Here is a 72,089-nt window from a genome sequence, read left to right on the forward strand (position 1 = left end):
AAGGATGATCACCGTCAATTGACCTTCAAATTCATTGCATATCGATTTTCAGCCTCCATAAAGATACTCCTGACATATCCCATTCGGGCTTTGATGGAGATGGTGAAGGAGGTTTTTGGGTACGAGGTGAAGTATGGGAAGGCATGGAAGGCCAAGCAAGCTGCCTTTGAGATATTGTATGGTGGTTGGGAAGAATCATACAACCGCCTCGCGATGGTGTTGAAAGCGATGGCGGCAGAAAATCCTGGCATGCACTATATGGTGGAGCCAGATGGCGTGAGAACAAGGATATACAACGATGCAAACGTTCGTATATTTGGACGTGCATTCTATACTTTTGAGCCATGCATTAGGGCCTTCAAGCATTGTAGGCCGGTTATGTCCGTGGATAGCACATTTCTGACCGGCCAGTTCAAGGGAACATTGTTGATCGCCGTGGCTAATGATGGCGGTGACAAATTGGTTCCATTGGTGTTTGCTTTGGTGTCGGCAGAGAACAATGACAACTGGGAGTGGTTTCTTAGTCTAGTAAGGACCAAGGTAATTGGACCTGAAAGAGAGGTTTGCATCATCTCGGACCGCCACTCGGGGATACTCAATGCAGTGGAGATTGACATTCCAGGACATCCTCACGTGCACCATAGGTGGTGCATGAGGCATTTTGTTTCCAACTTTTACCGAGCATGTGGAGACAAGGAATTGCCTGACCTTCTTCATGATTGTTGTCTCGCATTCACCACTAGACATTTTGAGAAATTGTGGGACAAAGTGTATGCCAAAGCAAACAATGGTGGCAAATATTTCCTAAATAGGAATCTTGCCAATAAAGGAAAGTGGGCACGGGCTTTTGACAACGATGGTGTGAGGTACGGTGACATGACAAACAACATGGCTGAATGTTTCAACATGGTACTAAAGGGTGTCCGTGCATTGCCGGTGATAGCAATAGTAGAGTATACATTCTAGAAGTTGAATGTCTATTTTCAGAAGTATAGTGAAGAAACATCCAACTTGATGTCCGGGAAAAACAAGGCCAAAAAGATGTACAAGTATCCACCAAAGGTCGACGATTGGATGGAATACCAAGCAAGGAAGGCGGATTCACACAAAATCCAGTCCTTTGATAACATAGAATTGATTTACCAAGTTGATGAGCACGGTGGAATGTCGCGTGACGGCGTGCCATATGGAGGTGGCTCCTTCAAGGTTTATCTTAAGATGGGAGCATGTTCATGCGAGAGGCCTACATTGTATCATCTCCCGTGCTTCCCCTTCAATAAGCGCCTTCTTCTCTGCACCGGCACCTCCACCTCCTCCTCCTCCTCCTCCTCTGAAGCGGCCTTACGTGCCTTCCTGTCGTATTTGTGCGGAGTATACTTTCCACACCTTTGACTAGGCTGGGGTGCATCGGGTATCTGCAAGGTGTTGATATCATCATGCGTCTGTTCATCGCCCTCCTCCCCTCACCATCAACCGAGTCGTCGAGTGGGTGTTCTGTGGCACTTGATGATGATCTCGACCTCGACGTAGAAGGCATGGTGACATCGATGGAGCGGCAGCCTAGTAGAGCACCCAGGCCACGTGCACAAGACTTGCTCCGCTGTGAAATCAACATGTCAAAGTAAGGAGATAAAAATTAACAAGTGTGTATGGAAATAAATTTATGAAGCTTCATACCTCAACAAAAGCTTTTAGCTTGTTGTATGCCTCATCACCTGGAGGGTACTTGAGTGCCTTGCTAGTGTCGTTCACATGCTTCGAGAGCTCGGATTGCTGTTCAAAACGACAAAATAAATCATGTTTGTTCAATGTTTCTTATGGTTCCAACTAGAGATAACGGTAACTTACCACAAAGCGGACAACGGGCGCCGATTCATACCGTCTACCATCTCTTATAGGTTTGTTGTACTGCATGTTGGCCATTCGGTCGAACCCCGGATTGGGTTCATGCAATATGTCATTTGGTTCAAATGCCGGCGGGTTTATTTGAGTACGAGTAACGGAACGAAACCACACGAGATAGTGGTTGAATGCTTCCGTGTCGAAAGCCCGCGGGGGAGGCTTAGAAGTAGGTTCACGCAATGAGAGCTCAATCTTATTGATCTTGTGCTTGAACTCCTGGATATACATGTCATGCTCACGATTCCACTTCTTTATACTCTTCTGCTTCATCTTGTCCAAGCTGCTATTTCAAATTCATCATGTTCGTTAGTAGCATGAAACAATGAAAAGAATACCTTCGAGTAGTATTAAGCATTTACCTATGCAGATGTATCGAAGTGTCTTTGTACTTTGGCGGGGTCTCCTGATATAAGCCAAACTGTGTCATAACCCGCCGTGGCTGGTGAAACTCAACGGCATAGTAACAAATCAATGGGCAACGCATCCACCATAGGTTTGCTTCTTCATAACACTTTCGGTTCAATCTGAAAGTGAGACTTCTGCCAATATTACCTGCCGTTCCGTATGGCTCCCAGGTCACCTGTAGCGTCAAATAATAAAATAGATGCTTACTATGATTTTTGGAAAACCGAATGGGCAACACAGTCAACAAACTAACCTACTCCGGGGTCATGATGTCGAGCTCGTTGCAATAGTGCAAATACATGGTCTTTGAATTGCCAACAAAACCTTCAACCTTGTCCCACTTATACGCCCATGCAGGCATACTGTCCGGGTCATCATGATCATCCCATGGCTCATAACCAAGACCCGCAGGCGTTGGCCGCCCAACTGGCAAGCGTTCCCAACTCCAGACCGACAAGAGAAGCATGGGACCACCGATATTGGCTTCCTTTGCCTTGGCGGTGTTCTTTGGATCCACGCCCCTACGGCAAGCCTCGTCCAGCTACACACAAATAGTAGATATGTCAGTACAAACCATATAAAATATCTACATTGTTAAGATACTATGCAAAACTAGTTACCTGCCGATACAAATAAGCTAGTGCCGCCGTACCCCAACTCAGTCCATGTTCCCTCCCAGCAAACAACTTTAACCACATAAAGGAAGCATTCACGCCCGTGCCATACGAGAAAAGAGTCCGGCTGACTACATACCACAAGTATGCCCTGCAATACTGTTGCACCGCTTCATCATCAACATCATCCGGATACTTACTGAAGTTCTCAGCAATCCAATGATAACTTGCACCGGCGGACTTCCCTTGCACCCCGGCTCCTTCCCAATGAGTCCCACCATAGTCTCACGCCATCCCTCTGAATCTGTGCTAAAACAAATAGGCTCTCCTTTGATAGGAAGTCCAGTGATCATTGTAACATCCTGCAAAGTCACTGTCATCTCTCCAGCAAAGAAGTGGAAAGTATGTGTCTCAGGGCGCCAACGGTCAACTAGTGCCGTGATCGCACAAGGATTCATCTTCGGCATCGAACGAGACATGAGTGAGACAAGTGGGAGAAGCCCAGTCTTCCGGATATGCTCCGTGTATCGCTCGTCATATTCCATCTTCTCATGAACTGCACCAGACCTCAAGTGAAGCTGGTCAAAAACTCTTCTTTCATCTGCCATGAACCGTGCACGATGAAGTAGATCGTACGATGGATGGATCAGAGAAGCCATCCTACAAAATTACAATGTACATCGTAAGCCTCCTTTTCATTTGTAAATATCCAGAATAATGGAAATATAAACATACATACATGTGCAAATATCCATATCCATACAACAAATGGATACATACAACTACAAATCTGTACCTAAGCCAAATCATCCATACAAGTGAATATGCACACACACATTTGCACACAACCTTCTATTCTCTATGTCAAATTTGCTACCAAATACATAAAAACTAAAAAAACCACTATAAGTACCAAATACTAATCATACCATACATATCCCTGCCCATACATTTCTAATACAAATGCAAATATCAACAAAATTCGAAAAAGTGGATGAACTAGGGTTCCTACACATGGGGTGAATGCAACAAAATTAACCAATAAAAAGAGGAGAAAGTTGGGGGATTACCTAGAGGATTAGGAGGGGAAGAAGATCCACCGGTTTTCAATATGTCCTTCTTGGCCGCGGATTTGGAGGAGGGGAGGGAGGGGCGGCGGGCTGGGCGACGAGAGGAAGAACAGAGACGAGCCTCTGTCTCTCTCTGTAGTGAATCGCGGCGGCAGGGGCAATTTCATCAAAGGGGCATGGTGCCCCCGCCCAGGGCGTCATGGTCACGCCCATAGCGCCCCCGCCCCTGGGGCGTCATGCAACCACAGATGGGCCCAGGCATACCGACGTGGCTGGTCAGCGCCGCGACATGGCGCCCTTGACTGGGGCGTTATGATGTCTAGCATGGCGCCCCAGGTGCGGGCGCCATGAGGAAAGGGCCATTTTATGAAATATTTTGAAAAGAGGGCCATTTTGTGCTGAACTTTGGCCAAAGGACGCTGTAGTTGGTAATGACCTCTTCTTAGCTCACTGATTGTTCGGTTATTAACTTATGATACATACTTATTATTCCGAAGTGATAGCTATACTTTGAAGCTGTGGGATCCTACAAAGCTGAATGGAGTGCAAACATAAATATTTATAATTCCGAAGTGATAGCTTGGTATTGCTTGAAACAAATATTACAGCCACAACTTAAATGTAATTTGTATTTAGAGTTGGACGTAGATAACAGACCACCAATACCAATACTCCAGGGAAATAAAGAGAAGCAAGGACGCCGGTGTCTCCACGTGGACTGGTGACCCAATCGCAACGGTCCTGCACACATCCTGCAACAAACGTAGACTCGACCAACAACAACTCGACCCGACTTAAAACGATGCGACACGAACTGATTCTGACACATAGACTCGACTCGCTCATGCCTGGGACTCAGCCATGGCGTGATTATTCTAGCGCAGGGCACATGATGGTTTCAACTGAGCATCAACATCCTTTGGCCGCTGGCTGGCTAGCAACATGCGGGCCAGCAGGGGCACAAGGGTTCGCCATCGGCATCCGTCAGGACGGCGGTGGTTCCGGGCTGCTCTTGTGGTCCGACAACGAGCCTTGCGTCTACCGGGAGGCCCGGTTTCGCAGAGAGATTGTTGTGCTCTGCGAGCAGCCGTCGGACGTCATGGTGGTGCGGAGACGCATCGGCAGCGGCCATCAGGTTCCCTAGGGCCAAGACCAGCAGGAACACGGCGGCCGTCGTCTTGAGAACGAGTGCATAAGCCATGGCAGCTACTAGTACTAGCCTGGGATCGGCTGGAGATCGGGCTATAGGTATAGGTGGCTAGATATGGCGATCAGAGGAGAGAGGTATGACTAAATGGCATCACTGTTTATATAGAGACAATGCACTAGGTAATGACAAAAAGGCCATCATTTTTAAATAAATCTGCACTCACAAATAACGCATACAATATTGGTGTGTGCAACAGCCAAGGTCGGTCGAGATCAACCTGTGTGCTTCCCCAAGGTTGAGACCAGAAACATTATCAAGGATATGCCCTTAGAAAAATCGCCAGGCCAGGTGTACTTGTGTTGCCACTAAAATAGGATGGACAAAAAGCGGACAAATGCGCCGTATGTTTGGGTCGGCGCGTTGGAGTTGCTCTAAAAAATAGTTATATTTATCGTTGCTCTTTTTCAACCGCATTTTCCAGTTGACATGCACTATTAGCACACCGAGGAGCACGTGATCCTCTTTGTGTTGATGTGTAGTGGTGCTTTTATTAGGGGCTGGCATGTCTTTTGCTCCCTCTGCTAATTTTTTCTTGGGAATCCAAAAGTTCTTATATGCTCCCTCCTTTCGGGTTTAGAGAGCTCAAATCTGAAATCTCATCAATCAAGGTAGATTTTGATGGATGACACGAGTTTTCTTGATACAAAACTGCACAATAAACACATGTTCGACTTCCGAAGCAATAAGTGCATCACCTTCTCGCTTATTGGATTTGCATGGTGCATGTATAGAATTTGATGCATGCATGACCAGCAATTCCCTCTCTCTAATATCTACGAATTAAATGTGGTGTGAGACTCAAAGCATTTTAACTCAATTGGACTCAAGGTGAGTCTAATATAATGAAAAACCGAAATTTTTGAGATGAGCCCTCTAAACAGAAAAGGAGGGAGTATCCGCGACGGACGGAGAAATGCGCTGATGGCACGGTTCTTTTTATGGAACATGGCTTGGCCAAGGCCACTAATGTGAAATTATTTTTATATGCTTTCGAGCAATTATCGGACCTTAAGATTAATTTTTATAAGAGTGAGTTTTTTTTGCTTGCTTCAGGGAGGCGAAGGAGTATGAACACTCCCAACTGTTTGGGTGTCAATTAGGTGCATACTCGTTCAGGTACGTAATTTTATGCATGTCAGGAAACTTAGTAATGGAGAATGGAAAATAATGGAGCAAATTCAAAAAACTAAGTAGCTGGAAAGGAAAACATATATCTGTTGGAGGTCGGCTGGTTCTTCTCAATCATGTCTTAACAAGTTTAGTAATGTTTATACTATCTTTTTTTGAGGTCCCAAAGGGAGTCCTAAGAAATGGATTATTATAGATCTAGGTTATTTTGGCAAGGTGAAGGCCACATGAAAAAAAAAATACTAATTAGCCAAATGGAACATTCCGTGCCAACCTAAGGACATAGGCGGCCTTGGTATTCTAAATATTGAAGTACATAATAGGTGGCTCCTAAGTAAATGGCTTTTTAAACTAGTAAATGAGGAGGGAATGTGGTATAATTTACTTAGGAGGAAATACAGTAAAAACAAGACTACAACCCAAATGGAGAAGAAACCAGGTGACACTTAGTTTTGAACTAGTTTAATGAAAGTTATAGATTTGTTCTTGAGCGTTGGATAGGCAACTCGTGTCTCAAAGTCAAGTTTCCATCGTTTTATGATATTGTGCATAGGAAAAATGCAATTGTTGCTTTTTTCTTTAATAGAGTCCCTCTGAATATTTCTTTCGTAGAGATATAATAGTCTCATACTATGGCAGAATCTGGTAACTAGTATTGTTCATGTGCAATTAAATAATTCTGTAGATACCTTTAGATGGAACTTAACACAATCAGGTGTCTTCTCAGTTAACTCCATATAAAAAGCTTAGGGTTTCTCTGCCTCTCGCCAGCGTCGCCATCGGTCCGCTTCGTGTCCGGTGGCCTTAGGGCCATAGCGGCATGGTGGATACCAACCCTTTCCAGTGGGATGACTTTATTTTTAGATGTTCCTCCGAGTTCGGTTAGGGTTTGTGTCCTGCTCAAGAAGACGAGACGGCGGCGGGTTCTCCCTGCCTAGCCTCCATCCTGATGGCGTGTCTAGCATTGTCAGTGGGCGTGTGGAGGTGTGTCTCTGGCGGATCTATACTTGGTGGATTTGCTCGGATCAGGCCATAGTTCATCTACGTTCGTGTGTCTTTATGTTGGATCCTTCCTATCTGTGCTACTCTACAACGGTGGTAGTTGTTGTTCTGTTGCGTTGGTCCTATGGGGCCTTAGCATGATGACTTCTCAGTCTACTACAATAAGTTTTGCCCAGCCCTGGCGAGGGAGGGGCGTTGACGGCGGCTTGCCTTCGGCTCGCTTCAGTTCTTGTAGTCGTCGCTAGGTAGTCTATGGATCTGGATGTAATTTTTATTATTTCTAGTGTTTGTTGTACTACCATGATTGAAGATGGATAGATCAAAAGTTTTCTCGCAAAAAAAACTCCATGTACATTGCTGTGATTGATGTTGGACATGTGGTGAACAACAAGACACTATGGAAACTAAAAACTCTGTTAAAAATCAAGATCTTTATGTGGTATTTAATCAAGGGAGTTGTGTTGACTAAAGTAATCTAACTAAACAAAACTTGTAATGGAATTTAAAATGTAGTTTATCCAGTAATTTAGAACTATTCATCACTTCTTCTTTGACTGTTGCTATGCTAGATTCATTTGTAGACTTATTTTGCTTCAAGTTTGGCATAAAACCTCCTAGAAATGTCAATCATATGTTTGGATCTTGGCTTAATGGCTTTGACATGACACTAAAAAAATCACATCTTAGTAGGTGCATCAACTATGTTTTGGGCTATCTGTCTAACTCGTAATGACATTGTTTTTGACAAATCTCATATAAAAACATGCATGCAGGTGCTCTGCAGGGGCACTCCCTGGTTACGCTTCTGGGAACAACTATTGAGGCGTGATGAAGGTAGATACTTGATCCCCAAGGCATGATGTGATCCAAATAAGCAGGTCGTAGCCTGCCAGGGTCAAGGCCGAATACTTTTCTTTTCCATTATCTAAAATCGAGAATTGAAGCCAATCCTGGTTGTTGCTTGGGTTCTTCTAGCATCAAGCTCTAGCAGCGGCTGGGTGAAAGGGTTGAGGATGAAGACTATAGGTGGTGGCCATCCAATTGCCGCCCAAGTCGCCCATGCGGAGGTTGAGTCACACTTAGAGAGAGTCTTGTATTTACTAATTGGAGACTCCTAACTTTGAGGCCCCCACATTAATAGGACTAAAATCCTAAAAATTCTCAAAAAAAAAAGCAAAACATCTGACCATTTGTTTTGATGTCCGGAAATCATAACCATTGATCAAGAACTAGACAAATCGTCAAGAGATTTGATCCACATTGTAACATTTTACTGTGAAACAGTAGTAGTCCTATTTTTGAGCAGCGGATGGTCTCTCCATAAAGAGACGTTGTAGTTTTATTTTTTTGGAAAAACTTCCAATCTATTTATCTTCAATCATGGTAGTACAACGAGCACTAAAAATAATAAAAATTACATCCAGATCTGTGAACCACCTATACCATCGGCTCTTTCAATCTATTTATCTTCCAAAGCTGAATGCAATGCAAACATAAATATCTATAATTCTGAAGTGATAGCTCGGTATTGCTTGAAATAAACATTGTAGCTACAACTTAAATATAATTTCTATTTAGAGTTGGATGTTGATAACAGACCACCAATACCAATACTGCAGGAAAATAAAGAGAAGCAAGGACACTGGTGCATGGATCGGTGATCCTATCCCAACAAATCACGACTCAATCCGCAACAGTCTTGCACACATCCTGCAACAAACCTAGACTCGACCAACAACTTGAACCCAATTTACTCAAAACGATGCGCCACAAACAGACTCGGTGCGACACACACAGACTTGTTCGCTCATGCCTGGGACTCAGCCATGGCGTGATTATTCTAGCACAGGGCACATGATGATTTCAGTTTAGCATCAACATCCTTTGGCCGCCGGCTGGCTAGCAGCATGCGGGCCAGCAGGGGCACAAGGGTTCGCCATCGGCATCCATCAGGACGGCGGTGGTTCCGGGCTGCCCTTGTGGTCCGACAACGACCCTTGCATCCATCGGGAGGCCCGGTTTCGTGGAGAGACTATTGTGCTCTGCGAGCAGCCGTCGAGCATCCTGGTGGTGTGGAGACGCATCGGCAGCGGCCACCAGGTGCCCTAGGGCCAGGACCAGCAGGAAACGGCGGCCGTCGTCTTGAGAGCGGATGCAGAACCCATGGCAGCTGCTAGCTAGCCTGAGATCGGCAGGAGGTCAGGCTATAGGTATAGGTGGCTAGATAGGATGTGAGAGGTATGACTAAATGATATCACTGTTTATATAGAGAGATAATGCACGGTGGACAAAAAGGCCATCATTTTAAAATAAATCTGCACCCACGGATGACGCATACAATATTGGTGTGTGCAACAGCCAAGGTCGGTCGAGATCAAACCTATCTGCTTCTCCAATGTTGAGACCAGGAACATTACCAAGGATATGCCCTCAGAAAAATCGCCAGGCCCAGGTGGCTTTACTGGCCTTTTATGCAAAAAAACCAGTACGTGCTACTACTCCTGGTCTGGTATCTCTTACCCCAGAAAGAATCCAGGCGGCGACATGAGGAACGGTACCACGTCTCTCTCCATGCGCTGCATGCTTACAATTTGTTAATCTCTCCCTCCAGGAGGATCTCACAGCTGCCCACACATGCCTTCATTCTAGTACAATCAAGCACGCAGCCAGTTTAGATTCCAGAATACTGCCATGCAAAAAGGAGAATTATTTCGTGATTAACCATCCTGGTTTAGTCTAGAACCTGTTGATTGATTAATAAAAATTAGTGTTTCCGTATCATAACTTCACAGGGTACAGTTATCACTTATCAGTTAGAGGTGGTACCGCTGACTACTAACACCTGCTTAATACTACTCTAGACATTTTGGCTCAGGAAAAAGTCCAAAATAAACCTCGAAGTTGTAGACGAAAGCTAAATCAAACCCTAAACTATGAATCCCGGAAATTGACACTCCGAACTTGTAATCCCGGTCTATTTTGGACCCTAAATCTGTATGACACACCGGGAATACTACAATCCCGGCCGGGATAACCAGCTACACAAGAATTTGGGCCGTCCCACTATAACACAACAAAAATTTGTGAAGTTAAAAAATGTTCGCACATTTCTAAAATTGTTCAGAAGTTAAAAATTGTTCCTGTTTTATATTTTTGGCATGAATTCAATTCGTTTTGTGTTTTTTTAAAAAATATTTGGAATTCTGAAATTATACTTGCATTTTAAAAGACTATTCGTAATTTAAAAAAAAATCACATTTGTCAAACGTATGTTCAGAATTCCAACAATTTTTCACATGCTATGAAAAATATTTCAGATTTTCAGAATTGTGTCACATTTTTTGAATAATGTTTTTGGAATTTCATAAATTATTTCATAAATATTGTTTTGAAAAAATGTTTCGGATTGTTACCTGCGGACTCGACTGGGACAACCAACTAGACATAAAGCGAGTTAATTTTTTCTTATCACGCGCCTTAAAAATTCTTTCTTTCTCTTTCTTAATGCGCGACGTAATAATTCCAAAAGAGAAAAACATGCCTTGGGGTCGAACTATGGACCTCGCAGGGTTGACCTGATTTCGCTAGCCACTACCAGACAACTTAGACTTACATAATAAGAGGACGAAAATATTTAATCAAAAAACCAAAATGTCGAACATTGAAAACTTTTTTAGGGGCAAACAAGTATTGAAAACGTATTTATTTCTGAAATCTTCGCACATTCTATAAATTGTGTTTTTGAAAATTTTGAAAACTTTTAAAAAACCAACAACTTTCAAAAAGAGAACACCTTTCGAAAATAAACATTTTTTTAACCTGAACAAAATTTTAAAGTGCAAACACTTTTTGAAACATATTTTTTTTTCTGAAACCTGAACAAAATTTTAAAGTGCGAACACTTTCTGTACAATGTAAAAAAAATGTTTGTGTGTTGTAAAAAAATGTGTTATAACCTTAACATAATATATGTGACATGTGTTTCAAAAAAATGTATGTAAATTGAAAAATGTGGAACCATGTAAAAGAGTGTTCATGTAGTTCTATAAAATGTTTATTGTCGTTTAGAAAATATAAAACATGTATTTGGAAAATAATACCATGTATTCAAAATAGTTTTGAATACATTTAATTTAAAAATGTCCATAATTTATTTGAAAATATGAAAAGTTTATCAAATATTTAATGTGTGCATTAAAATGTATATGGGTACTGAGAAAAATTAGACATGTGTAAAAATTAAAAATAAAAAGAAAACATAAAAGAAAAAACTATGAGAAAACAAATTAGTGTGAGCGTGTGAGCGGCTGTGCTACTGGGCCGGCCGAATTCAAGAAATACCCGTGAAGCCCTCTCAATGTTTAAAATGGACCGGGATTAGAGAGTTCAGAGTGCCAATTCTGGGATTGAGAGTTCGGGGTTTGGTTTAGCTTTCATGTATAACTTTAAGGTTTATTTTGGACTTTTTTCTTTTGGCTCAAGAGGGAACAACATGCCTATCCATTCGCCCGCTTGCCTTTCCTGCTTAGACCCAGCAACTATGTCAAGCCAGGTCAGCTCTTGATGCTCCACCACCACTTTTATCCGGTGGCAAAGCATTTCTTCTCCCAAACGCAAAGTCGCCAATGGATGCCACCTTTTCAAGAACCACCTGGATGGGGCTCCTGACAGTGTTGGGCTAATAAGCCGCGGCGCCGTGTCGGACGCGACCAGTGCGTGTATGGGCGCGCGCTGGACGGGTCGGACGCGTCTGGTTCACGGCGGGTCGAGTGTGTGCGTGTGTGTGGAGTGCACGGGCATGTCCGTGGACTCGTACACTGTGTGCGTGTGTGTAGGGGACAGCCGTTGGCGAGACGTGTGGGGTGCTCGCGCGTGATCTATTGGAAGCCCGCCGTGAGCCGCGCGTGTCGGAGCGCGTCATGGGCACGAGCGAGGCTGGCGGATCGCGGGCGCGAGGGGGGAGGGAGCGTGGGTGCGTGCCCGGTCACTGGCTCCGGGTATAAAGCCCGCGCGGTGATCGTTGTAATGGTGAGGTGGGGTGCTCGAGTTCGTGCTTGAGTGGAGTGGCCGTTCGTGCGGCTGTGGCGTTCATGCGCCTGAAAATCTCCTGTCCACCGCGTCTTCTTCTTCTTCTTCCTTCTTCCTCCTCGGTTCGTGTCACACACACACACACACACACAGAGTGAGAGAGAGAGGGAGGAGCTAGGGCGAGCTAGGGTTTAGAGTTTGCACCAACAGACTGGAGCAGCATAACGATGATGGTTTCTGGAACTTCCCCGATTTCTGGAACTTACGATGATGGTATATCTTCACATGATCACAGAAGTAAGTAGTGAAGAGAAGGATACAAGAACCTGGTGATGTCTGTCAAGCGACCTTGGCCGGCTCCGGATCTGGCTTCGCCAGATGCTCCAAGTTCATGATCCTTATGGGCTTCCCCAGCTTGGACTTATCCTCCATCCTAGCGGTTTCCAGCGCCTTTGCACACACAGGGAAGCTCATTTCGCCATAGGAATCCAGGATTATGCCTGATGCCAGGCACGCACTGTCACGATAGAACGCTACAAACTGGCTAACTGCTAAACCCTGGTCGACTTTGGACAGAGAACCGCCAAAACGTCTCCGTTCTCTTCGGTTTGCTCTTTTGCCACGGTGCAATCATGGAAATCAGGACTATGCCGTACCTGGTATTGACAGTAGCATGGATATTAACTAAGAGCATCTCTAGCGGACCCTGTATAACGCGCGATCCGCAAAATAACCGTCAAACTATGGGTCGGCGCGGAAAAGTCTGCCCAAGCAGACCCCGCAAACGCGTCCGACTCGTAAAACTTTTTGCGGGGCGCGCAAAAATTCGCCCTCAACCTTTAGATTCACGGGGTGGGAGGCCGACCACAGCTCGCCCCCTATCCGCAGCGAGATTTGGCGCGAGGGAAATTTCCACGCGACCGCCCCCCCCCTCCTCGGCCGCCATTGCCCCGCCACGGCCCGCTCCGGTCCATCTTCCGCGGCCATTCTTCGCCGCCATGGAAACCTCCCAGCCGTCCGCCATCACAATGGAGGTCGGGCAGGCGCAATCCCCTTCTGCGGATCTCGTCGCCGGTCATGTCGCCCCCGCCGTCGCCCAAGGCACCACCGCGTCTGCCCGCAAGCGGCAGGGCAAAGTTGTCGTGCATGGCGGCAATCCGGCTGGCCCCACCGGAAAGGCACGCGCGCCAGGCGCCGCGGCCACTGCACGATTTGCCCGGCCGCCGGCGAAGAAGGTGGGCAAGGTTTCGGGCGTGAAGCGCAAGAAGGTTCCAACGAAAAGGCCGGCGCCTTCGTCACTCCCTCCGCCCCGACAAGATGTTCCCGACATTGCCGTTCAACGGTGCTGCTTCCATCGCAGGAGAGGTGTTTGATGAAATGGCCGGAAAGTATGCATCTTCGATCCCTTGTTCTTGCTTCGCTTTTCGCCATTGTTGTATCTCGTAACTTGATGTCACTCAATGTAGCGGTGGTTCGAACAATGCCACTACTGAGTTCGTGAACTTATTGGACATTGATCAAGCCCCATTCGCTGATTTCCATTACAATGAAATGGAGGGTGGCGTGGATGATCACGGTGGTGAAGATGAAGTGGAGGAGGTAGATGAGGGGGTTTATGAGCAAGCGCAAGCAAAAAAAAGCGTCAGATCGTAGGACTACACGATCTTGGAAGATCAAATCTTGATCAAGGCTTGGAGTGCGGTGTCTCTTGATGCTTGCACGGGTACATCTCAAATCTCCAAGAGGTATTGGCAAAGAATCGAAGATCAATACTCCCGCATGATGGCGAAGCATCCCAATAGAACATCATGGACCTTTCGGTCACTCCATGGTCGTTGGGACGTGATCAAGCCGATTTCTGGCCGTTGGGCTTCTTGCTTGGAACAAGTTCGCAATGCACCTCCAAGTGAAACCGTGGAATCTGACTATGTGAGTTCGTTTTCACGTCCCAAGTTGTGCAAATCATTTGTATCATATGAAGTGATGGCATCATTTGACTTTGTTTTAATTGTGTAGGACAAAATTGCCCAACAAAGATACAAAGACATGGAAGCTTCTGAAGGCAAATTTATTAAACTAGAGCACTGTTGGGATATGCTCAATGAGTGCGACAAGTGAAAGTTGACTGACAAAGAATCCCCACCGAAGAGAGGCTCACTTATAGACATGAATGAAGATGAAGATGATGATGGCCCAAGAAACTTGAACAAGCCCGATGGTGACAAGAAGACAAAGGAGAAGATCAAGAGGGAACACGAAGCATCGAGCTTGCGGGACAAGATAGATGTCATGGTGCAATCAAATGAGTTGATGTTAGCGAAGACATTGAAGACAAAGAAAGAGTTGGCCGAGAAGAAGGCACGAGAGAAGCAAGAGAAGTGGCAATTGCTGAAGGATGAGGGGTTGCGCAAGGCGGCAATTGAGGGGAGAAGAGCACGTGCCGCTGAGAACAAAGCCTTGTCCAAGCTTCTTGCCGAAGAGAATAGGATCATGACATTGAACCGCAATGAAATGGACGACATCACCAAAGAATGGCATGATATGGCAAGGAGAGACATCTTGAAGAGGAGGATGCTTGCTTCGGCCGGTGCATGTAATAGTGCCGGTGATGTATTCTCATCGGGATTTGGAACCAATGTCGCCGATGCATTCAGTGCGCCCACCGATGATTTCACTGCCGGAGTTGGAACAAGTGTCAGTGATGGATTCGGGGGCAGCGATGAGCTCGATGGAGGTGGTGCGGAGTGAAGATCATGACGACGGATGAAAAGCGACCGAGATGATGACGAACGTGGTCGTCGCTTTTGCATGAAGCCCTTTTGCGTTTGTCCTACAAAACTATGCTTTTATTTGCGCGCGAACTATGTTTTATTGTTTGAATTTGAACTTATTTGTCGGAATCGCTGTCAAATTCGCTTTATCAGGGGTTTTCAGTTTGCGGGTCAACACGGCGGCGCCCTAGCAGACCCCACTCAACTGACCCGTAAAAGAGCATCTTCTTGTTGGGGATAGTTTGTAGAAATTAAAAATTTTCTACGCATCACCAAGATCAATCTATGGAGAGACTAGCAACAAGAGAGGGGGGAGTGCATCTTCATACCCTTGAAGATCGCGAAACGGAAGCGTTGCAAGAACGCGGATGAAGGAGTCGTACCCGTAGCGATTCAGATCGCGGTGGATTCCGATCTAAGCGCCGAACAACGGCACCTCCGCGTTCAACGCACGTGCAGCCCGGTGATGTCTCCCGCGCCTTGATCCAGCAAAGAGGAGGGAGAGGTTGAGGAAGAGAGCTCCAGTAGCAGCACGACCGCGTGGTGGTGGTGGAGTAGCAGTTCTCCGACAGGGCTTCGCCAAGCTCGCACGGAGGAGGAGAGGCGTTGTGGAGGGGAAGGGCTGCGCCTTGGATGTGGTGCGGCTAGCCTCCCTCCACCCCTCTATTTATAGGAAGAAGGGGGAAGGGGGCCGGCCCCTCTAGATGAGATCTAGAGGGGGGCAGCCAAGGGGGAGGGGGCTTGCCCCCCCCCCCCCAAGCAAGGGGGGCACCCCCCTTAGGGTTCCCCCCCCCCCAACCCTAGGCGCATAGGCCCTAGGGGGGTTGGCGCCCAGCCCACTTAGGGGCTGGTTGCCTTCCACGTACAGCCCATTAGGCCCTCCGGGGCAGGTGGACCCTCCCGCTGGACCCCCAGAACCCCTCTAGTGGTCCCGGTACAATACCGGTAAACCCCCGAATATTTCCGTTGATCGTATGATGACTTCCCATATATAAATCTTCACCTCCGGACCATTCCGGAACTCCTCGTGACGTCCGGGATCTCATCCGGGACTCCGAACAACATTCGGTAATCACATACAAATCTTCCCTATAACCCTAGCATCATCGAACCTTAAGTGTGTAGACCCTACGGGTTCGGGAATCATGCAGACATGACCGAGACAGCTCTCCGACCAATAACCAACAGCGGGATATGGATACTCATGTTGGCTCCCACATGTTCCACGATGATCTCATCGGATGAACCACGATGTCGAGGATTCAAGCAATCCCGTATACAATTCCCTTTGTCAATCGGTACGTTACTTGCCCGAGATCGTCGGTATCTCAATACCTCGTTCAATCTCAATACCGGCAAGTCACTTTACTCGTTGCGTAATGCATGATCCCGTGACCAACTACTTAGTCACATTGAGCTCATTATGATGATGCATTACCGAGTGGGCCCAGAGATACCTCTCCGTCATACGGAGTGACAAATCCCAGTCTCGATTCGTGCCAACCCAACAGACACTTTCAGAGATACCTGTAGTGCACCTTTATAGTCACCCAGTTACGTTGTGACGTTTGATACACCCAAAGCACTCCTATGGTATCCAGGAGTTACACAATCTCATGGTCCAAGGAAATGATACTTGACATTAGAAAAGCTTTAGTAAATGAACTACACAATCTTGTGCTATGCTTAGGATTGGGTCTTATCCATCACATCATTCTCCTAATGATGTGATCCCGTTATCAATGACATCCAATGTCCATAGTCAGGAAACCATGACCATCTGTTGATCAACGAGCTAGTCAACTAGAGGCTCACCAGGGACATATTGTGGTCTATGTATTCACACATGTATTACGGTTTTCGGTCAATACAATTATAGCATGAACAATAGAAAATTATCATGAACAAGGAAATATAATAATAACCATTTTATTATTGCCTCTAGGGCATATTTCCAACAGTCTCCCACTTGCACTAGAGTCAATAATCTAGTTACACTGTGATGAATCGAACACCCATAGAGTTCTGGTGTTGATCATGTTTTGCTCGCGGAAGAGGTTTAGTCAACGGATCTGCGACATTCAGATCCGTATGCACTTTACAAATATCTATGTATCCATCCTGAATATTTTTACGAATGGAGTTGAAGTGACGCTTGATGTGCCTGGTCTTCTTGTGAAACCTGGGCTCCTTGGCAAGGGCAACAGCTCCAGTGTTATCACAAAAGAGAGTCATCGAGCCCGACGCATTGGGAATAACTCGTAGGTCTGTAATGAACTCCTTCATCCAGATTATTTCATGCGCTACCTCCGAGGCTGCCATGTACTCTGCTTCATATGTAGATCCCGCCATGACGCTTTGCTTGCTACTGCACCAGCTTACTACCCCACCATTCAAAATATACACGTATCCGGTTTGTGACTTGGAGTCATCCAGATTTATGTCGAAGCTAGCATCGACGTAACCCTTTATGACAAGCTCTTCGTCACCTCCATAAACGAGAAACATGTCCTTAGTCTTTTTCAGGTACTTCAGGATATTCTTGACCGCTGTCCAGTGTTCCATGCCGGGATTACTTTGGTACCTTGCTACCAAACTTACGGCAAGGTTTACATCAGGTCTGGTACACAGCATGGCATACATAATAGACCCTATGGACGAGGCATAGAGGATGACACTCATCTTTTCTCTATCTTCTGCCGTGGTCGGGCATTGAGCCGAGCTTAATTTTACACCTTGCAATACAGGCAAGAACCCCTTCTTGGACTGATCCATATTGAACTTCTTCAATATCTTATCAAGGTATGTGCTTTGTGAAAGACCTATGGGGCGTCTCGATCTATCTCTATAGATCTGGATGCCTAATATGTAAGCAGCTTCTCCAAGGTCCTTCAGTGAAAAACACTGATTCAAGTAGGCCTTTATGCTGTCCAAAAGTTCTATATCATTTCCCATCAATAGTATGTCATCTGCATATAATATGAGAAATGCTACAGAGCTCCCACTCACTTTCTTGTAAACACAGGCTTCTCCATAAGTCCGCATAAACCCAAACGCTTTGATCATTTCATCAAAGCGAATGTTCCAACTCCGAGATGCTTGCACCAGTCGATAGATGGAGCGCTGGAGCTTGCATACCTTGTTAGCATTCTTAGGATTGACAAAACCTTCCGGCTGCATCATATACAATTCTTCCTTAAGAAAGCCGTTAAGGAATGCCGTTTTGACTTCCATTTGCCATATCTCATAATCATAGAATGCGGCAATTGCTAACATGATTCGGACGGATTTCAGCTTCGCTACGGGTGAGAAGGTCTCATTGTAGTCAACCCCTTGAACTTGTAGGTACCCCTTAGCGACAAGTCGAGCTTTATAGATGGTAACATTATCATCCGCGTCCATCTTCTTCTTAAAGATCCATTTATTTTCTATCGCTCGCCAATCATCGGGCAAGTCTGTCAAAGTCCATACTTTGTTTTCATACATGGATCCTATCTCGGATTGCATGGCTTCAAGCCATTTGTTGGAATCTAGGCCCGCCATCGCTTCTTCATAGTTCGAAGGTTCACCGTTGTCTAACAACATGATTTTTAGGACAGGGTTTCCATACCATTCTGGCGTGGAACGTGTCCTTGTGGACCTACGAAGTTCAGTAGCAACTTGATCTGAAGTACCTTGATCATCATTAACTTCCTCTATAGTCGGTGCAGGCACCACAGAAACATCTTCCTGAGCTGCGCTACTTTCCGGTTCAAGAGGTAGTACTTCATCAAGTTCTACTTTCCTTCCACTTACTTCTTTCGAGAGAAACTCTTTCTCCAGAAAGGACCCGTTCTTGGCAACAAAGATCTTGCCTTCGGATCTAAGGTAGAAGGTATACCCAATGGTTTCCTTAGGGTACCCTATGAAGATGCATTTTTTCGACTTGGGTTCGAGCTTTTCAGGTTGAAGTTTCTTGACATAAGCATCGCATCCCCAAACTTTTAGAAATGACAGCTTAGGTTTCTTTCCAAACCATGATTCATACGGTGTCGTCTCAATGGATTTAGACGGTGCCCTATTTAAAGTGAATGTAGATGTCTCTAAAGTGTATCCCCAAAATGATAGCGATAAATCGGTAAGAGACATCATCGATCGCACCATATCCAATAGAGTGCGATTACAATGTTCGGACACACCGTTAAGCTGAGGTGTTCCAGGCGGCCTGAGTTGTGAAACAATTCCACATTTCCTTAAGTGCGTCCCAAACTCGTGACTCAAATATACTCCCCCATGATCTGATCGTAAGATTATTTTTTCTGTCATGTTGATTCTCTACCTCACTCTGAAATTCCTTGAACTTTTCAAAGGTCTCAGACTTGTGTTTCATCAAGTAGACATACCCATATCTACTTAAGTCATCAGTGAGGGTGAGAACATAACGATAGCCACCACGAGCCTTAACGCTCATTGGACTGCACACATCAGTATGTATGATTTCCAATAAGTTGGTTGCTCGCTCCATTGTTCCGGAGAACGGTGTCTTGGTCATTTTGCCCATGAGGCATGGTTCGCACGTGTCAAATGATTCGTAATCAAGAGACTCCAAAAGTCCATCTGCATGGAGCTTCTTCATGCGTTTGGCACCAATGTGACCAAGGCGGCAGTGCCACAAGTATGTGGAACTATCATTATCAACCTTACATCTTTTGGTATTCACACTATGAATATGTGTAACATCACGTTCGAGATTCATTAAGAATAAACCATTGACCAGCGGGGCATGACCATAAAACATATCTCTCATATAAATAGAACAACCATTATTCTCGGATTTAAATGAGTAGCCATCTCGCATTAAACGAGATCCGGATACAATGTTCATGCTCAAAGCTGGCACTAAATGACAATTATTGAGGTTTAAAACTAATCTCGTAGGTAAATGTAGAGGCAGCATGCCGACGGCGATCACATCGACCTTGGAACCATTCTCGACGCGCATCGTCACCTCATCCTTCGCCAGTCTCCGCTTATTCCGCAGCTCCTGTTTTGAGTTACAAATATGAGCAACCGCACCGATATCAAATACCCAGGAGCTACTACGAGTACTGGTAAGGCACACATCAATAACATATATATCACATATACCTTTGGTGTTGCCGGCCTTCTTGTCCGCTAAGTACTTGGGGCGGTTCCGCTTCCAGTGACTGTTTCCCTTGCAATAAAAGCACTCAGTCTCAGGTTTGGGTCCATGCTTTGGCTTCTTCCCGGCAACTGGCTTACCGGGCGCGGCAACTCCCTTGCCGTCCTTCTTGAAGTTCTTCTTATCCTTGCTTTTCTTGAAACTAGTGGTTTTATTGACCATCAACACTTGACGTTCATTTTTGATCTCCACCTCCGCTGATTTCAGTATTGAAAGTACCCCACGAATGGTTTTCACCATCCCCTGCATATTTTAATTCATCACAAAGCTCTTGTAGCTAGGTGGGAGCGACTCGAGGATTCTGTCAATGACCGCGTCATTCGGGAGAATAACTCCCAGCTGAGACAAGCGGTTGTGCAACCCAGACATTTTGAGTATGTGCTCACTGACAGAACCATTCTCCTCCATCTTACAACTGTAGAACTTGTCGGAGACTTCATATCTCTCGACCCGGGCATGAGCTTGGAAAACCATTTTCAGCTCTTGGAACATCTCATATGCTCCGTGCTGCTCAAAACGCTTTTGGAGCCCCGACTCTAAGCTGTAAAGCATGCCACACTGAACCATGGAGTAATCATCACTACGTGACTGCCAGGCGTTCATAACCTCTTGAGTTGCTGGGAAAACGGGTGCTTCACCTAGTGGTGCATCTAGGATATATGCTCTTTTGGCAGCTATGAGGATGATCCTCAAGTTCCGGACCCAGTCCGTATAGTTGCTGCCATCGTCTTTCAGCTTGGTTTTCTCTAGGAACGCGTTGAAGTTGAGGGCAACATTAGTGTGAGCCATTTGATTTATAAGACATATTGCAAAGATTTTAGACTAAGTTCATGATAATTAAGTTCATCTAATCAAATTATTTAATGAACTCCCACTCAGATAGACATCCCTCTAGTCATCTAAGTGATACATGATACGAGTTAACTAGGCCGTGTCCGATCATCACGTGAGACAGACTAGTCATCATTGGTGAACATCTTCATGTTGATCGTATTTGCTATACGACTCATGTTCGACCTTTCGGTCTCTTGTGTTCCGAGGCCATGTCTATACATGCTAGGCTCGTCAAGTCAACCTAAGTGTTTTGCATGTCTAAATCTGGCTTACACCCATTGTATGTGAACGTTAAAATCTATCACACCCGATCATCACGTGGTGCTTCAAAACAACGAACCTTCGCAACGGTGCACAGTTAGGGGAAACACTTTCTTGAAATTTTATGAGGGATCATCTTATTTATGCTACCGTCGTTCTAAGCAAATAAGATGCAAAAACATGATAAACATCTCATGCAATCAAATAGTGACAAGATATGGCCAATATCATCGTCACCGGCATGACACCATGATCTCCATCATTGTGTCTCCATGAAGTTGTCTCGCCAACTATTACTTCTACTACTATGGCTAACGGTTTAGCAATAAAGTAAAGTACTTACATGGCGTTATTCACTGACACGCATGTCATACAATAAATTAAGAGAACTCCTATGGCTCCTGCCGGTTGTCATACTCATCGACATGCAAGTCGCGATTCTTATTACAAGAACATGATCAATCTCATACATCACATATATTTCATTCATCACATCCTTTTGGCCATATCACATCACACGACATATGCTGCAAAAACAAGTTAGACGTCCTCTAATTGTTGTTGCAAGTTTTTTTGATGTGGATGCTATAGGTTTTTAGCAAGAACGTTTCTTACCTACGCCAAAACCACAACGTGATATGCCAATTGCTATTTACCCTTCATAAGGACCATTTTCATCGAATCTGATCCGACTAAAGTGGGAGAGACAGACACCCAATAGCCATCTTATGCAACTAGTAAATGTCAGTCGGTGGAACCTGTCTCACGTAAGCGTACGTGTAAGGTCGGTCCGGGCCGCTTCATCCCACGATGCCGCCGGATCAAGATAAGATTAGTAGTGGCAAGTAAATTGACAAAATCGATGCCCACAACAACGTGTGTTCTACTCGTGCATAGTAACTACGCATAGACCTAGCTCATGATGCCACTGTTGGGGATTGTTGCAGAAATTAAAAAAATTCTACACATCACCAAGATCAATCTATGGAGAGACTAGAAACGAGAGAGAGAGAGGGGAGTGCATCTTCATACCCTTGAAGATCGCGAAACGGAAGCGTTGCAAGAACACGGATGAAGGAGTCGTACTCGTAGGGATTCAGATCGCGGTGGACTCCGATCTAAACGCCGAACAACGGCACCTCCACGTTCAGCACACGTGCAGCCCGGTGACGTCTCCCGCGCCTTGATCCAGCAAGGAGGAGGGATAGGTTGAGGAAGAGAGCTCCAACAGCAGCACGACGGCGTGGTGGTGGTGGAGTAGCAGTTCTCCGGCAGGGCTTCGCCAAGCTCACATGGAGGAGGAGAGGTGTTGGGGAGGGGGAGGGCTGCGCCTTGGATGTGGTGCGGCTGCCCTTCCTCCACCCTCTATTTATAGGGAGAAGGGGAAGGGGGCCGGCCCCTCTAGATGAGATCTAGAGGGGAGGCGGCGGCCAAGGGGGAGGGGGCTTGCCCCCCAAGCAAGGGGGCGCTCCCCTTAGGCCCCTCCAACCCTAGGTGCATGGGCCCTAGGGGGGGTTGGCGCCCAGCCCACTTAGGGGCTGGTTCCCTTCCACATACATCCCATTAGGCCCTCTGGGGCAGGTGGACCCTCCCGGTGGACCCCCGTGGTCCCGGTACAATACCGGTAAACCCCCAAATATTTCCGGTGACCGTATGATGACTTCCCATATATAAATCTTCACCTCCAGACCATTCCGTAACTCCTCATGACGTCCGGGATCTCATCCGGGACTCTGAACAACATTCGGTAATCACATACAAATCTTCCCTATAACCCTAGCGTCATCGAACCTTAAGTGTGTAGACCCTACGGGTTCGGGAATCATGCAGACATGACCGAGACAGCTCTTCGGCCAATAACTAACAACGGGATCTGGATACCCATTTGGCTCCCACATGTTCCACGATGATCTCATCGGATGAACCGCGATGTCAAGGATTCAAGCAATCCCGTATACAATTCCCTTTGTCAATCGGTATGTTACTTTCCCGAGATTCGATCGTCGGTATCCCAATACCTCGTTGAATCTCGTTACTGGCAAGTCACTTTACTCGTTGCGTCATGCATGATCTCGTGACCAACTACTTAGTCACATTGAGCTCATTATGATGATGCATTACCGAGTGGGCCCAGAGATACCTCTCCGTCATACGAAGTGACAAATTCCAGTCTCGATTCGTGCCAACCCAACAGACACTTTTGGAGATACCTGTAGTGCACCTTTATAGTCATCCAGTTACGTTGTGACGTCTGACACACCCAAAGCACTCCTACGATATCCGGGAGTTACAAAATCTCATGGTCTAAGGAAATGATACTTGACATTAGAAAAGCTTGAGCAAATGAACTACACGATCCTGTGTTATGCTTAGGATTGGGTCTTGTCCATCATATCATTCTTCTAATGATGTGATCCCGTTATCAATGACATCCAATGTCCATAGTCAGGAAACCATTACCATCTGTTGATCAACGAGCTAGTCAACTAGAGGCTCACTAGGGACATATTGTGGCCTATGTATTCACACATGTATTATGGTTTCCGGTCAATACAATTATAGCATTGAACAATAGACAATTATCATGAACAAGGAAATATAATAATAACCATTTTATTATTGCCTCTAGGGCATATTTCCAAAACTTCTGTGATATTTTCTTTACGGGTCCATTTGTTGTTGCCGTGGCCTTCTCCCTCGCTCGTGGACGGAGGTGGAAGAAGAAGATGGACACAGGACACAAGAATATTTTCCCCGGCCGGCGCATGAACACCCCCAATCTTTTCTTTGTATTCATAGGCTACATCACGAGGAGAACGGGACTTATACATGCATGCCCAACGGTCACGACCGCTCCCGCAGCTGCCCTGCTGCCCACTTTGCGCACGCCCCGCGCTCCCAGCTAACACGCCCGCCGTGCACGCATGCCAACGGGTCGTGACTTGGTCCAGCGCCAGGCGCGGCAACACCCCCGCGCCTCCGTCTAAACGACCCGATCACATGCGCACACACACATGCGATCACACACACACATGCACGCACGACGCGCTCCGGCCGCCGTGGCTTATTCGTCTAACATTCACCCCTAAGTTGTGGCTCAGAGGAGTCCGCCGTCTTCAATGCTGGCGTCCGCCATCAGCACGCGTTCCGTCGCCGGCTCCCTCGACAGCTTGGGGCAGTCCCTCTTGAAGTGGCCACGCTCGCCACACTTGTAGCAGCACTCGCGCCGGTTCCCACCGCTACTCGATGCCACGCTCTTGCCGTTGTCATCGTCCCGAGCACCGCCGTGTCGACGCTCCCGCGCTGCCCACTGTGTCTCCGTCATGAGAAGCTGCTCACACCCGCGCTCGTCGCCGTCTTGTCCACGGCGCCGAACCCGCTCGTCGAACGCGCGCAGCCGCCCGATCGCCTCATCGAACGCCATCGTCATCACGTTGTGGAACTGCTCGATGCCGGCGGCGACGGGGAAGAGCCGATCCGGCACTGTATCCAGCAGCTTCTTGACGAACGCCGCGTCGCCCAGCGTCTCCCCGAGGTTGGCATACCTTGCCGCCATCGCCGCGAGCCTCATGCCGTACACGTCGAGCTCCTCGTCGTCCGCCATGTTCAGGCGGTCAAATTTGCCACGCAGCGTCGCCAGCCTCGCCGGGCGGACCTGATCGGCGCCGACGAACCTCACCTTCAAGGAGTCCCATACCTCCCTGGCGGTGAGCTTCGTCGACACCTGCAGCAACACGTCCTCCCGCAGTGCTCCGAGCAGCAACGCGCGCGTCGTCTTGTCCTTCCACGCGTTCACCGCCGCATCGCCCGACGCCACTGCCTCCCACACAGTGTGCACGTCGAGGATGGCCTGCGCCTTGATTGCCCGGACGGTGTAGTTGTCCACCATGAGCATCGGCATCGCCATTGACGCCGATCCGCCCGCACCTCCTCCATGAGGGATGAGCGCTATGGTCGTCGGTGATCGCCCGAACCGAAGCTCTGTACACCAATTGTTGGCGCACCTCTCTCTCTCTCTCGCTGCACCTTTCTCTCTCTCTCTGAACTAGATCACCAAAGGAAGAAGAAGGAAGGGGAAGGAAGAAGGACAGAGACACAAGTATTTTCCTGACGCACGTACGCCACCCGCCGCTCGAACGGCGTCCTTTTCTTTCCTGAGCATGTACTCAGCTGCTGACTACAACATGAGGAGAACGGGACTTATACATGCATGCCCAACGGCCACGACCGCTCCTGCAGTTGCCCTGCTGCCCACTTCACGCACGCCCCGCGCTCCCAGCTCCCACGCCCGCCACGCACGCACGCCAACGGGTCGTGACCTAGTCCAGCGCCCGGCGCAGCAACACCCCCACGCCTCCGTCTAAACGACCCGATCACATGCGCACACACAGATGCGATCACACACACACGCGCGCGCACGAGCCGCCGCGCCTTATTCATCTAACATTCACCCCCCCCCCCTAAGCCGTGGCTCAAAGGAGTCCTCCGTCTTCAACGCCGGCGTCCGCCATCAGCGCGTGCTCCTTCGCCGTCTCCTTCCGCAGCTTGGGGCAGCCCCTCTTGAAGTGGCCACGCTCGCCACACTTGTAGCAGCGCCCGCGCCGGTTCCCGCCGCTGCTCGATGCCACGCTCTTGCCGTCGTCGTCGTCCCGAGCACCGCCGTGTCGACGCTCCCGCGCTGCTCGCTGTGCCACCGTCATGAGCAGCTGCTCACACCCGCGCTCGCCGACGTCTTGTCCACGGCGCCGAACCCGCTCGTCGAACGTGTGCAGCCGCCCGAGTGCCTCGTCGAACGCCATCGTCGTCACGGCGTGGAACTTCTCGATGCCGGCGACGACGGGGAAGAGCCGATCCGGCACCGTATCCAGCAGCTTCTCGACGAGCGCCTCGTCGCCCAGCGTCTCCCCGAGGTTGGTGTACCTCGCCGCCATTGCCGCGAGCCTCCCATCATACACGTCGAGCTCCTCGCCATCCGCCATCTTCAGGCGGTCGAATTCGCCGCGCAGCGTCGCCAGCCTCGCCGCGCGGACCCGATCATCGCCGACGAACCTCACCTTCAAGGAGTCCCATACCTCCCTGGCGGTGAGCTTCGTCCACACCTGCAGCAACACGTCCTCCGGCAGCGCTCCGAGCAGCAACGCGCGCGCCGTCTTGTCCTTCCGCGTGTTCACCGCCGCATCGCCCGGCGCCACCGCCTCCCACACGGTGTGCACGTCGACGATGGCCTGTGCCTTGATCGCCCAGACGGTGTAGTTGTCCACCGTGAGCATCGGCATCGCCATCGACGCCGATCCGCCCGCACCTCCGCCATGAGGGACGAGCGCCATGGTCGCCGGTGATCGCCCGAATCGAAGCTCTGTATACCAATTGTTGGCGCACCTCTCTCTCTCTCGCTGCACCTTTCTCTCTCTCTCACCGTGGGACACCAGGCGTGTGTTGCCGGCGGCGAAGGAGCTCGGCGTATGTCGCCGGAGTCGTGACGGAGCACGATGGTGACCGGCGTCAGTGCGCCAGGTCGAGTCCGTGGCGGTGGCGACCGGCGTCAGCGCGCCAGGTCGAGTCCGTGGCGGTGGCGACCGGCGTCAGTGCGCCAGGTCGAGTCCGCGGTCGTGACGACGACGACGATGGGAGCAGCAACGTCAACTCCGGCAACGACGAACGGGCGGCACATTAAAACGGCGGGTGGAATCAGTCCGAGGAACAAATCCACGGCAAGTTCAGAATTAGGAGGAGTTTGTTAGTATAACTAGCAAACATGTCCGTGCGTTGCAACGGGAGAAAAAAACCGTATGTCACTAATCCAATAAGCATTGCTTAAGACCCAACACAAACTCATGTCTTTTTATTTTAACATGTCGTCACACTCGTGTTGCACCTTATACTCATTAATTCTGATCTTTGGTTCGTTCAGCTTACATCCACGCCCGGGTCATGTGTGGCCGGTTGAGTTAGTTGGCTAGTTGTGTGCATGTGCGTGTGCATGCACAGTTGGTTAGTGGGTGCGTGGGTTAGTGGCACAAAACCAGGCCAGGTTTGTTGCCCCGGCTGTGTGCGTGCGTGAGGCTATTTCAAGAGCCTGTGTTGTGTAGAGCAGTGGAGGGGCCAGAGCAAAATGTAGCCGCGTGCAGTGCTGTGAGTTCCTGTGGTTCGTGGAGCCGGAGTTTGTGCTCGGGGAAAGAAAAGTGCTGAGCGCCGGGAAAACTTCTCTGTGAGCGCCAAGGAGAGGAGTGCAGTGAGGGGAGGAGCTGCGGCAACAACAATTTTGCGGGGTCTGACTCTGCCGCCGCCCGCGCCAGCAAAGCTGTTTTTCATAAACTGTAAACGTATTTTGCGGGTCGGCATTATACGAGGTATGCTAGAGATGCTCTAACTGACGGAATAAAATGCAGCACATGATAAAAGCAGATCCACGGTTGATCTGAATACTAAACAAATAGTGTATAAAAGTTAAAACGAAGATGGATCAGGCAACAGTGAGTTGGAAGCTGCCGCCGTATTTTCCTATAAACCCAAATTAAAAATTAACGACCGTACGTCAAGGTAGAACTGATAGGTTTCAGAATTGCTTAACAGTATTCGAGGATCAATAGGATTTATGAACCACTCTCTCCTAACCCAGCACCTAAACGAGTCCAAGCATACAGCTGGTACCATGCACATGTTTTGACAGGGGGAAAAACGGACTGCTGATGATTGCTTTGGGGGTTGTGTGTTTGATTGGGGTGGTGATTATAGATTTTTTTCCCTTACGAGGACACATATACATATATTTTGTACTTCCTCTGTAAACTAATATAAGAGCGTTCAGATCACTAAGTGGTGATCTAAATGCTCTTATATTAATTTACGGAGGGAGTAACTAACACCATTTAACCCTTGCAGATGGTAAGAACTTCAATTCAAATATGCTATGCTGCCACAAGACCTAATTGTGTAACTATGGTACCTTGCATTTAAGGCGTTCATTGTCTGATGGCCCAGAATCACTAAACCAGTTTAGTGATCCAACACGAAATGTCCGCCTCCTCTTATCCAGTGAATAGTAATTCCTTGATACAAAAACCACATTATTTTGCACATCTTTCTCCACAACATACCTGCGTAAGGAACAAGTCATTTGATGAATCTATGGATAAAGAGATATGTGCTACATGAGGGCAGATCTTTCTTGAATTGCATAATACTTCAGGCAATATACATTTTAATTAGCTGCTTTTAGTGTATTATCAACAGTGCGTACCAAGGTCCTCCAGAAAGTCGCAAACCTTGTCGCTGACCAATCGTATAGAACCAAAACCCACGGTGTGTCCCTAGGTAATCTCCAGTTTCAGCCTCAAGAAGTATACCCTCCATTTCTCCTATATGTCTTTGAACAAATTCTCTAAATTTGACCTAGAAAGAGAGACTTTTTAAGCTTAAAATAAGAAAAAACAAGGAGAAAGGACAGAACTATATTTTGCACAAAACATGTGCATTATTAACAACTATGCTAAAGCAATGACCTTTCCATGAAAACATATCCCCTGGGAATCCTTTCTAGCTTGGTTAGGAAGGTTCATCTGAACAGCCAGACTGCGAACTTCATCCTGTAAAAGATGAGCTCAATTTACAAAAAATACACCGGCAGTCCTGGAAAACATAACTATCCTGATCTGATAAAATATGTCACCTTTGTTATACACCCCAGTGGAAAAAGAAGCCATCTAAGCTGGGGCTGAGAGAGATGTGAGAGGAAATAAGTTTGATCCTTGATCTGAAATGAAAATCAGAGTCTGAAAGGTGGTTTCGACAAAACAATATTTAAACAAAAGAACCAGCTATTTGTTTCACTGTATCACAACTTTCCTTCTAGGATGAATAATACTCCCTCCGTCCTAAAATAAGTGTCTCAATTTTGTACTAACTTTAGTAAAATTTGTACTAAGCTTGAGACACTTATTTTAGGAGGGAGGGAGTAGAACTCAATTGACATCAAATTCAATAACACTGAAGCTAAGCAAGCTATTTTAAAGCACCTCGTCCTTCGAAAGTTGGAGCACCGATGGCCCTTCAGCATTCTCAAAGGGTGGATGGACTACATGTGGATAATGTCCTGAGGCTATGGAACCAAATCCCAAATTTTCAGTTGCTTCTAAGAAAGCTCCTTGCCGGGTTATATTTATCGAGTCTATAAAATACTTATATTTATCGTTGCTGATCTATCAACCGCATTTTTCAGTTGACCTGCACCAGTGGCACACGGAAGAGCACCTAATAATCCACTTTGTGTTGATGTGTAGTGGAGCTTTTATTAGAGGCTGCCAGCTCTTTTGCTCTCTCTACTAATTTTGTTTTGGGAACCCAGGAGGGGTTCTTATATATTCCCCACTCCGGTTTAGAGGAATTAGATCTGAAATCTCGTCGACTAACATAGATTTTTGATGGATGCCATGAGTTTTGTGGATACAAAACTATGCAATGAAATACGAGTATTTTCCATATGTTCGACTCCCGAAGCAATAAGAACATCACTCTCTCTATCTTACTGGACTTGCATGGTGTATGTAGAATTCGATGCATGCATGACCACTAATTCCTTCTCTCTAATCTCTAAGAATTAAATATGACGTGAGACTCAAAGCACTTTAACTCAATTGGACACGAAGTGAGCCTAATATAATGGAAATCTGAATTTTTTAGATGAGCCCTCTAAACAGGAAAGAAGGGAGTATCGTTTTGACCTCCAACTCTGTCTTAACAATTTTTTAGATGAGCCAAAAAGAGGTCGGCTGGTTCTTCTCAACTCTGTCTTAACAAGTTTAGTAATGTTTATACTATCTTTGTTTGAGGTCCCAAAGAGAGTCCTAGAAAAAATGGATTATTATAGATCTCGGTTATTTTGGCAAGGTGAAGGCCACACGAAAAAAATACTAGTTAGCCAAATTGAACATTCTATGCCAACCTAAGGACATAGGCGACCTTGGTATTCTGAATATTGAAGTACATAATAGGTGCCTCATAAGTAAAACGCTATTAAACTAGTAAATCACGAAGGAATGTGGTATAGTTTACTTAGGAGGAAATACATTAAAAACAAGACTACAACCCAAATGGAGAATAAACCAGGTGACTCTCAGTTTTGAACTGGTTTAATGAGAGTTATAGATTCGTTTTTGAGCATTGGAACCTTCCAGCAAGCATTGTTCATGTGCAATTAAATAATTTTGTAGACACAATCAGGTGTCTTCTCAGTTAACTCCATGTGCAAAGCTTAGAGTTTCTCTGACTCTCCAGTGTCGTTGTCGGTCTGCCTCGTCTCCGGTGGCCTTAGGGCCATGGGCGCATGGTGGATCTCAGCCCTTGCCGGCGGGAGGGCTCTGTTTTTAGATGTTCCTTTGAGTTTTGATAGGGTTTGTGTCCTGCTCCCTAAAGATGGAATAAGGTTCTCCCCGCCTAGCCCCCGTCCCGGTAGTGTGTCTAGCATTGTCGGTGAGAGTGTGGAGATGTGTCTCCGGTGGATCTGTGGTGGATTTGCTCGGATCTGGTTGTAGTCCAATTACGTTCATGTGTTTTCAGTTTGGATCCTTCTAATCTACGCTACTCTTCATCGGCGACAATTGATGTTCTACTACGCTGTTCCTATGGGGCCTTAGCATAATGACTTCTCGACTATCTACTACAACAAGTTTTGTCCGGATCCGACGAGGGATGGGCGATGATGGCGGCGCGCCTTTGGCTCGCTTCAATTTTTGTAGTCGTCACTAGGTGGTCTGCGGATCTGGATGTAGATTTTGTTATTTCTGGTGTTTGTTGTACTGCCATGATTGAAAATGAATAGATCCAAAGTTTTCACCCCCAAAAAAACTCCATGTACAAAGTTGTGATTGATGTTGAACATGTGGTGAACAACAAGACACTATGGAAACTAAAAATGTTGTTAAAAATCCAGATCTTTATGTGGTATTTAATCAAGAGAGTTGTGTTGACTAAAGATAATTTAACTAAATGAAACTTGGAATGGAATTTAAAATGTAGTTTATGTAGTAACTTAGAATCTATTCATCACTTCTTATTTGACTGTTGCTATGCTAGATTCATTTGGAGACTTGTTTACTTCAAGTTTGGCACAAAACCTCCTAGAAATGTCAATCATATGTTTGGATCTTAGCTTAATGGCTTTGACATGAGACATATAGCCCAAAACATAGATGATGAAGGTAGAGACTTGATCTCCAAGGCATGTCGCGATCCGTAATAAGAAGGTCGTAGCCTACCAGGGTCAAGGCCGAATACTTTTTATTTCCATTATCTAAAATCGAGAATTGAAGCCAATCATGGTTGTTGCTTGGGTTTTTCGAGCATCAAGATCTAGCAGGGGTTGGGTGGAAGGGTTGAGAATGAAGACTAGAGGTGGTGGCGATCCAATTGTCGCCGAGTCACCAATGCGACGGTTGAGTCACATTTAGAGGGAATCTTGTATTGACTAATTGGAGACTCCTAATTTTGAGGGGCCCATATTAATTGGACTAAAATCCTAAAAATTCTCAAAAAAGCAAAACATCCGACCGTTGGTTTTGATGTCCAAAAATCATAACCATTGATGAAGAACTAGACAAATTCGTCAAGAGATTCGATCCACATGGAAACATTTTACTCTAAAACAACAGTAATCCTAATTTTGAGCAGTGGATGTGCTCTCTGATAACCCACAAGTATAGGGATCACAACAGTTTTCGAAGATAGAGTATTCAACCCAAATTTGTTGATTCAACACAAGGGGAGCCAAATAATATTCCCAAGTATTAGCAGCTGAGTTGTCAATTCAACCACACCTGAAAGACTTAATATTTGTAGCAAAAATTTTAGTAGCAAAGTAGTATGGAAGTAACGGTAATGGTGGCAAAAGTAACGGTAACAGTTTTGTAGCAATTGTAACAGTCGCAATGGCAAAGTAACATAGCAAAGATCAATATGTAGAAAGCTCGTAGGCAATGGATTAGTGAAAGATAATTATGTTAGATGGCATTCATCATGCAACAGTTATAACCTAGGATGACACCGAACTAGCTCCAATTCATCAATATAGTGTAGGCATGTATTCCGTATGTAGTCATACGTGCTTATGGAAAAGAACTCGCATGACATCTTTTGTCCTACCCTCCCATGGCAGCGGGGTCCTAATGGAAACTAAAGGATATTAATGCCTCCTTTTAATAGAGAACCAGAACAAAGCATTAGCACTTAGTGAATACATGAACTCCTCAAACTATGGTAATCACCGGAAGGAATCACAATTATTGTCACCTTGGGGTATGCATATCATAACTCGTAATAGGTGTCTGCAACTTGCAAGATCGGATCAAGAACACATTGTTGGGGCACGTAGTAATTTCAAAAAAATTCCTACGCACACGCAAGATCATGGTGATGCATAGCAATGAGAGGGGAGAGTGTCGTCCACGTACCCTCGTAGACCGAAAGCGGAAGCATTAGCACAATGCGGTTGATGTAGTCGTACGTCTTCACGATCCAACCGATCCAAGTACCATCACATGTTCAGCTCGATGACGTCCCGCGAACTCCAATCCAGCAGAGCTTAATGGGAGAGTTCCGTCAGCACGACGGCGTGGTGAGGTTGATGATGTTGCTACCGACGCAGGGCTTTGCCTAAGCACCGCTACGATATGACCGAGGTGGAATATGGTGGAGGGGGTACCACACACGGCTGGAATAGATCAACAGATGAACTTGTGTGTCTTGGGGTGCCCCCTGCCCCCGTATATAAAGGAGCTAGGGGGAGGCAGCTGGCCAAGGAGGAGGGCGCACCAAGGGTGGAGTCCTACTCCCACCGGGAGTAGGACTCCTCCTTTCCTAGTAGGAGTAGGAGAGAAGGAAGGGGAAGAGAGAAGGGAAGGAAGGAGGGGGTGCAGCCCCTCCCCCTAGTCCAATTCAGACTAGGCCTTGGGGGGCGCGCAGCCTCCCCTCTCTCTTTCCCCTAAATCCCAATAAGGCCCATATACTCTCCGGCGAATTCCCGTAACTCTCCGGTACTCCGATAAATACCCGAATCACTCGGAACCTTTCCGATGTCCGAATGTAGTCGTCCAATATATAGATCTTTACGTGTCGACCATTTCGAGACTCCTCGTCATGTCCCCGATCTCATCCGGGACTCCGAACTACCTTTGGTACATCAAAACACATAACTCATAATATAAATCGTCACTGAACGTTAAGCGTGCGGACCCTACGGGTTCGAGAACTATGTAGACATGACTGAGACACATCTCCAGTCAATAACCAATAGTGGAACCTGGATGCTCATATTGGCTCCCACATATTCTACGGATATTTTATCGGTCAAACTGCATAACAACATACGGTGTTCCCTTTGTCATCGGTATGTTACTTGCCCGAGATTCGATCGTCGGTATCTCAATACCTAGTTCAATCTCGTTACCGGCAAGTCTCTTTACTCGTTATGTAATGCATCAACCCGCAACTAATTTATTAGTCACATTGCTTGCAAGGCTTATAGTGATGTGCATTACCGAGAGGGCCCAGAGATACCTTTTCGACAATCGGAGTGACAAATCCTAATCTCAAAATACGCCAACTCAACAAGTACCTTCGGAGAAACCTGTAGAGCATCTTTATAATCACCCAGTTACGTTGTGATGTTTGGTAGCACACAAAGTGTTCCTCCGGTAAATGGGAGTTGCATAATCTCATAGTCATAGGAACATGTATAAGTCATGAAGAAAGCAATAGCAACATACTAAACGATCAAGTGCTAAGCTAACGGAATGAGTCAAGTCAATCACATCATGAAAGTGCTAGTTATCGACTAAAGGGGGGGTGAATAGGCGATTTTTATCAAAGTCTTCAAAACGTGGAAGTTTCCAAGACAAGCAATAGAAATAACCTAATTGATATGCAGCGGAAGATAAACTACAACAAGCAAGCCATAGTCAAGTATGCAATAATGTGAACGTACAACGACTAATAGCAGCTAGGTAGTAAGGATCAGGATGGAAGATAGTATGAAGCCAATCAACGATAGTACTCAAGCAATGAAGTCAAACAGATAAGACAAATAGGCAATGACTTCACGAAGACAAACTCAAAGTAAAGGGAGGGAAAGGATAGAACCAGTCACTTGTTGAAGACACATGATTTGTTGGACCAGTTCCAGTTGTTGTGACAACTGTACGTCTGGTTAGGGAGGCTGAGATTCAACTCAGAAGACCGCGTCTTCACCTTATTCCCCTTGAGCTAAGGACACACAGTCCTCGCGCAATCACTGTGGTAAGTCTTCAAGGTAGACTTCCGAACCTTCATAGACTTCGTTCACCGGCGATCCACAATGACTCTTGGATGCTCAGAACGCGACGCCTAACCGGCTGGAGGATACACAGTCCTCAAGTGTAATAAGTCTTCAGGTCACTCAGACAGAAAGACTTCAGTGATGCCTAACACTCTTTGACTCTGGGTGTTTGGGCTTTGTCCTCGCAAGGATTTCTCTCTCAAAGGCTTCAAGGTGGGTTACTCTCAAAACGACAAAATCCGTAAACTAACTCTGAGCAGTCACCAATTTATGGTGTAGGGGGTGGGCTATTTATAGCCACAAGGCAACCCGACCTGATATGTCTGAAATGACCCTGGGTCACTAAGGAACTGACACGTGTTCCAACGGTCAGATTTCAAACACACACGGCAACTTTACTTGGGATACAAGCAAAGCTGACTCATCCAGCTCTGGATAAGATTTGCTCTCATTGTCTTCGCTCGAAGACATAGGATTTGGGTTGAGCATCACTTCAGTCACTCTGACTTTGTTCACTTGGACCCCACTTAACAGTACGGTGGTTCCTATGACTCAACAAAGAAGAAAAGGAAACAACGAAACAACATAGTCTTTGCGCTCCATAGTCTTCACTCAATGTCTTCTCATGTCATAGTCTTCAATGTGAATATCTTCACATACCACCATTGTCGTCAATGTCTTCATACATTTTTAGGGGTCATCTCCGGTAGGTAAACCGAATCAATGAGGGACACTACCTGCGTTATCCTGCAATTCTCACAAAAGCATTAGTCCATCAACCAACTTTGTCGTCAATACTCCAAAACCAACTAGGGGTGGCACTAGATGCACTTACAATCTCCCCCTTTTTGGTGATTGATGACAAACTGGTTGAAGTTTTCAACGGGAATGAAGTATGTGAAATTGTAAAGGATAGGGTATTATCTTCATAAGTGGAAAGGGCTCCCCCTGAAGATGTGCATATAAGTAATTTGCTTTTGGAATGCAAATGCACATGGCAGGTTGTACTTGTGGAGATCCTCTTCAACTTATGAAGATAATTCATCATGCATGAAATGATATAACTAAGAGGATGACATGCATAATGAAAAATGGACTTCTGCAGAATGATCTAAGTGCGGAAGTTACCATCGCACATGGAAAAGCAAATAAGTTGCAGACGACCATCGAGTTTAAGTGTTACAACTCAAAGAATGAAACGTATCAAAAGCAAGAGTTGTAAACACATAGGCAAAATATAAAGCAACCGCCCATATGAACCTGCTTGAAGACTATCAAACTCATATGCTTCTCCCCCTTTTGTCAGTAATGACCAAAAAGGTTTGAAGACATAGAGCATCTACTCGTCCTCATGAGGAGTAGGTGAAGCAGCAGGGTTGTCGTTGTTGTTTGGCGGCGCAGACGAACTTGGTGCGGTGTCGATGCGTGCAGAGGTAGGGGGTGGTGAAGTAGCATCGTCTTCATCATCGATCACATTTGCATTCACAGTTGTCGCGGAGGAAGAATAGTCAGAGTCTTCAAGGGATGGAGTTCGTCGTAGGACAGCATTCCATGGAGGAGTGGAGTCAAACTTGAATCGTTCAGTGAAGCCATCGTCTTGAAGATCTGCTTCAGCATTGAGCAGGGTCAAACTCTTCCATGATCGCCGACAGGTTTCGTGAGTGACAAATGCATTCTTGGTGGCAAGATTGCGAATGCGATTTACATCCACCAAGAGGCTTTGCATCTGACGCTTGAGCCAAAAGTGATGCTTGTCTTGTTTCTGATGCAGTGCCACAAGAAGTTCTCGGTCATTTAGGACACGAGAGCGCTTCTTAGATCTTTGGGCAATTGTGCTCTCAGTAGCTTCAGTTGGCGCGTGATCAGGTAGATGAGTGTTTCCAGCCATTGGATAGACACGAGTTACTGCTTGGACTCCTTCCATAGGCTGAGTGAAGCTTTGGTGTTCAGCATTTTGAAGACAAAGAGGCTTCTTGGCAGGTTCAGAGTATATGGCTTCAACTGACATATCAACCTCTGGTAGAAAGATCACATGATTGTGGGCAGAGGCTTGATAGTTGATAGCAGAGTGTAGCTTGATGAGGCGCATCACCCATGGAGCATAGAATTTCAGGCCAAAAAGGTCAGATCCAGATGCAGCCAGTTGCCGGAGGAAGAAATCGTGTGCATTGAAACTGATGCCATTGAGGATGTAAAAGACCAATGTCTTCATGGCTCCTTCAAGTTTTGTAGCTGATGAATGTCCTTTGATAGGCCATAGAGTCCGCCTTATGATGTGATATATGGTGCGCGGCAGATACTCAAGGTCATCAAGAAAGAACTCCTTTGGGTATTCAGCGTCATGTGGCAAAGGCTTCATCATGCTCAACATCTGGCTCATGTTGGGTTCTGACTTATGGAAGATGCTCTCTAGTGCATTGCGGTGGTGTTGACAACCAGGTTCGTACAGCTCTCCGGGAGTGGATAGACCTGTAAGCTCAATGATGTCAAGAGCTTTGGCTTCATGATGAACATTTCCTGTCATCCACTTGAGAACCCACGCCTACAAGTATTTAGATGTGAGTTGCAAACACCACACATTACCACAAATTCAAATAAAATGTGAGATTGTTTAATGTATAGTATGGTTTAAATTGTTCGGCATTTAGCTGTGAGTTGCAAACGCCATGCATTATCACATTATGGTATAACATGTGCACAGCACGTGTATCACCGCTATATTCATGCATGCAATGTTTGAAACACTATGATCTTCTATTCAAATATATGAATCCGCTTTCATATCAAATTATGATCTTTGTTAGTCTCTTACACCCACACAATCCTCTAACCTTTCTAGCTACCACTAACTTTCTCTCGTGCATGCACATGCCCTCCTCGCCCTCCCCCTCCCTCGGCATTCTATCCACCGGGCACATTCATTTTTTTCTTTAGGTCGTTCTCCTAGAGTCTCCACAACTCCTTTTCGACACACACCAATCGATAAACCTCTCCAGCGATGCCTGCCTACAACATACACACACACCTTCAATCTCCTCCTTTATGTGTCCTTGCCTCGTGTCTCTCATACGGTCAGACACACGTGTAAACTCTCGCCCCTCTTTTCATCGATCTCAAAACCGCACACTCCTCCCCCTATCTAGCTAGTAGTTGGGCCTCTCGCACCACCTCCTAGCTCCATTCTCTCTGTATATCTGTCTCGCTGGGCCTTATTTGCCTCTAACAAATGGACGTACACCGACCGATCTCTCGCTATACATATAGCTAGCTAGGTCCTTATAACTTGTTTTCACCCACACGTCGATCTATCTACCTCATTAGTTGCGACTCTCCCTTCCTCCGACAAACAACAATTGATCTACCGATCTAGTTAGGTTTGCTTACCAAACACATGGTTCCCCTTTATCATCCATGGATGCATCCTGACAGATCTATCAAGCACAGGCACACACAGAAACACATCCCCACTCTTATTAATAACATTGCAGTTCCACCCTCAGTTGTCTAGTAGGCCTCTCCCACCATCTCCGAGAAGCAACTCCATCACCCATCCAGCACTCTACCCCTCTCCCTCCCTCTCTCTCTCTCTCTCCTCTCTCTCTCTCTCTCTGTCCCATCATATTTCCCATCCTTTAGTTATGTATGGATGTCGACCGATCTCCCTCAAGACATAGCTGGTCTCTCCTTCTCAACACATATATGAGTCGTTATACCTCTATAGTTAGGCCTCTGCCTACCCCTCCCCCCACCCCCTCCCCCCCACACACACCGGTACATCGAGCGCTCTAGTCATGTCTCCCTGCCACACACAAACTTGACATGTGCCCTCTAACGTTCCGGTAGGCCAGTCGCCCTATATCTTTGACTTTCACACACACACTCAATTTCGATGGCTCTCTTCATTGATCTCGCACCCACCCACTTGATCCTCTCTTCGATTCTATCGATAGCTATGACCCCTCCCTCTCTTATCGTGGATTGCCCGACCCTCTATGTATGATATGGATAGGCCTCCATTTCACACACATTGCATGAAAAATTTTGTTTGAGATGTCATCGACACATATTCCCACAAATAATTCACGAAATCAACCCCCCCACCCCACCCCCACCCCCACCCCAAAACAAAAACACTCATGAACGCGGTTTGTATCTCTCACACACACCCACATAGGTGAGGGACGTGCACGAAGAGAAGAGGTGCATACACGACGCACGTACTCCCGTCTCTTTCCCAACCACACCCGCGCAGGTACACGGTGGAGCTCATTTCTATACGAAAAAGGCAGCCCACGTGGTAATTTGGCACGTGTACTGGTTGTCCACTTGGTGGAGGGAGGATCGTCTACCACGGGTGAACAAACAAATTGCGACTTGATGTGTTATGTTAAAAAAGAGGCAAACCATGTGGGGCATACCTTAGAGGCAAGGCTCTATACACTGGAGTACTTTTGATGTGTCCTGTTAACTCGCAGAACGAGGAGAAGCTTGCTTAGTATGCCATCTCCCCCGCCCACGGGCGCGGTGGCTCGCAGGATGAGGTGAAGCTTGCTCAGCCTTATGCCCGCTCCCTCGCCCATGTGCGCGGTGGCTCGCAGGACAAGGAGTAAAATTTACTACTCCCTCCGTTTACTCCTCGTCCCTACTAATACCTTGGTTATAGAGATTATATCATATTGTTTGGAATATATATGTCCTTTAGTAGATTTCAGTATGAACTACTAGTACATACTCCAAACACTGATGTATATAGATGTATTTTAGAGTGTAGATTCACTCATTTTGCTCCGTATGTAGCACTCTCCCTCGCCCCCCGACCCTCGCCCACGTGGTGGACGTGCAGCAATTCATTCGGTCTCATATAGCCAGAACGATATATACTGCACTACCATTATTGCTCGACTTCCCGAAGAAGGGAAGAGACAATCGCAAGGTTAATATTTTGGAGGTGCCAAGTGCAAGGTTATAGGAGAACGAGTAGTAGGTGTCGCGTCATTTATAAATAAAGTTTTTTTTCTTCAGTGGCATGTACGCAATATGATAGGTTCATATGGAGAGAAAAGGAAACCGCTCTACTATATACATAGTCAGGACGGGCCAGCCTACACGGTTGCTTGCTGGGGTTGCTCTCTTCACACTCTCTCGCACAAAATGACTGTGGCCACATCTCTAACATCCCGGCGGATCACGTCCTCTTGGGGAAGGGGTGGATGCTTAGTGTAGATGCGATGGCCGTCGCCGACGGTGAAAACCCACTGTCGACACGTCCCGATCAGGGGTCCCCGCCATTCTATCTCACAAAGCCGGTGATGTTGCCTTCTTCCCTTGCTCACTGCCGCGATGTGGGCAGTTGCCGCCTCCCGCCGCGCTCCTCAAGGTTGAGCTACGTCCCTCAGGTACAACTCCCTTTACAGCCGGCTTGCACCACTGCTCCAGCTGCCCACATCACTCCCTGTGGATATTTCTCTACTTCTTTGCCCTGCACATACCTCTACTGGCTTCTACGTACTATATTTGTGATGAGTTTATGTCTCATCAACTAGTCCCGGTAATCTTATTATAATCACGCTTCTTCAATTTCTTTGCCACAGGGATGCTCATCTCGATTTTGGTGAAACTGCACAAAATGATCCGATGGTCAAAAGTTTGCAAACTTCATTTATCGGGAAGCTCGAACGTTGCCAGCAAATTGAAGCCTGGTCAGGGTTCACGGTTCAAGGGCTAGGGACTGCATGGATCGTTTTTTTCTTTAGCAGCCTTTGTTCCAAAATAAGTGTCAACTTTAGTAGTAGTACAACTTTGTACTAAAGTTTGCACAAAGTTGAGACACTTATTTTGGAACCGAGGGAGTACATATTTGCTATGATCTGTCAATCATTGAGATGCAATAGCATGCATGTTAGTCTCCTTTGTATTTGATGAAATGTTGCAAAGGGCAACCTTGGACGCAAGATACATGTAACAGAAGCTGGAAGCTTCATAGCATTGTACAAATTTATCTCGCTGATAAATTATAGTACGTGCTATACTAGTACTTCCTCCGTTCCTAAATATAAGTCTTTGTAGAGATTTCACCATGAACCACATGCGTATGTATATAGATGCATTTTAAGTGTAGATTCATTCATTTTGTTCCGTATGTAGTTCACCTAGTGGAATCTCTACAAAGACTTATCAACTAGTAATAGCTAGCCCCCACTACTAGGAATTCTCTATCCTCTCCTTGAGCCACATCATCAAAATTGATGTAGCCGTTAGATGAAGTAAATCAGTTCATAATAGCCGTCCAATCTAGACGTTGAGAGGCTCCGCACTAAGCCACATGCAAGCATGCAGAAATACCGTGGCACATGCATGTGAGTGGGTTCTAAATTACATCAACATGTGTGCATGCAAGCATGCACCGGTAGCATGCATGTAAGTGAGCTTTTAAGTCCCATTAACATGTCAAAAAGAAAAATATAATCCCATTATGCAGTAGGAGTTGGCTGATCTTTTTTCCTTACGTGGGATGATCTAAATGATGATGGGAGTTTATTTAGTTTGGCTACCACATTTGTCATGCGGTTATAGAGGGTTTTCTTAGTTCTGTGAAATTGATAATTTTGTGCAGAGAGATATACGGCTGTTCCGCGGCAACACGCGGGGACTCATCTAGTAATATTTAGGAATGGAGGTAGTACTATGTAAAGAGTTAGGTGTCGCACGGTGATAGTGTGAGGTGCGCCATGTAATCACCGAGCCTGTGTGTTTTCACTGCTCTTGCACTCCTCCGCTGTAAGAATGGAGAAAATTGTAATCTAGTAGTAGTAGTACCTCCTTTCGCCGAAAGCGTGCGACATCCAGCAGTCCTACCACCTAAGTAATAAAGACCAATGAGCCGTCAAATCACATAGACCCAGCAGTAAGTTGGACGAACGAAGCAACCATCACTCTTGCGCCAGTGAGAGGTCACGTCCGCTCTGCCCGGGCATGAATGCGGCACCGATTCTTTGGAGCGGCGCTGACCGTTTCGGGCGTGAAGCACGCGCGGGCGATGGAGGGACTTTGGGTGGGCCAGGCTCGTCGGGAGCGGGCGTGACAGCTGTCCGCATGTCCCTATCGGACACGCCCAGAAACGAGAGGATGCACCGACTCTCGCGTCTAAAATCGTACACTACACACCATCTCACTGTAGGAGTAGGTCGACTTGTTGCTCTCTCTAACACACACATGATGTTAAACACACACACACACGCGCGCACACACCTTGGTCCCGTTGCACCTTCTAACGTGACTTATTACACCTAGACGAAGGGGGTAGTAAGTATACGAGATACGGTGGCACACTGACTTAAGTCGAATACAAGTGCCCAAAATTTGTGTGCATGTTATAATAAGGATTCACTTAAAATAGTACGTGAGCGAACAAAGGGATCAATTGGACAGTGTTCCCGAGCAGTAGCGAGATGTGTGAGGTAAGATACACCGTTGGCGCTTTTAATTTTTCTTATTAATTTGTTTGTTTCACCCTCTGACTGCTGGGACCCAACGTACTATGTGGAGAGAGGTAAGGTGACTAAGGCTGCATTATTTCTGCACCACTGTGGATAGTCTTACCACCAAAGCCACATGACACGATTATGATTGAAATCCTAATGACTCTCACACACACAAAAAAACACGGCATGGTTGTCACACGAATGCAGGAATGTATAAAAGGTTATTTTCCACTCGTTGAACATAACGGGAGGGTTGTGTAGCTGGTTAGCCTGCTCGCTCATCAAACTTGAGGTCTCGGGTTCGATAACTATACTTGAGCATAATTTGTGCCAAGAGGATTCTTTGACTGGTCAAAATGGATGGATATGGAGCTATACAATCTCGTAGTGACCGTATAATCACCTCATCACGTATAAGCTGCAGCCTCGGCACTTGTTTTCTAGGGTTTGCATGCTTCACACTCTCTCTCCAGTATATATATACACGCTGGAGCCTCAGCGCTTGTAAATGCTCTCTTCACACACTCTCACCCTCTCCATATCTAAACAAGACTTCGTTGGCCTCTCTGTCTCCTCACTGCTGCTCAAAGAGCCGGCGATCCGTCTGTCGGGAAGGGAAGGATAACGCTGTCACCGTCGGCGAGGAAGGGAATCCACTACCGGCGCAGCTGTTCACTTTCCACCCAGCGGCGGCGCGGGAGGGCCTCTGACCCCTTCTTCTTTGTCACCGTCCCATCGCCCACCGAACCACGCCCCAAGAACCTTAAGGTATAATTTACTTACTCCACATGCATTGCTCTAGCTACATGTATACCATGAATCTAGGACGTGGTTCAAAGAGGAAATGAAGGGGGAAAGTTGTATAGCATGAATCTAGGACGTGGTTCAAAGAGGAAAGGAATGGGGGAAAGTAGTGGGGAAAGTTGTATCGCATAAATCTAGGACGTGGTTCAAAGAGGAAAGGAAGGGGCGAAAGTACTAGTTCAAAAAGGAAAGGAAGGGACAAGGCTGTAGAGTTTGAGCAGGACTAGATTTGTTGCGCTCACATAGGGAAAGGTGTCTAAAGATAACAAAACTGGGACCAACACAAATATGCTCCTTGGTTGTTTGTTCTTTGTTGCAACAGATTGTGCATGACCACAGTAATCGGTAGATGCACATGGTGCTGGTGCATCCAGTGTCTCGTGCAACTCATTAGTTGTTGTTAATCTAAGGCCCTGTTTGGTTAAAAACTCCCTAGTCCCTACCTGCTTGGTTCCAGGGACTAAACATGGACTAGAGGTTATTAAATGACATGCTAAAAGACCATGTTACCCCTAGTAATGAACTAATAGAGACAAGGTGCGATGCGTGGCAGGGGCAACTGTTGGAAAAAGTCCCAAAAAGACTCCCTCGGGGTCTTCTTTCTTTAGTCCCAAATGCCCACTTTTAGTCCCTAAAAGTCCCTCCTGTTTGGTTTAGATGGGACTGACACGGAGTTTTTTTAGTCCCTACACCAAAATGTCCCTGTAAACAAACACCCTCTAATAATGCCGCTGGAAAATTGATGCAATGCCACAGTTAAAAGCAAATTACATGTTTAACGAATTTTATTGTTAATATAATCTCTATGTTAATATTAATCAATGCCACCATTTGAGAAATGCTACTGTCTTGCTTTCTTTCCCATTTAGATAAGGTAGATGCTTCTTTTTGTTGGCTTCTGTGTCATCCACCGTTATTGACCACTAATTGTTTCCTTTGCACCTCTGTGTAAACAGGGTTATCTACTTCACCTCGTTGCCATTGTGACCTTTTGTTGCACTGCACAAAACACTTTTGTTTTAAGAGTGTTTTGTGCAGTTCAACCAAAATGTCACACCGAAAATGTTGCTTGATTGCTTGATCTTAGTGGAACTGCACAAGAGGAGATCTTACTTCCTATCCGTTAAGGCAAATTTGGTTCAGATCTTCTTCTTGTGAGTTGTTTGAATTCCGCATCATGAGAGGTCAGTACTAGCCTTCTTTCACATGATTCTGCAGTGTGCTTTCATATGTTGTGCTACTTGTACGATAATGTTGCTTGATTTTAGTGAACTATACAAATGGAGACAAGACTTCCAATCTGCATGTGAACCATAATATCCCATTGAGGCAAGATAAGGATATTTCACAACTGTTGGCCTGTATTTTGACACTTTAATCAGAAAATTAAGTTTAGTACTATACTTCTGCTCCCTAATTGACATGCCAAATCTTACATTGAAGGCGAAGCTTGTCTATTATTGAACCAAGTGATGAAGGGGAAGAACAAGCGGAAGAAAAACAAAAATCAACTCCCGGTGCTGTAATGAAGCACTAGAACTGTGATGACATAAGTAATGATATAGTTTTGCATCTTAATTTATTGCTATGGATGGAACGAGCAATTGTTTTGCCACTGATTTGATGCCACTCTTAATGTAATACGTAATTATCTCTACTTGTGTAAACAGGGATCTTCTTTGAACATGCCATATATTTTAGTGGAACTGCACAAGAAGATGTTGGAAACATTAAACTAATCGAGGAGTATATAGTAAGCATGGCCACCACCGTAGATAGCAACAGATGGTTTCGTAGAAGTGCTTCATATGTATGCTCTACACAATAATCCTCCTGACAAAGTTTGGTACTCGCCCACTGATTTCATCCATATGATTGAGCTTTGTCATCTCTATTGGTGTTGTGCTACTGTTTAGATACTGTCATGAAAAAGTGGTATTGTCCTTGAGAAGTGCTTCATCTGTGCTGTTTTAAATATTTCCTTTCCATTTTTTCGAGCAAACAGGGATGCTAGCATTTAGTAGTCCTCTTGTCTTTGCACAACAGGATCATCTTCCTCTGAAGAAGAATATGGAGTACGTGAAGTGACTAGTTCCGATTGTGCCAGGATGAAGAAGCCATGTCTATCTTCTCATCAGAAGGAGCAGTTGAAGGATGCTTACATTACTCCCCACAAGACCAAAGTAACTTCAGCTCAGAAGGACTGACAAATCTCCATTTTTTTGCTGTGATGCGCGAGTACAATGTTGTTCTAGGATTCTTTCTGGTGAGTTCCATTTTTCTAAAAGTGTGCTCTACATGGACCATGTATGTGCTTGTTGAAACTGTCAATTCATAGTACAGTTTGCTTTATACTAATCACTTTTTTGTAGTTGTGCAAACAGGGGTGCTCAGCTTGATTTCAATGGGAATTGCACAAAATGTTCGCGAATACATCAAATCATTCATTTCCACCACAAGAAAGGAGGTGCCGATAAGTTCAAGGCGTTGCAACATATAAGGGCGAAATCATACAAGCTACGCACGAATTTGGTTGATTTTGGTGGAACTGCACAAAAAGAACAGCTGGTTTATTTAGCACGAGGTGCCATGTCAATGTCCGAACTGATGCCAAACCCTGCCCATTCCACAATCGTAGGCATTTTATATTTTGGAATGGGACAACCTTGTCAAATTTTGCTCATTGATTTTAACAAGACATGCGTTTGATATTTTCGAATGGGACGCCCTTTGCTATCAGCAGCGCCAGTCAATTTTTTCTTTATTCTTTAGTTGTGAAGTAAATATTGCCTCTGACATGTGAGTCGCTGAGATGCATAATCATCGATTGTTTTGAATGTTCTCTATGAATTGCCAGGCCTGTGTGTTTGATTGCAATGTACAGAAACGCTAAAAAGCTGCTCAAACTCTTTGTACTCCTTATGTTCCTTTTTACTTTGCACATTGTGAAAGTGCATACTTTTTTGTATAAGATTGGTCAAAGTAGAGATACTTTGACTATAGACAAAACTTGTATGCATACTAGAAAGGGCCGGAGGGAGTACATGTGAAACTGCTGCAAACGAGGTGATCACCCTGGGAATAATGCTAGCACGTATTGTTTTGCATGTTCATCCAATGCCAGTGATACAGGAATTCGAACTAATCAAAATAAATTCATTCATACACGGTCGGATTTCATATAAACATGCCGGATTTCATTAAATTTCATATATTCTTCAACTAAAAAGGGGTGTGCTAGAGGCATAATTAATTAACGAAGCTACCCACCTGTGTCCCGCTGAGCCGAACAGAAGCTTCAGTGACTTAACTGCAGGTGCAGTTGTGTAACTGACATGTGGCCTGTTGGGCCCACGTGTCAGTCAGCCAACTGCACCAATAGTTAAGTAGAAGCAGTGTTCTTCTCCAGGGCAGCTCTCCGGCTCCACGTCGCCGCCAAGAAGCTAACCGACCGTCAATGGTCAACCCGCCTAGCTTGGCTTCAACCGGAGGGTGGCAGCGGTGGCCTTACTTGGACCCAAGCGTCGGTGACCTACCGTGTTCTACTCTTCCTCGTTTTCTGTGAGGCGCGGCCTCATTGGTAGCGGGGCGGGGCCTCGGCAGAGCCGGCGATGTCCTCTATCTCGTTACCGGTGGGCGGCGCCTCAACGGAGCGGTGGAAAACCTCCCCCACGTTGCCGGCAGGGTGGGGCCTCGGCTGAGCCGGCGATGTCCTCTGCCTCGTTGTTGGCGGGGCGGGGCCTCGATGGAGCCGGTGGTGTCCTCTGCCTCGTTGTTGGCACCGTGGGGCCTCGGCAGAGCAGGGCCTCGTCGACGCCAGCGGAGCGGGGACTTGTCGGAGCCGGCATTGTCCTCTGCCACATCCTCGGTCTTGCCAAACAGTGCCTCGCCCGCTTCATTGCCCTCTTTGCTAGCCTCTTTGTAGGCGGCCGCAGCCTCCGCCACCCGCATGCGGTACCGCCAGCGCTTGAGGCGGCCCTTGTGGGCGGAGCGATACGAGTCGAGCGGCGCCTCTTGCTCCGCCCGCTCCACAGCGATCTGCTCCTCCGCCTGCAGGTGCTCCTGGAGGAGATGGTGGTTGTAGGCGGTGTCGGCCTGCGCCTCCCGGAACTGCTCCTCACGCATCTGCCTCACCGTGTCCATATATTGGGCACGGGCCTCGCCGATGGTCATGGTGCAATGCACCGTCGAGGATGGCGCGGAGGAGGGGGTTGGCGCCGGATCGTCAACTACCATGTTCTCCATTGGGACGTCGTTGTCCTCCGGCTGCCTGCCGGCCAGCCGATCGGCAGCAATGGCTGCCATCTCCTTGTGGTCTGTCGTCCGCCCGTCCCGAAGAGCATTGGCGCGTGAGGAAGCCATGGTGGGCAGTAGTGGTGTGGAGAGGAGAAAAGGAACAGATGTGGATGACTGTGGCTATGGCCGGCGCAGCAGTTTATATAGCAATGGTGGGTGGGCGGAGGGACGGACGTGTGGCGCCGGAGTAGCCATCTCGGCAACCGCATATCATTAATGTGGGTGGCAGATGGACGGACGTACGACACTTGTGTCGTTTAAAGGCGGAGCAATCACCTGCACCGGGAAGCGGGGCGGGCGGCGCTGACTGTTTCGGGCGGAAAGTGTGCGCGGGCGAGGAGATGACTTTACTTGGAGAGGATGACAATGGGGACCCACCAGGTCCATAGCCTCACGTATGCAAGTGCCTCCTTATTTTATTATATATATATATATATAATTTATTTTGCTTCCTCCTGGTTTCCTGACATCACGGTCCCACACCATTGTCAACCTATGTACTCCCTCCTTTCCGGTTTATAGGGCTTATCTCAAAATTTTAGTTTTTCCATTTTATAAGGCTCAATTTGGTTGTTTTCCATCACATGTTCAGATTCCAAGGTGCATTAAATCATTGCGTGCAAGTATTAAGAGAAAATTGACCAATGCATGTACTTTATGCATGCATGCATTGCAATTAATGCGTTGATAAACATAATTTTTTAGGATAACAAGAGCATTAATTAGGTGCTTTTGCAAAACTACAAAAAGTATTCCACCACTCGCCATCTACCTTGATTGGTGAGATTTTTGAATTGAGCACTATAAACCGGAAAGGAGGGAGTAGTCAATAAACGAGAGAATTGCACAAGAAGCGGCCGACAGCTGGGACCAAGCAGCTCGAGCAGTATTTGTGTTTTTGAGGTGTGAGCACTGCAGAGTTTTTCGATGTTTAGCCCAGATATTAATTTTTCTCCTCTGAACAACAACGAAAACATCGCTGCAGGTATTAACTGGGGGGTTGTGGCCCGTCTAGCCCAGGCCAGATATCCAGCCCAGATATTAATTTTTTTCAAGCTGAAAATGGCTAGCCCAGCTATCCTTTTTTTAGGAATACCCAGGCAAGGTCAAGTTGTTATTCTCCGCCCCGCTGGGCTGCAAATCTTTCCTAGGAGGGATGCATTAGGCTTAACAAGAAAATGGGCTTTAAGAAATAATAAATGGGATGTAATTATAAAAACTGGGCAGTAACTATAAAAAATGCACCAAACACGTGATTACTTTATAAAATATTATTTTTGGATATTGAAAATTTTAATTTCATTAATTGTTGCGAGCGCAATGTTTCGTTGGATTTTTACGTAATATAAATTTTTATTTAAATTGTATTTAATCTGACTAGAAATTTCGGGATAAAAATATTTCGGATCCCATCAAAATGTGGGAATTTTATTGAATTCTGTTTTGAACGGTTGGTTGAAATGGGATGTACTTTTAACAAACTGTAAATGGGTTGTGGTAAATTCCATTAGAATTCAAAAATGGGCTACACATTCTTACAAATCTCAAATGGGCAATAAGTTCTCTGCCACACACTTCTGGCCTTACTAAGTTGACGCATCCCCTAAAAAACAGAATTGACGCGTATGCAAGGCTTTGTCAACTTATAGCCAACACATGTTTCTAGCAGCAGTGGCCGTTGGATGTCCATCCAACGGATGTCGTGCTTCTTCTTCAATCTCGGATATTCTAGCTTCACCCGCCCAAAAAATGATTCCTCCCCCTGACATCTAGGGCGCATCGTTTCGAAAACTGACATGTGGGCCTACTAAGTTGACGTACCAAGGGCTTTGTCAACTTAGTCACTATAAACAATTCTAGCTGAAGTGACCGTACAATGTCCATCCAATGGCCGTCGTGCTTCTTCAACCTCTGGTCTTCTTGCTCCAGCCGCGCAAAGCAGCGCCGGTCGTGTCGCCTGCTCCTGCCTCCCGTGGCCAGCTATGTTGCCGCGGAGGCCTCACCGCCCCCTACTACTCCCACCGCTGGCCAAGCCATCCCTCCACTCACCCACACCCCCTGTTATTCTGTGGTGACGGCAGCGCAGCCGAACTAGTGAACCCTCGTACTCCTCTCCATGTGTGCATCCACTGCCGCGTCTTCCCCGGCTCCGTGTCGTCCCCTTCCTAGGCCTCGCCGTCGTCCACCGCCGTGGTGCTCTCGGCGCGGCGTGGTCAACATGGTCAAGGAATGACTTCCATCGGACGTGGACTATACGTGGAGAGGATGACAGCTGGGTCCACGGCAACCGCAAGGAAGTGCCTCCTTATTACGCGCAAAATAATTATTCCTCCACCTGACAGCGGGGACCCACAAGACGGGCCACCGTATTTTACGAAAAAAATGATTCGCCCCATGACAGTTGGGACCCACGAGCTACATCTTCGCACGCAAGGAAGTGCGTCTGGGAAAAAAATGATTCGCCCCCTGACTGCTGGGACCCACCAGCTACATCTTCGCGCGCAAGGAAGTGCGTCCGAAAAAAAACGATTCGCCCCTCGACTGCTGGGACCCAACAGCTACACCTTCGCACGCAAGGAAGTGCGTCCGGGCAAAAAAAACATAAAATGATTCGCCCCCCTGACTGCTAGGACCCACCAGCTACATCTTCGCACGCAAGGAAGTGCCTGACAGTCGGGACCCACCTGGTCGAAGCGTACGTAGCATTGTCATTCTGGTCGCGAACGTGTACGTACATATATACTGGTCGATGTAGAGGCGTGCATGTGTCGTAGTAGAGGCACACACGTAGCATGTACACCTATGTACAGCGGCCAGTGTGCAAGAAAGAAAATACGTCCACGTACGTACATACGGGTAGGGTCTCGAACGCCTACTCGCGCATACATACGGCCAGGGCTCGTGTACATGGCTGGGTCGGAACGGAGAAACAACGTCGTTGTCATGTTCATGGGGAGGCAACAGAATGCGTCGTGTTCATGGGGAGGCAACGGAATGCTCGTGTTCGTCGGGAGGCAACGGAACGCGTGGGAGCCAACCGGCTGGGTCGAACGGAATGCGTGGTCGTGTTCATCAGGAGGGCTTGGACAGAACAGGTGATGCAACCGAGGCCTGGCGTATCGCAGAACGGAGGAAACAGACCTCCTACATTCTAAATGGGGTCCTGTTGATCAGGAGGGGTCTGGCGTACCGCAAAACGGATAAAACGGACCTCCTACGGTCGAAACGGGGGTCCTGTTGATCGGGAGGGGTGTGGCGTACCACAAAATGGAGGAAACAGACCTCCTACGATCGAAACGGGGGTCCTGTTGATGGGGAGGGGTGTGGCATACCGCAAAACGGACGAAACAGACTTGTGTTGGAGCGCTGCGGTCGAAATGGGGGTCCTGTTCATCGGGAGGGGTGTGGCGTACCGCAAAACGGGACTCCACGAGATACTATTCATCTCCACCGTCGAGCTCCTCCAGCCTCCACGGGCTCCTGTTCATCCAGGCTCCACCGCGCGCTACTCCACCGGCTACTGTTCAACCACCCCTCCACGGGCACCCCTCCACCATCTACTGTTCATCTAGCCCTCCACACCACGGGGTCCTGTTCAACCACCCCTCCACGGGCACCCCTCCACCGCCTACTGTTCATCTAGCCCTCCACACCATGAGGTTCTGTTCATCCAGAGGAAACGCCACCGCTCACTGTTCATCCAACCCCCCCCCCCCTCCCGCAACACTCACTGTTCATCCAATCGATCGGCTTCGGTTAGCAGTAGCAGCGAAGGAATCGCTCGATCGGGTTCAGTTAACAGCCATCGATCGATCGCTCGGGTTCAGTCACGCGTAGCCTGCAGTGCAATCGCTCAGGTTTAGTTAGAGCCCAATGCCTCGCTCGGGTTCAGTTAGAGCCAACACCTCGCACACACGCGTGTACGTGTACGAGAGAAACGCGCATCGCCCGGCCCCCGACCTCCCACCGTAACCGGGAACTCCCCGAAATTTTCCTCGCCCTCGCTTCTATCATGGTTTTTTCCGTCATGGACGGCCCAAAGAATGTCATGCAGCTGCGTCTCCGGCCCGCCCAGGACGAAAAGCCCATTTTCTGTCATGATTTTTTTTCATAGAAGTAGGAGCCCACCACATCTATGATGATACCGGGTTTTTTCACAATTATCGTCATAGAAGTGTCATATATATGACAGAAAAAAAATTCGTTCGTCCCAAAATGTCACAGATGTGTCTTTTTTTGTAGTGTTATGAGCAGGTAAATATTTAGCAGAGAAGTGTTAAATCATATCACGGGGACTACGCACACAACCAGGATCAAGAGAATTAAACCATGGCTTAGCATCACCCTTTAATGAGAAAGGAAATATTTTAAGGATATAGTAATAGCAAGATTTCTCATAATTAGTAAACAGGGTGGCTATATCATTTAACTTAGTATGACGTCCCACTACAGTTTCAGATTCAATGCCATAGAAAGGATCAGATTCAACTAAAGTAATAATCTCAGGATCAACAAAGAATTCATAATCCTTATCAGTAACAAAGATATGTGAAGTAGCAAAAGCAGGGTCATGTTTCATTCTAGCATTCAGAGTCTTTTGTTTCAGCTTAGCTAATAATTTCTTAAGATCTGATCTATCATTGCAAGCAAGAAAATCTCTAGCAGTTTCTTCATCCATAACATAACCCTCGGGAACAACATGCAATTCATATTTAGGGGGAGAACCTTCATCATCACTATCTTCAATATTATCAGTTTCAATAATTTCATTCTCCCTGGCCCTAGCAAGTTGTTCATCAAGAAATTCACCTAAGGGCACAGTAGTATCAAGCATAGAAGTAGTTTCATCACAAGTATCATGCATAGCAGAAGTGGCATCATCAATAACATGCGACATATCAGAATTAATAGCAGAAGTCGGTTTAGGTGTCGCAAGTTTACTCATAACGAAGGAGAATCAAGTAGAGAGCTAGATGGCAGTTCCTTACCTCCCCTCGTAGTTGAGGGATAAATTTTAGTTCTTTGATCTTTCAAGTTCTTCATGGTGATCAGCGGATATAAATCCCAAGTGACTCAAAGAATAGAGCTATGCTCCCCGGCAACGGCGCTAGAAAATAGTCTTGATAACCCACAAGTATAGAGGATCGCAACAGTTTTCGAGGGTAGAGTATTCAACCCAAATTTATTGATTCGACACAAGGGGAGCCAAACAATATTCTCAAGTATTAGCAGTTGAGTTGTCAATTCAAACACACCTAGATAACTTAGTATCTGCAGCAAAGTATTTAGTAGCAAAGTAGTGTGATAGTAATGGTAACAGTGGCAAAAGTAACGATATCAGTTTTATAGTAATTGTAACAGTAGCAACGGTAAAGCAAATAAGCAAATCATAATATATGAAAAGCTCGTAGGCATTGGATCAGTGATGGATAATTATGTCGGATGCAATTCATCATGTAATAGTTATAACATACGGTGACACAGAACTAGCTCCAGTTCATCAATGTAATGTAGGCATGTATTTCGAATATAGTCATACGTGCTTATGGAAAAGAACTTGCATGACATATTTTGTCCTACCCTCCCGTGGCAGCGGGGTCCTAATGGAAACTAAGGGATATTAAGGCCTTATTTTAATAGAGTACCGGACCAAAGCATTAACACATAGTGAATACATGAACTCCTCAAACTACAGTCATCACCGAGAAGTATCCCGATTATTGTCACTTCGGGGCTGTCGGATCATAACACATAATAGGTGACTATAGACTTGCAAGATAGGATCAAGAACTCACATATATTCATGAAAACATAATAGGTTCAGATCTGAAATTATGGCACTCGGGCCCTAGTGACAAGCATTAAGCATAGCAAAGTCATAGCAACATCAATCTCAGAACATAGTGGATACTAGGGATCAAACCCAAACGAAACTAACTTGATTACATGGTAAATCTCATCCAACTCATCACCTTCCAGTAAGCCTATGATGGAATTACTCACGCACGGCGGTGAGCATCATGGAATTGGTGATGGAGGATGGTTGATGATGACGACGGTGATGAATCCCCCTCTCCGGAGCCCCGAACGGACTCTAGATCAGCCCTCCCGAGAGAGATTGGGGCTTGGCGGCGGCTCCGTATCGTAAAACGCGATGAAATTTTCTCTCTGATTTTTTTTCTCCGTGAAGCGGAATATATAGAGTTGGAGTTGAGGTCGGTGGAGCATCAGGGGGCCCATGAGATAGGAGGGCACGCCCAGGGGGAGGGGGCGCGCCCCCACCCTCGTGGACAGGGTGTGCGGCCCCTAGACCCTGATTCTTTCACCACTATTTTTTATATTTTCCAAAAGTTATCTCTGTGGATTTTCAGGTCATTCCGAGAACTTTTGTTTTCTGCACAATAAACAACACCATGGCAGTTCTGCTGAAAACAGTGTCAGTCCGGGTTAGTTCCATTCAAATCATGCAAATTAGAGTCCAAAACAAGGGCAACGGTGTTTGGAAAAGTAGATACAACGGAGACGTATCAGTCTTCACCATGATGTTGTCCACGTAAACGTGGATGTTGCAGCCGAGTTGTGGCAACAAGCATTTCTGCATGCAGCGCTGGAAAGTGGCGCCGACGTTCTTCAAGCCAAACGACATGGTGATGTAGCAATACGCCCTAAAGGGCGTGATGAAGGACGTCTCCTGGGCATCGGTCGGGTCCAGCTTGATCTGGTGGTATTCAGAGTAAGCATCCAGGAAGGATAGGAGCTCGCACCCGGCGGTCGAGTTGATGACTTGGTCGATCCGTGGGAGGGCGAACGGATCATTGGGACAGGCCTTGTTCAGGCTGGTGTAGTCGATACACATGCGCCAGGTCTTGTTTTTCTTTAGGACGAGGGCTGGGTTGGCCAGCCACTCGGGATGAAAGACTTCCATGATGAAGCCGGCCACCAAAAGCTTGGCGACCTCTTCACCGACGGTTCTTCTCTTCTCTTCGGAAAATTGTCATAGGGGTTGACGGATAGGCTTGGCGTCCTTGCGGACGTGGAGATTATGCTCGGCGTACTTCCTGGGGATACCCGGCATGTCCTTTGAGGTCCATGCAAAGATATCCCGATTCTCAAGGAGGAAGTCGACGAGCTCGCCTTCCTATTTGCTGTCAAGGCGGGTGCCTACGACCACGTACTTGCTGCAGCTGGGGTCCTCCATGTTCAGCTTCACTTTCTTGGTCTCCTTGGAGGGCTTGAAGGTGGCTTCGTCAGCCGGCTTCTTGGTCGGGATCGGTGCGGCAGACACCTCGCCGGCCATGGCGACGACCCGGTCGAGCTGGCGCCGCTCCTCGGCAATGACCAGCGACTCGGCCAGCTTGGCGCCATCTCGGACGCACTCCTGGGACTTGTGGTAGTTGCCGGTGACGGTGATGAGGCCCTTGGGACCCAGTAGCTTCATCTTCAGGTAGGCGTAACGGGGGACCACCATGAACTTGGCGAGCGCGGGCCGGCCCAGCAACATGTGATATGCACTGGATAGGTCCACGACCTCGAACCAGATTGGTTCGCACTGGAGGTGACTGTTGTCGCCGAACAGGACGTCGAGCCGGATCCAGTCGATGGGAGAGCAGGAGAGGCCGGGAAATATGCCGTGCAAGATCGTCCAGGTTGGCTCCAGGTCCTTGGCCTCGAGGCCAAGCCTTATCATGGTGTCACGGTAGAGGATGTTGATGCTGCTGCCGCCGTCGATGAGGACTCGGGAGAACTTGCACGTGCGATGCGGCGCGACGATGGTAGGGTTGAGGATGAGGGCATAGCCACCCGGATTCGACATGACGGATGGGTGGTCCTCCCGGGACTAGGTGACTGGGCGGTGCGACCAGTGCATGAATTCTGGCTTGGCCGGGACGATGGTGTTACCCTCCTGCCGGTGGAGACGTTCACTGCGCTTGTCATCGCCGATGCTGGTGAAGACAACGTAGGCCGCATTCTAGTCCGGGTTGGCGTCATCGCGCATCGCGCCGCCGGCTGGAGGCGGCGGTGCAGGCGGAGGCGGCTGACCCGCACCCGGAGCCGAAGCCGGAGGGGGCGGGACATCGCATCGCATGATTCGCTTGGTGATGCCGCACTACCGAAGCATCTGCGTGGATGGCCTTGCGCCGCTTTGGTGCTTGCAGGGGGCGTCGAGCATCTCTTCAAAGCTCATGGCGGGTTACCATGCCGTCTTGCTGGTCTGCCGGCGTTTGGCTGTCGGGTCCACCGCGGGCTCGGTGGCCGCGAGCCGGTTGGTCGGCCTTGCGCTTGTTGTTATGCTGGTGCTGCTACCAACTGCTTTCACCGGCCGGCTTCGGGGGGGACCGGCTTTGCCTTGCCGGCCTCATCTAGTGCCACCTGGATCTTCATGGAGGAGTCGGTGTTGGCGTACTTGTCCATCGTTACCATGAGCGCGGCCATGGTGGCCGGCTCGGAGCGCAAGAGCTTGTGCTTGAGGAGGGTGCCGTCTCGGCATCCGTTGACAAAGTACTGGATCGCTTGAACCTCGTGGACACCCTCACAGCTGTTCCGGAGCTCGGTACAGCGCGTGAGGTATTCGCGGCCGGTCTCCGTCGGCCCTTGCATGCACATGGCGAGCTGACTGGGGCGGCCGGGTCGCTTGTAGGTTCCCGTAAAGTTGCGGACAAAGGCCTGCTCAAAGTCGACCCACGTGTTGACGCTGCCCATCGGCAGATTGTTCAACCAGGTGCGGGCCGACCCTTGGAGCATGAGCGGTGCGTTGCACACGGCGAGTCGGTGGTTGCCGTCGGTGATGCCGATGGTGGTGGTGTAGTCGGTGAGCCAGTTCTCCGGCTTCATGGTTCCATTGTACTTGGGGGTGTCACACGGGAGCGTGAACCCTTTTGTAAAGGGCTCCTCCCGGATGCGTGGGCTGATGCACGCCGGCCCAATGGCACCGCTCTCCTCCACCTCCAAGGAGAAGGCGAGCCGGTCGAGGCGGTGGCGAGCGTCAGTGTCGTCGATGGCGCGTGCGCCGAGTCGGCTGGCGACCGGGCCGCGAGAGGCCGGGTCGGTTGGACCCGGACACCGGCCGGGCTAGCTGGGTCCGCGTCAGTTTCCTGGTGCCGGCTCGTTGATAATCCCCAAGTGCAGGGAATCATCGTAGCAATTTCCAAAGGTGGAAGTGATAAGTATGGAGTGTCGAACCCACAAGGAGCTAAAGGTAAGATCAATATTCAGTCAAGTCCTATCTGCCAATGAAACGACTCTATGTACACCGAACGTTTGCTTCCAACTAGATACGAGAAATAAAACTACGTTGTGGGTATGAAAAGGATAACTTTGCATGATATCGGAGAGCTCAAACATAAAAGTAGGTGATGCTATCATAAAGTTAGAATATATTACTAAATATTATAAATAGCGAGTGTGGAATAATGATGGATCGGTGTGCGGAATTATCCTAGGCAATTGTTAAAAATACTGGTAGTCGTCATTGCAATTTCATATGAGGGAGAGGCATAAGCTAACATACTTTCTCTTCTTGGATCATATGCACTTATGATTGGAACTCTAGCAAGCATCCACAACTACTAAAGATCATTAAGGTAAAACCCAATCATAGCATTAAAGCATCAAGTCCTCTTTATTCCCATACACCATGACCAACTTATCCGTGTTTGTGTTTCAGTCACTCACGCAACGCAGACAATCAGTAAACCATGTACATATTGCAACACCCTACATCGAGAATCCCTCACGCTTGCGCGACACGGAGGGTACCATAGGACAGCACCAAAATAAAACATACAACTCATACCAATCTAGATCATCAATCAACCCAAGGACAAAAGATATCTACTCAAAACATCATAGGATGGCAACACATCATTGGATCATAATATGTGGCATAAAGCACCATGTTCAAGTAGGGATTACAGCGGGGTGCGGGAGAGTGGACCGCATAAAAGGGATGAGGGTGGTGATGATGATGGTGATGTTGATGAAGACGATCACCGCGGTGATGATTCCCCTCTCGATGGCACTCCAGCGCCACCAAGAGAGAGGAGGAGAGGTTCTCCCCCTTGTGCTTCCTCCTCCATGGCCTCCCCCTAGATGGGGAGAGGTTCCCCCTCTGGTCCTTGGCCTTCATGGCGATGATGTCCTCTCCGAGATCCTCCTCCATGGCCTTCGTTGATGATGGCCCCCTCCGACAGGGTGCCAGAGAGGGCCTAGATTGATTTCTCGTGGCTACAGAGGCTTGCGGTGGCGGAACTTCCGATCTAGGTTATTTTCTGGAGGTTTCAGTATTTATAGGAATTTTTGGCGTAGGTCTCACGCCAGGGGGATCTCTGGCCTGTCCACGAGGCAGGGGCGCGCCCAGGGGGGTGGGCGTGCCCTCCACCCTCGTGGGCAGTCTGGGACTCTTCTGGCCCAACTCTTTCACTCCGGGGGCTTCTTTAGGTCCATAAAAAATCATCAAAAATTGGCACGTCAATTGGACTCCATTTGGTATTCCTTTTCTCTAAAAATCAAAAACAAGGAGAAAACAGAAACTGGCACTGGGCTCTAGGTTAATAGGTTAGTCCCAAAAATCATATAAAATAGCATATAAATGCATATAAAACATCTAAGATGGATAATATAATAGCATTAATACTTCATAAATTATAGATATGTTGGAGACATATCAGCATCCCCAAGCTTAATTCCTGCTCGTCCTCGAGTAGGTAAATGATAAAAGAAATAATTTATGAAGTGTGAGTGCTAGCAGGTGCACAAGTTTGATCAATGATAATTTCAATCACCTTTTCTAGCATCATTATACGTCATAACAGTATCTCATCTCATAAAACTTTTCATGATCAAGTAACAAGCTATTCACATGTTAAAGTATAGATCATAAACTTTCTTGAAACTAACGAACTATATTCTTAGTCATCAAACAATTGCAATTCATCTTATTTTCAGGAAGGGTCTATGTCAGAGCTTTGATTTAGCAAACCCCACATACTCAACTATCATTTAATCTTTCACAATTGCTAACACTCACGCGATATTTATGGGTCCAAAGTTTTAATCGGACACAGAGAAAGATAGGGGCTTATAGATTTGCTTCCCAACCTTTTACCTCAAGGGTAATGTCAACAATAATAGTTCATGATAACTTACATCCAACTGGATATATATATATATATATATATATATATATATATATATATATATATATATATCAGGATCTTTCCAACACAATGTGCTTGCCAATGGATAAAATGTAAAAAGGAAAGGTGAAGATCACCAACACTCTTGCATAAGGTAGAAGATAAAAAATAAAAGATAGGCCCTTCGCAGACGGAAGCAGAGGTTGTCATGCAATTTTAAGGTTGGATGCACAAAATTTTAATGCAAAAGAATGTCACTTTATATTGCCACTTATGATAGGGACCTTTATTATGCAGTTTGCCGCTTTTATTACTTCCATATCACAAGATCGTATAAAAGCTTATTTTCTCCATACTAATAAATCATACATATTTAGAGAGCAATTTTTATTGCAAGTACCAATGACAACTTACTTGAAGGATCTTACTCAATCCATAGGTAGGTATGGTGGACTCTCATGGCAAAACTCGTTTTAAGGGATGTTTGGAAGCACAAGTAGTATTTCTACTTGGTGCAAAGAATTTGGCTAGCATGAGAGGGAAAGGCAAGCTCAACATGTTGGATGATCCAAAACAATATAACATTTCAGATATAGGCAAACATAACCCATTAAGTTGTCTTACTTGTCCAGCATCAACTTTTTAGCATGTCATATTTTAATGAGTGCTCACAATTACAAAAGATGTCCAATGTAGTATATTTATATGTGAAATCTCTCTTCCTTCAATATTATTTCATGAATTGTTCAAGTGACCAATTCTACGTTTGCTAACTTTCAATAAGTTTACTACCTATACTTATTATGTGTGAAGTCATTACTCCCCATGTTATAAGCATATGAAACACATATATATTCAGATTTATGACATTCAATTCATTCAACCATTTACTCATAGGATATAAGTGAAGCATGTGAGAAAATGACAAACTACTCCAAAATATATAAGTGAAGAACACCGAGTAATCAAATAATTAACTAGCCATGGGAGGATTCTTTTTCATTCAAGATTTCAGATCCAATGATTTTATTCAAATAGCAAGCAAAATTGAAAATACGCTCCAAGCAAAACACATATCATGTGACGAATAAAAATATAGCTCTGAGTAAGGTATAGCGATAGTTTTGAAGACGAAAGAGGGGATGCCTTCCGGGGCATCCCCAAGCTTAGGCGCTTGAGTCTTCCTTGAATATTACCTTGAGGTGCCTTGGGCATCCCCAAGCTTAGGGTCTTTCCACTCCTTATTCTTCTCATATCGATATCTCACCCAAAGCTTGAATACTTCAATCACATAAAACTTAATGGAACTTCGTGAGATAGGTTAGTATGATAAAGAGTAAACCATTCACTTTGGTACTGTGAAAGACAAGTTTCATAATTGTTCTCACACAATGACTATTGTACTATATTATTTCTACAATTTATATTGAGAAATATAAGTCATAGAAACTAGAAAACAAGCAAACTATGCAATGGAAACAGAATCTGTCAGAAACAGAACAGTCTGAATTGATTTGAACAACAACCATACTTATGCTACTCCAAAAATTATCAAATAAATTGGTGGATGTGAGGAATTTGTCTATTAATATTCTTCAAAAAGAATAAACTCAAAATCCATCTTCTGTAAAAAAAAAGACAGCTAATCTCGTGAGCGCAAAGTTTCTGGTTTTTACAGCAAGATCACATTAACTTTCACCCAAGTCTTCCCAAAGGTCTTACTTGGCACTTTATTGAAACTAAAGCTATAAAACATGATTACTACAGTATATTAATCATGTAAACACACAAAAACATTAAGGGTAAATTTGGGTTGTCTCCCAACAAGTGCTTTTCTTTAATGCCTTTTAGCTAGGCATGATGATTTCAATGATGCTCACATAAAAGATAAGAATTGAAACATAAAGAGAGCATCATGAAAAATATGACTAGCAAATTTAAACCTAACCCACTTCCTATGCCTAGGGATTTTGTGAGCACACAACTTAAGGGAACAAGAATCAACTAGCATAGGAAGGCCAAACAAGTATAACTTCGAAACTTTTAAGCACATAGAGAGGAAACTTGATATTATTGCAACTCCTACAAGCATATATTCCTCCCTCATAATAATTTTCAGTAGCATCATGAATGAGTTTAACAATACAACCATCACATAAAAGCATTCTTTTCATGATCTACAAGCATAGAAATTTTACTACTCTCCACATAAGCAAAAATTCTTCTCATTTGGAATAGTGGGAGCAAACTCAACAAAATAACCGTCATGTGAGGCATAATCCAATTGAAAATTAAAATCATGATGACAAGTTTCATGGTTAACATTATTCTTTATAGAATACATGTCATCACATTAATCATCATAGATATCAACTTTGTTCTCATAATCAATTGGAACCTCTTCCGAAATAGTGGAATCATTACTAACTAAAGTTGAAACTCTTCCAAATCCACTTTCATAAATATCACACTAAGATTCAACACCCTCCAAAATAGTGGGATCACTAATTCCTAAAGTTGACACTCTTCCAAACCCAGTTTATATGATAGTATTATTCATACTACAAAATATATAAGTGAGGATCATGGAGCATTCTACAATTAATATAGACTAATCAATATCCAAGCTCAAAATATATAAGTGAAGCACACGAAGCGTTCTATAAAACCATACTCAAAATATTTAAGTGAAGCACAAAGAGCAATTCTATAAGATCATACTTAAAAGATTTAAGTGAAGCACATGAAATATTCTATGAATCAATGAAAGGCTATCTCATACTAGCATGGTTCTTAAAATAAAAACACAAAGGACATAAATCATGTGAACAAAACAAAAACTGAGGTATACCGATATTTGTTGAAGAAGAAAGATGGGATGCCAACCGAGGCATCCCCAAGCTTAGATGCTTGAGTATCCCTTGAAATATTTACTGGGGGTGCCTTGGGCATCCCCAAGCTTGAACTCTTGCCTCTCTTTATCCCTCTCATATTGATAGCTCCTCGATCTTCGAACACTTCATCCACAAAGACTTAACAAAAACTTTGTGAGATCCGTTAGTGTAATAAAGCAAACTACCACTTTAATATACTGTAATGAATTCATTCTTTATTTATATTGGTGTTAAACCTACTGTATTCCAACTTTTCTATTGTTCATACCGCCTGATACTAGCCATAGATTCATCAAAATAAGCAAACAACACGCGAAAAACAGAATCAATCAAAAACAGGACAGTCTGTAGTAATCTGGAAGTTTACTAAACTTCTGTAACTCCAACAATTATGAAATAAACATGAAAATTTGAACAATTTGTACATAAGTAATGTGCAAAAAGTTTTAGACCCATTTGACCTTCCAGTAAAACATGTAAAATCACGCGCTACAGCCAAAGTTTCTGTTTTTGTTCTACACATAGTAAACAAGCAATCTAATCATCCTAAAACCAAAGCTTGGCACATTATTTTTATAGTACAATGGATATACACAAGGGGATAATTATTTACAGAGAAACTTCCATGAAAAATTCTACATTGTTTTCGTGAGCATGAACACAAGTGCTCAAGGTCGACCCTCACTTCTTCAATGCATAACTTTCCAATCACTTCTCTTTTTGAAAAACTTTTTAGGCATGAGAGGCAAGCTTTTTTTAGTATTTTCATTCTTTAAATATTTTTTTTGTATGTTTCACCCATAATTAAATAGAAACAAAAACGAAAAACAAAATCTACTTAGTGAAGAAAGCAAACATGCACACACGAGAATATCAACCTCACGCTATTGCTCCCCGGCAACGGCGCCAGAAAAGAGCTTGATAATCCCCAAGTGCAGGGAATCATCGTAGAAATTTCCAATGGTGGAAGTGATAAGTATGGATTGTCGAACCCACAAGGAGCTAAAGGTAAGATCAATATTCTCTCAAGTCCTATCTGCCACTGATACGACTCTATGTACACCGAACATTTGCTTCCAACTAGATACGAGAAATAAAACTATGTTGTGGGTATGAAGAGGATAACTTTGCAAGATATCAGAGAGCTAAAATATAAAAGTAGGTGCTTTTATCATAAAGTTAGAATATATTACTAAATATTATAAATAGCGAGTGTGGAACAATGATGGATCGGTGTGCGGAATTATCCTAGGCAATTGTTAACAAGACCGGTAGTCGTCATTACAATTTCATATGAGGGAGAGGCATAAGCTAACATACTTTTTCTTCTTGGATCATATGCACTTATGATTGGAACTCTAGCAAGCATCCGCAACTACTGAAGATCATTAAGGTAAAACCCAACCATAGCATTAAAGCATCAAGTCCTCGTTATTCCATACACCATGACCCACTTATCCGTGTTTGTGTTTTAGTCACTCACGCAACGCAGACAATCAATAAACCATGGACATATTGCAAAACCCTACAGAGGGAATCCCTCACGCTTGTGCGACACGGAGGGCACCATAGGACAGCACCAAAATAAAACATACAACTCGTACCAATCTAGATCATCAATCAACCCAAAGACAAAAGATATCTACTCAAAACATCATAGGATGGCAACACATCATTGGATCATAATATGTTGCATAAAGCACCATGTTCAAGTAGGGATTACAGCGGGGTGCGGGAGAGTGGACCGCATAAAAGGGATGAGGGTGGTGATGATGATGGTGATGTTGATGAAGACGATCACCGCGGTGATGATTCCCCTCCCGATGGCACTCCGGCGCCACCGAGAGAGAGGAGGAGAGGTTCTCTCCCTTGTGCTTCCTCCTCCATGGCCTCCCCCTGGATGGGGAGAGGTTCCCTCTTTGATCCTTGGCCTTCATGGCGATGATGTCCTCTCCAAGATCCTCCTCCATGGCCTCCGTTGATGATGGCCCCCTCCGACAGGGTGCCAGGGAGGGCCTAGATTGATTTCTCGTGGCTACAGAGGCTTGCGGCAGCGGAACTTCTGATCTAGGTCATTTTCTGGAGGTTTCAGTATTTATAGGAATTTTTGGCGTAGGTCTCACGTCAGGGGGGTCTCCGGATTGTCCACGAGGCAGGGGGGCGCGCCCAGTGGGGTGGTGTGCCCTCCACCCTCGTGGGCAGCCCGGGACTCTTCTGGCCCAACTCTTTCACTCCAGGGGCTTCTTTTGGTCCATAAAATATCATCAAAAATTGGCACGTCAATTGGACTCCGTTTGGTATTCCTTTTCTATAAAACTCAAAAATAAGGAGAAAACATAAACTGGCACTGGGCTCTAGGTTAATAGGTTAGTCCCAAAAATCATATAAAATAGCATATAAATGCATGTAAAACATCTAAGATGGATAATATAATAGCATGAATACTTCATAAATTATAGATACATTGGAGACGTATCACTCGTCGCCCAAGCCGCCTACGATCGTCGGGGCCGGGTCACGCCGAGTCCGGGTGCGGCCGGAGTGCGCCTCGCCAGGTGGTGAGGACGTCGTGTGCTGAAGATCGCCGGGCTCGGCATCGCGGGCGGAGCCGGAGCCGGCCAGCTTGGCGAGCTGGTTGAGGCGGTCTTGTTGCGCGTTGGATGCTTCGAGGAGGTCGTGCATCCACTTGATGCGCTCCTTTAGCTCCTTGCCTGTGAGCTGATCCAGGCCGACCGCAGCCGCCTGGGCAGCGCGCATGTTCTTCACTGGAATCTCGAAGACGGTCAGGATGGCGCCAAGGGCGCGGCCGATCACTTTGCCCCGGGCTCGCACATCGGCAACCCAGCTCGGCTCGGTCACGGCAGGCATGAAACTGTAGGTGGCGTTGCGCTCCAGCTGAGCGGAATCCAGGCGACGCTGCATGGCGACGAGCGTCTCAGTCAGGTCCAGCATCTGATGGCGTCTTTCCTCGAGCTGGGCTCGGGCCTCGGTGATGTTGGAGGCATCGATGTCGGTGTCGATGGGGACGCGAAGGCTCTGCATTGCGGCGCGCAACAGGTTGAACGAGGCCGCCCGCTCCGCTGCGGCCTTGGCTTCTGCAGCCTTCCTCGTCGTGCTCGACATGGAGGAGGGGCGGTGCCAGTGAGGAAAACATCCACGTGGACGTCCATTGCCCTGGTGGGAATGCTTCCACCGAGGGAGAGGGGAGAGTCGGAGTAGCTGAGTACCTCATTGGGGTACTCCTCGGCCGCGAGCGCATTAGAGATGTGCAGCACGGTGAAGGAGGTGGCGAGTGCGTCAACGGCGTTGTTTGCCAGCGTGACGGGCTCGTTGGAGTCGGAGGGGAGCCCCTTCTAAAGCATGCTCTCGGCCAGCTCCTCGAGCTGCCCCATGATGGGCGCCAACTGTCGTGGTGGGCGCACGGCAGATTCCATGGGATGGCTAAAGAGAGGAGGAGGCTTGAGGGCGCTGCTGGGCTCCAGAGGCGAGGTTGGTATGAGCGAGCGCGGGACGCAAGACATACCCAGGTTTGGGGCTCTCCGGAGAGATAATACCCTTAGTCCTGCCGAGGGTGGTTGATATGCAATAGTACAGGGTTGCTCCTAGAGCTGTAGCGAGGAAGAAGGGAGGCTGGCCAGGGCTTAGGCTGCTCCTTCTACCGAGGTGTGTTCTACTGATCTGTGGTTAGTTCCTGTGTGCTTACTGCTCCTGCTATCTTGCTTGCCCGTATGCGTGAGGGCTCCTGGGGGGTTTTATAAGCCAACCCCCTAGGGGTACAATGGTAATGTTACAAAGCCATAGGGTCGGGTCGTCGGTGTCTGGGGACCCAGAGCTGGGACCCGCCGGACGCCTGTAGTTCGCCGGGTTCCCCTAGGCGCGGGCCACTCATGCCTAGGGGCACTATTCGTTGTGTTGTCGATCACGAGGAGTGGCCGAGTCGAGTCGGGTACGGTGATGCTCCGTCAGCACATCGCTTGCTGGCATCAGTAGTGACGTCGGGAGCCCTGTTGCCATGCCAGCCCTGGTCAGTGGGTAGGTGAGGGGCACTGTTGCCTCGTTCCAGGTGACCAGAGGCATGGGCGGGGCACTGTTGCCTCGGTCATCGGTGGATGAAGACTTGTCCCGTCGTACGACTTGGATGGGACGGGAGCTGACCCGTGGCTGGGTTGCGAAACATGCCAAGGGTGGAGCTGGCTTGTTGGAGAAGGCTTGGTGTGCTGGGTTCGTCTGTCTTGAGCTGTCGTCGGGGCCGAGTCGAGGAACTAGGCCGGGTCGGAGAGTTCAGCCGGGTCGAGGGTCTTGGTCGGGTTGAGCAACTCGGCCAAGCGCGAGCCGACTTGAGGGGTGATGCTGACCCTATTGTTTTTGAAAAGGATCCGAGTTCCGTTGCCTGCCCGGGATTCATCCCCCCGACAAGAAGCTCCTTGACCGGGTTGTGGCCATGGCTGGCAAGCAGCCAGACCTGTCACCGACCCCAAGGAGTCGGAGACCCAGGGCTCCTTCCAGACGGTAAAAGAAACCAGGAAGATACCCTTGGACCCGGACCACCCAGAGAGGTTCGCCCTTGTAAGAACCACCCTTGACAGCAAATAGGAAAGCGAGCTCGTCGATTTCCTCCGTGAGAATCGGGATATCTTTGCATGGTCCCCCAAGGACATGCTGGGTGTTCCGACGGATTTCGCTGAGCACAAGCTACATGTTAGAGCATATGCAAAACCATTCAAGCAACCCCTCTGTTGACTGTCAGAAGAAAAGAGAAGAATTGTTGGTGAAGAGATAACCCGGCTCCTAGCAGCCGGCTTCATTATGGAAGTATTCTTTCCAGAATGGCTTGACAATCCAGTCCTTGTACTGAAGAAGAACAACAAGTGGCACATGTGCATTGATTATACCAGCCTCAACAAAGCTTGCCCCAAAGATCCGTTTGCCTTGCCTCGGATTAATCAAGTAATAGACTCCACAGCCTGATGTGAGTTGTTGAGTTTCTGGGATGCCTACTCACGGTACCACCAGATCAAATTAAACCCGGCAGACCACCTTCATCACGCCATTCGGAGCCTTCTGCTACCTGACCATGACATTCGGCTTGAGAAATGTCGGTCCCACCTTTCAGCGTTGCGTGCAGAAGTGCCTCCTCAAACAGGTCGGCAGAAATGCCCACGTCTATTGTCGGATTTCGGGTTCCGGCAGACCCTCTAGGTTCGAACTCTGGGGTGCACGTGGAGATCGCACCTCCTACCTACCCGTGTCTCGTCGCCTCGCAAAGATCTAAACTACACGAAGAACAACACAAGGGACACGAGGTTTATACTAGTTCGGGCCACCATTGTGGTGTAATACCCTACTCTAGTTTGTGGTGTGGTGGATTGCCTCAGGGGCCGATCATGAACAATACAAGGAAGAACTACCTCGCGAGGGGTGTTCTTGTGTTGGTGGTTCTGGCTAGGGTTCTACTGCATGATCTCTCTGATCGATCTCCAGATGCCCAGATGCCTCTACCCTGGGGGGTGGCTAGTCCAATTTATAGGCGGAGGCCCTGGGCCTCTTCCCAAATATTGAGCGGGAAGGGCGCCAACAATTGGCCATTTTGAAGGGGAACATCTAGTACACTTATCCTAACTAAAGTTGGTCCTGGCCTGCCAAAGACTCTGGCGGTGACGCCGGCTTGGGCTCCACGATGACCTCCATCCTGTCGTTCTGCTAGTCTTGGTCTTGTTGCACCGAAATGGTTGCCTTTGCTTGATACTCTTGCCTGTGCTTGCTCCCTTTGCACCAAAGAGGAAACAAGGACTCTGCACAGGCCAGCGCCCGCCTGGCGCCCGCCTGGCTTGGGTCGTCATGGCTTGCGTCACGGGCACCTCGTGAGGTACCCCTCCTTGATCTCTCTGCCTCCTCGCGAGCTAGCCTGACGAGGCCGTGCTTGAGGAAGCTTCCTGTCATCCGCCCCGCGAGGCTTGGCCCCTCGCGAGGGTCTTGAGCTCGTGTTGATGAAGATGGGTCGTACTGGGCCGCCCCTTGAGCCACGCCGCAGGCCGCAGGCAGGCAAGTCTGGGTACCCTCATTCCCAGAACGCCGACAGTAGCCCCCGGGCCCAAGGCGCGCCTGGACTTGGCTCAGCAAAGAAGCGAGGGGGCAAGTGCGAAGCGCCGCGGGCCCCAACAGCCTGCGGCCTTGGGCGCTGCGTGGCGGTTGATTGGACGTGGGCGTCCCCGCTTCCCCACGACGCCTCGGCAACTGCACGAATTAACAAGTCCCTGCATGCAAAAACGGGTCATGATTACCTGTGATCGTGGAGGCCGACGATTGGCCTCCTCCGTCTATATGTACGGAATGGCGAGAGCCTTTCCAGTCCATCCTCTCTTGCTGCTCTCCATCTCCTTCTTGGTTTCTCGCCTCCCCATGGCCTCGCCGAAGAGATTTTCGGCCGCAGAGAAAGGTAAGGCTCACCGGGAAGGACCGGGTTCTCCGCCGGCCAAGCGCGGACGGGGCCGCCCTCGCAAGTACCCTTGAAATTCTGTTGGGAGCGGTACGCATGCTAATAAGGCTAAAACCTTCAAATATCTCAAAACAAATGACCAGTCGCAGTGAGGTCGACTGTCATTCTCCAATTATATGGAAACTCGAAGGCAAGCACCCGTAGATACTTAAATTGTGAAAGGGGAGGTGTGTATTGGGACTCTTCAAGTCATGCATATGATCGAACTTGTGACATGCCAGTTGCAAGGGTCTCCGACGTTGCACCACCTACACCTAATTGAAGAGATAATCGATGAACATTGTACTTGTAGCCGCGCAATTTTGTCATGTCTTCATAGCTATGTGCCACACTAAAAAATATATCTTATGTACTCTTGCTTAGGATCAAATCAAGCATCATATCATGTACTCTGCAAGAAAGTACCTCCCTATGATATGTGTTTACGTGCTGAATCCGACTTCTATTGACAAGCTCGTTGAAATAACTTTTCGCAACATCATCCAAATCTGCTCCACGCGAACTACAGACAAAGCCCCTGGCTATCCATTGCCGAACCAGGTCATCCCTCTCAATCTCACGGTCTTCTAGATACATGCCAAGATACAAAAAACATGTCCGGAAATAAACATGAACATGCATGTAGCTAAGGTTCAGTATACCCTTTATCTCTTCCAAGGTGGGTTTTGTGGCAGACTTGGCATTAAGCGAATTCTTTATGCTCTTCCATTCACTCAATTGTCTTGCTTCATGGCTCGCTAAATAGGCAAATCTATGGTGATAATAGACAATCTTCACTGGAAAGCTAATATTCCACTACCAATTCCGAGAAATTTCATTATACCAATTCCTATGAATTATGTATCTTCTCGGAAAAAGAATTTCATGACACTAGTTTGGGAAATTTTAATCTACATACAAACAAGAACGTTTTAGTATTATTTATCTTTAGAATTAATGCAAAATAAAAAAATAGTATTTTTTAAGATATATTCATTGTCTATGAAATTTGTTAATGTGTATCACTGTGGTTGTAAAGATTATTTAATCAGATTAAAAATATTATATATGAATGAGCAAACTATTTCATGAAACTTATTTTTGATTAATAAAACAATAATTTTGAAAAGAGAGTTTCCGTTAATCCCAAGTTTGTCTCCATTTTTATAAACAGCATCGAAGGAAAAAGATAGTACCGCACATTTGTTTAAAGTGAAAATTTCAAAATGGAAATACATGAAAATAAAACAAATATGATATGAAATAATTAAAAAATGTGGAGGAGACATAGGGAAAGTAAATAAAAATATAACCATGAAAAGGGAAGGATTTGTTTTTTGAGAACTAAGAAATGTATTTTTCTGAAAATAAGGGAAGAAAAAGGGATGAGACCACGCACATAGAGAAAAAGAAGTCCATTAGAGCCCATTCTGACTAACCACGACAAGCAGAGGCGATCTCTTGTCTCAAAAAAAACCCGGAAAGACTAACACCCCAATGTGTGGGCGCAACTCGCCCACACGCATGGATCCTCGTCCAACTAATTCTGCACGAATCTTGGCGTGTTTTAGCAGTTTTTATGTGCCACGTAGGACTGGGCTGGTGTGTGGGCATTCATCCGGTCGCCCACACGTACTTTTTCACCACATGGGGGCTGGTGTGTGAGCATTTAGCAATTCGCCCACACACCAGTTTTCATGCACGCAGAGGGGTTGGTGTGTGGGCGTTTATCACTTTGCCCACACGCTCGATTTCTCGCCCACACCAAAGCTGTTAGTTGTCATGTATTTCTGCAGGGTACATGGCAACTGCCATAGCTTTGCTTGTAAGCAGATGGCAACTCTCTTTTACCCGAGTTGTCATGTGTTTTTGCTTGGTACATGGCAACTGCCCTAGCGTGCACGTAAGCAGATGGCAACTCTTTCTTTTTACATGGCAACTGCCCTAGCATACTTGTGAGCACATGGCAACTCTCTCTTTTTACCCGAACATGTTTTTTGCCATGCCTCTTTTGTAGTGCTACATGGCAACTGCCTAGTGTTAGTAGGCGGCAACTCCTAAAATTTTGAAATCATGGCAACTGTAGTAGACCAGACCATACATGGCAACTGCCTAGTGTTAGTAGGTGGCAACTCCTAAAGTTTTGAAAATCATGGCAACTGCAGTAGACCAGACCATACATGGCAACTGCAGTTGAGCAACCATGACAACTGTAGTTGTCCGACATGGCAACTGTAGTTCAGCGACATTGCAACTGCAGTTAAACAGACATTGAAGAGGGTCCGGACCATGGCAACTGTGGGGACGTGTGGTGACTGTCACGCGGCACGTGCGGGACCGTGATGTAGGTGGCTGAGAGAGATCGTGTGGGCATTATCCATTTTGCCCACACGTAGGCGTGTGAGAGGGACCGCGAGAAAAAAAATACGTGAGGACGCTAGTTTGTTTTATCCACATGTAGACGTGTGGGCTGGTCCTCTTAGACACCACACAAAGCGTGTGGCCAGATCCCTTAACGCCCACACGTGTGGGCGTTATCAGCATCAAAAAAAACAGAGGGGATCTCTGTATCGCCGCCGACGCCGTTGTTCTCGCAGCCGCCGGCTGCGCCATGCTCCGCCTCCGAAAGTGCGTCATTTCCCGTCTCCTCTCTTCCCCATCCACCTCCACCTATGCCATCTTCCCACTCTGTCGTCTCCTCTCCGCCGCCACGCCCCACATTTCCCCATATCCCAGTGGCTTTACCATGGAGGAGTACCTCGTCGACACCTGCGGCCTCACCCGGCTCCAAGCCCTCAAGGCCTCCAAGAAGCTCTCCCACCTTAAGTCCCCCACCAAGCCCGACGCTGTCCTCGCCTTCCTCGCCGGCCTCGGCCTCTCCGGCGCCGATGCCGCCGCCGTCGTCGCCAAAGACCCGCGGTTCCTCTGCGCCAAAGTGGACAAATCCCTGGTCCCCGTCGTCGCCGGGCTTGCCGGCCTTGGTCTCCTGCGTCCTAAGATCGCCCGCCTAGTCTCGGTTGTCCACTGCTACTTCCGAACCAGGCCCATCGTCTCCAAGACGCACTACTACCTGCCCCTCTTAGGCTCCTTCGACAACTTCCTCCGGGCGCTCCAGCGCTCGTCCTGCCTACTCTCATCGGACCTTGGCAAGGTGATCAAGCCCAATGTCATGTTCCTGCGGGAGTGCGGCCTAAATGACTGCGATATTGTCAAGGTGTGTATCCCTGTGCCGAGGATGCTGACCACCAACCCAGAGCGTGTCCGCGCGATGGTGGCATCTGCTGAAAGATTAGGCGTGCCTCGTGGCGCTGGGATGTTCAGGCCAGCGCTACAGGCTGTCGCGTTTCTCAACGAGGAGAAGATTGCCGCCAAAGTGGACTAATTGAAGAATACATTCAGGTGGTCTGATGCCGAAGTGAGCATATATTGCTCTCTGTAAGGCTCCGTATATCCTGAAGAAGTCGAAGGAATCTCTGAAGCGTAGGTCCGAGTTCCTCTTCTCTGAGGTGGGGTTGGAACCCGTGTACATTGCTCATCGGCCCATAATTCTCAGTCTTAGCCTGGAGGGCCGGGTCAGGCCCCGGTACTATGTTCTCAAGTTCCTCAAGGAAAATGGATTGGTAGATCGTGACCTGAGCTTCCATACTGCAGTCAATAGGTCTGAGAAGTATTTCGTGGAGAAGTTCATATGCCCTCAGAAGGAAGCCGCATCACACCTCGCTGAAGACTATGCAACTGCTTGCAAAGGGGAAGTGACAACTAATTTCAGATTTACTTGTACCAAAAATGGGCCAAGGAAATTGGTTACTGCTTATGGCACAACATAGTTTTCACCCTGCCTGCGTGTAAGCTGTTAGGTGTTCTTTGCCTAAGATGATTTGGTTGTTTTCTGTGGTATGCCTGTTACATCTTACATGCCAGTTAGTCATTGCTAAATGCTAACTCCCTATGAAACTGATAATCTGATTCCTGAACCCCCATATATGTTGATGTTGTCAGGCTTCCATTGAATATCATGGAAATTGGATGTGTGAGTAGACCAATTTTGTGATGAAACCAGCATTCATGAAACCAGAAACCAAAAGAGTAACGTGGTGTCATTTCCCACCAAAATGTATCAGTATGATCTGCTTCCATGCCAAAATTTATCTATCATGCATGTTCTATTTTCATTTCATTGTCTCTTAGGTTCCTTTGTATGTCAATTAGTACTAACTTTGTTTGATGCTTAGGTTAGACTTCGAGACATTGAGACCTTCCACCTGCTGTCCGCCCTGTTACACAACACTGA

The 72,089-nt window shown here is 46.8% G+C and overlaps 2 pseudogenes; one reads left to right on the forward strand and one right to left on the reverse strand.

Annotated features, from left to right (window-relative positions):
- Nucleotides 1–12,698: 12,698 nt before the first annotated feature.
- On the reverse strand, nt 12,699–56,126 carry LOC123090228 (tRNA-specific 2-thiouridylase MnmA-like; annotated as a pseudogene).
- A 14,216-nt stretch (nt 56,127–70,342) lies between these two features.
- LOC123089246 (uncharacterized) lies at nt 70,343–71,695 on the forward strand (annotated as a pseudogene).
- The last annotated feature ends 394 nt before the right edge of the window (nt 71,696–72,089 follow it).

The sequence above is a fragment of the Triticum aestivum genome, chromosome 4B, assembly GCF_018294505.1.
Source record: "Triticum aestivum cultivar Chinese Spring chromosome 4B, IWGSC CS RefSeq v2.1, whole genome shotgun sequence".
In the NCBI taxonomy this organism is placed as follows: domain Eukaryota; kingdom Viridiplantae; phylum Streptophyta; class Magnoliopsida; order Poales; family Poaceae; genus Triticum; species Triticum aestivum.